The 62,370-nt window shown below is 42.3% G+C and overlaps 1 protein-coding gene across 1 annotated transcript; it reads left to right on the forward strand.

Annotated features, from left to right (window-relative positions):
- Positions 1 to 16,636: 16,636 nt before the first annotated feature.
- On the forward strand, positions 16,637 to 59,201 carry APCDD1 (APC down-regulated 1). Its single transcript, XM_048508220.1, has 5 exons — positions 16,637 to 17,360; positions 32,770 to 32,953; positions 35,592 to 36,123; positions 49,217 to 49,538; positions 54,255 to 59,201. The coding sequence occupies exons 1-5, from the start codon at positions 17,303 to 17,305 to the stop codon at positions 54,704 to 54,706; spliced, it is 1,548 nt and encodes a 515-aa protein (XP_048364177.1). The 5' UTR covers positions 16,637 to 17,302; the 3' UTR covers positions 54,707 to 59,201.
- The last annotated feature ends 3,169 nt before the right edge of the window (positions 59,202 to 62,370 follow it).

The following is a 62,370-nucleotide window of genomic DNA, read 5'->3' on the forward strand; positions in this document are numbered from 1 at the left end:
CCAGTGCAAGCTAGACATCCACACACATGAAGATGCCTCATTCTGAATCGGACTAGTGATCCATCAAGTTCAGTATTGTCTACTCGGGAGCTCTCCAGAGCCTCAAGTGTAGGTCTTCCACATCACCTTCTGCCAGATTCTTTTACTGGAAATGCCAGGGTGCCATGACCATTCTCTTATGCCTTTGTAAAATAATAATGTTTATTTATTCCTTTCTCTCCATATCTATATATCACTGCCACCAGAAATTTAATGCCAACCCCCTTTTTATTTCCTCCTAAAGTAGTGCATCCAAGCTTCAAAGCAGTTTCGATGGACTATGTGGTCCTGAGGAAATGATTAGTGTAGGATTCCAGGTTAAATTCAGCAAATTAAAAGTTTACTTATATATCCCTTTAGCTTGAAGGTTTCAAGAAATAATTTACAATAAACTCAACAATCTGAAGCAACAACTTCTGCTGAAGTGACTTGCACTTTGCATCAATCACTCTCTCACTCCTTTACATCTCTGAGGCCCTTTCCGCATGGGCCGGGAACGTGGGTACACACTGGGATATGTGATCAGGTGGCCCCAGAGCTGCTGCAGCTCATGAATGCACCTCCACATGGAGGCAAGTCCTTTGTTTTTTAAACTTATCTTCTCTTCCATGCGCAGCTCCACAGGGACGAGAGGGCAGGCCCTTGCAGCCCTGGCGATGCCTCGGGGGTCAGAGGGCCGGTCATCCTCTCCTGCGGAGCTGTGCAGAAGAGAAAGTAAGTTTTTTTTAAAGGACATGCCCAAAAGCAGCACCTCCCACCTGGGGCCATCCACTTGGCAGTGGGTGCAAAACGGTGGCCCATTCCACAGGGACCATAAAGACCAGTGTGGGGCCAATAAAAATGCTGTTGTGGGGAGAGCTTCACACAGCTGCCGCTTCTGGAGCACAGCTGCAGCAGAATTTCCCCCCTACAGCGGCATTTTCCTGACCCCCTTACAACAGCTTTTTCCTGAGCGAGTATTTTGGAAAACGCCGGCTTCCCTACGCCGCTGCAGGTTCCCTCTTACCTCGTCCCAGCACTCTGTGGAGGCCAGGGGACATGCCTCCTGGCCTTCGACCTCAGAGGTGTCGCCATGGCCACAGGGGAGTGTCCCCTGGCCTCTCCAGTGCAACAGCAGCCAGGAGACAAGGTAAGAGGGGATCTTTGCAGGTGGGCCCATGCAAACGCGGCCCCATGGGCCACTGGGGCACCGGGCCATTCGCAGGGCACCATGCGAATGGCCTGGGGGTGCACCACTGCTTGCGAGGCCCATGTGGAATGGCCAGTGTTTTTGAAAAAAACTTGCAAGTTTAGCAAGTTTCAAAAGCACTGGTTGGGGGGAAAATAGCACAGTGCAGCCTCGTTTTGGGGGCGGAAGCCATGCAAAGTTCTCCCCCCAACCATGCTTGCACCGCTATTATTGGTCCATGAGGAGTGGGCCTGAAACTTTATTAGGATGTCTAGACTCCCAGTAGTTTTTTCTGCACAGAACATTTAAAACACCTTGCAAACATTTTAAAAAGAACTGTTTTGGCTTTTTTCTCCTGCACAGCATCGGAAAAAGTGTTTCAGGTGAAAACGGTTCTTTTTCCCTAACTACCTCATGGATTCTCATATCAAGTCTTCAAAGTTTCAAAGATATCTCACCAAAAATTTTAAGGGGGGGGGGGTTTGACACTGTGCCAAAATCAGCAGGCTAAGCTGAGTTGATTCATGTACTTAAATCAGCGAAATGTTGCCCAAATGCAATGCCGGCATAAGAACCATCCCTGGAGAAAACACAGCACTGAGAATCAAACTGCACAGGCAGAAAATAGCAGGCATGAGAGGTAAAAACAAAAGTGAGAGCTCTTTGCAGTTGGGCGGGAAAAATAAAATGTTTCCTGCTCTCCAAACTGCAAACAGGAAACGTTTTGAAAAAATTCCATGGGAAAAAGTAGCTAGCTTAGTATTTTCAAAATAAAACATAAGAACATAAGAAGAACATAAGAACTAGCCGGATGGATCAGACCAGAGTCCATCTAGTCCAGCATTCTGCTACTTGCAGTGGCCTACCAGGTGCCTTTGGGAGCTCACATGCAGGATGTGAAAGCAATGGCCTTCTGCTGCTGCTGCTCAGCACCTGGTCTGCTAAGGCATTTGCAATCTGAGATCAAGGAGGATCAAGATTGGTAGCCATAGATTGACTTCTCCTCCATAAATCTGTCCAAGCCCTTTTTAAAGCTATCCAGGTTAGTGGCCATCACCACCTCCTGTGGCAGCATATTCCAAACACCAATCACACGCTATGGAAGAAGTGTTTCCTTTTATTAGTCCTAATTCTTCCCCCCAGCATTTTCAATGAATGCCCCCTGGTTCTAGTATTGTGAGAAAGAGAGAAAAATTTCTCTCTGTCAACATTTTCTACCCCATGAATAATTTTATAGACTTCAATCAGATCCCTCAGCCGCCTCCTCTCCAAACTAAAGAGTCCCAAACGCTGCAGCCTCTCCTCATAAGGAAGGTGCTCCAATCCTTCAATCATCCTCATTGCAATTGCACTTTTTCTATCTCTTCATATATCCTTTTTTGAGATGTGGCGACCAGAACTGAACACAGTACTCCGAAGTGCAGTTTATCCACTGTTCACTGCTTTATATAAGGGCATGACAATCCTTGCAGTTTTATTATCAACTCCTTTCCTAATGATCCCCAGCATAGAGTTTGCCTTTTTTCACAGCTGCCATGCATTGAGTTGACATTCCCATGGAACTATCAACTAAGACGCCCAAATCCCTTTCCTGGTCTGTGACTGATAGCACTGACCCCTGTTGCATGTATGTGAAGTTTGGATTTTTTGCCCCTATGTGCATCACTTTACATTTAGCTACATTGAACTGCATTTGCCATTTCTTAGCCCACTCACCTAATTTATCAAGGTCCACTTGAGCTCTTCTCGCGAATCTTTTTGTGGTTCTTAACACCCTACCCTACATAATTTGGTATCATCTGCAAACTTAGCCACCACACTACCCACCCCTACTTCCAGGTCATTTATGAATAAGTTAAAGAGCACTGGTCCCAAAACGGATCCTTGGGGGACACCACTCCTTACATTTCTCCATTGTGAGAACTTCCCTTTGTTTCCTGTTCCTCAACCAGTTTTTAATCCATAGGAGGACTTCCCCTCTTATTCCTTCATTGCTGAGTTTTCTTAACAGTCTCTGGTGAGGAACTTTGTCAAAAGCCTTTTGGAAATCCAAGTAGACAATGTCCACTGGTTCCCCCTTATCCACATGCCTGTTTACACCCTCAAAGAACTCTAGTAAGTTTAGTAAGACAGGATTTGCTCCCTCGCAAAAGCCATGCTGACTGGTTTCTCAGCAGGTCTTGCTTTTCTACATGTTTTATAATTTATCTTTTAATGATAGGATTCTACTTAATCTCTTACTTCAGGAACAGATGTCAAACTGACTGGCCTTGTAATTTCAGTTGGTCAGTCCCCCTAGACCCTTTCTTAAAGATTGGTGCGACATTGGCCATCTTCCAGTCTTCAGGGATGGAGCCTGATTTCAGGGATAAGTTGCATATTAATGTGAGAAGATCAGCAATTTCATGCTTCTTGAGCTCTTAAGAACTCTTGGATGAATGCAATCTGGGCCAGGGATTTTGGTGGAAGCATTTAGTTTTATCAATGGCTGCCAGAACTTCTTTTCCTTGTTCAAGCAACACTATCTTCGCTTAGTTCCCTGGATTCACCTCCTAAGAAGTCTGGTTCAGGTGCAGGAATTTTCTCTGCAATTCCTCCTCTTGGGTGAAGACAGATGCAAAGAATTCATTCAGCTTCTCTGCAATCTCCCTGTCATCTTTAGCACACCTTTTGTTCCTTCATCATCTAACGGGCCTACCGCTTCCCTAGCTGGCTTCCTGCTTTTGATGTAATTTGAAGAACTGTTTGTTGCTAGTCTTGATGTTCTAGCCATGCTGCCTCATAATCCTTTTTGGCCTCCCTTACAGCTAACTTGCTTCTCTTTGGCTAACTCAAATTGCCACCATTTGTGTTCTCTGGTATCTCTTCATCAGTTAAGTTGGACTTCCATTTTCTAAAAGACATCTTTTTTTTCCACAATTTTCAACCTCCCTTTGTTAACCATGGTGGCTTCTTTTTGACTGGCCTGCCTTTCCTAACCCAAGTGGAACACATTCCAGCTGAGCTTTTAAGACTGTGTTTTTTAAATAACTCCTCCAAGCAACCTGACATTTTGACTCTCCTGATTTTCCTCCTTTCAGCTTCCCACAGACTATCCCCCTTTCATCTTTGAGAAATTTCCCTTTCTGGAAGGCTTAATGTAACTACATTAGTAGTTGTCACTCTGTTCGCGATGCAGAGATACTGAATCTGACAGCATTGTGGTCGCTGTTCCTCCCTATCGGCTCAACAACACTGGACTTCCCGCAAGCATTCAGGTCCTGGGTCCTACATAGAATTAGATCTTAGTGGATCACTCCTCTCTTCCTGGTTGGTTCTACAACCATCTGGCTCTAGTTTCACAGTCATTTAGGCATATCCAGGAATGTTCTCTCTCCTTACTTCATGACCTGAACATGCATTTTTCCAGTTTATGTGGGGATAGCGTTAAAACTTCCACTAATTACTAATGGTGGTATTACATACTTTTGCTTTCTTTGTTGGCCTCTCTAATTTCTTTTTTCCATCTCAGAATCCTTCTTGTGCACTTTGGGTCAGGGGATCTTATAATATATTCCTACTGTTAAAGTATTACGCTTCACCCCTGGTATTGATATTCACAGTGCTTCTGTAGAGAGGAATCAGCTCCTCTGCATTGTCTATTTTATTATGTGACACTATGCTTCCTCTTTGATGTAGAGGGCCACCCCACCCCCAAATAATACTCCTGTCCTATCCTTCCTGTAGAGCCTGTAACCTGGGATAACAGCATCCCACCTGGTTCCCTCCCTCATTCCACCCATGTCTCTGTGGATGCCCACTCAGGATATCAATGTCCCTCCTTCAAAACTCAGTACTTCCAGCTCCCCATTTTAGGTTTTCAAGAATGCTTCTATGCATTAGGTTGGGGCATAGAGACACTTGTGCAGCTACTTCTGGTCTCCTGTCCCTAACCTGGGGATTTATGTGGATTTGCCCCTTCTAGCCTTTTTGTAGACACTCATCACTTATCACATTGCTATGTCTCCTCGCCTTTGTATGTGGTTGATTTAGAAAAATCCTCCTTCTTCTGTCTGCATCCCCATGGACTCTGTATTCCGGAACCGAAGTCACCCCTAGCCTCCTGTCAAGCTTTCCCCTACAAGGATCAGTTTAAAAGCTGGTGTTCCTTGCCACCTTTTAACGCTTTTGAGGTTAGCCAGCCTCAAGCCTGGTTCCTCTTTGGTTAAGATGAAGCTCCGGCCCCTTTGTACAAGTGCCTCGTCCGCCTTTATCCCAAAAGGTTCCTCAGTTCCTGACAAAGCTGAAACCCTCTGCCTTAGCTAACACCACCTTCTCATCCATGCATTGAGTCCCCTGTGTCTCCGCTTTTGCCTAATCCTCGCTTCTGCTACAAGTGGAACAGGTAGGCATTCTCTGGAGAATGCCACCTCTTGGGGGTCCTGGATTTTAACCTTTTTCCTAGCAGCCTAAATTTAGCTTCCCCCAGAACCTCCCGGCTACATTTCCTAACAATGTCATTGGTACCAATGTGGACCACTAACTGCTGACTCCACCCCCCAGCACTGCTCTAACAGCCTATCTTAGACGTAAGTGCTATGTGGATATCCGTTGTAAACCTTCGCGACTCAGGTGCAAGGTGCAAGTCACCATGCGGGCCATCAATGCCTCTCACAAACCCAACTTCCCCTCTATAATTCTCCTAATGATCGAATCACCCACTACAAAGGAGCCCCCCCACCTCCCTGTAGGGTAATTCCCTAGTGAGTAGAGGATATCTGACCTCACTCAGCTAAGGAAGGGGTCCCATCTTAAGGGAACATCTTCCCCACCTCAGACTGGCACCCTCCGGCCACACCAGACTTCATTCTCCATGACATCTGAAGAGATGTCACCTTGGGAGTGGGACCCGGCTGCTAGGAACCTCCCTGAAAAGCCTCTCGCTTGTTGCCCCTCTCTGCTCCCTCTCTCAGCTCTCGGGCCAGGTCTGCCACCTCATTTCCAGAGAGAACGTACGACATCGCCTCCTTAAGTGCCAGGAGCTTCATTGCAGCTGGGAGGGCACAATTCCCAATAGACTTCCTTTCTCCTAGTGAAAAGCAGATAGTCATACATGTGACACCTACAGCAAACACCACTGGAAAACTCCCCCCCCATCCCCTGGCATGGCTTCTCCTGGCCTCTCATACATCTTTAATTTTGTTTCTAGGATATTCAAAATCATTGGATTTTAATTAGTGCCTCCCTGTTAAGGTTTCTATACCTTCTACTATCCCTTAAAATATGTTCTTATTTAGTAAAACACCTGGTTATTTAGTAAAACATTTTGGAGGAAAATAAAACTTTTCCAAACATTTTGAGCAAAAAGCTATGCAGACATTCAGCAGGAAACATTTTATTTTCTGACCTCAAAACATTTTATTTGTGTTGTGCAGAATGGACCAGTTTCTCTACCTATTTCTTGGGGTAGTTCTACACTTTGTATAACACTAGGCTGTTAATATCGGCCGTTTCCCCACTTCAGAAGTGAAAGTGGAGGAAGACCGGGCTATAAGAGCTCTCGGTGTTGTGCTGGAGTGCAGGTATAATGTTCTTCCTGCCACTGGGCCACCGGCTGGGTAGGGAGGGAGGCGTGAGAAGCGCCTCGCCAGACTTCCAAGCAGTACAGCTGCAGCTGCTGCACTTCCTTTTGTTTGCCGCTGCCAAGTTAACGGGTAGCCCCAAAACCTCTCACACGGTTAGGCTAGGCGAACTCCTGGGGGGGACTGGCTCCTCCTTCATGTGCCCTTCTCGGGTCTTTTCTTTTTTTTTCCTCCCTCTCCCAAGGAGAGACCTGAGAAAACCTGGGCTGAACAGTCCCCACCAACAACACAGAACCTGTAACCTGTGGGTAACACATTCTCAGCCTGGGGTCAGCTACATTCTCAGCCCTGACCTTTGGATGCTAGTATGTGGATGGAAGACATCCAACCAGCGATTCCCAGTGTTGTGGGATGTGGAGGGGAGGTACAGTATAAACCATCTCTCTTTAAACATGTCATTTGCCTTGAAAACCCTATGGGGTTGCTACAAGTCACCTGCAACTTGATGCAAAAAAATGCTGAATAGCACAGAAAATGCAGTTGACCATATAGGCATTGCTAATTGCAGCATGGCGTACAAACCACTGCGACAGCACTTGCAATAAACATGTAACTCTACATTTGGTCATACGTGGGAAGATTTAGATACATACCAGGCTTCAGATTTCAGTCCAGAAACCTTTCTGGAAGAGGCTGAAAAGGATCTACAGAGTAAAGTGTTATGCAACCTTAGCTCTGGCAAGTTAAGACAAGCACCCCCCCACCCCTCAACTTTTCCTTTCATCTTCCTTCATTAATACTTATGAGACCATCTTTTAAATTAAAACAATGTTAAAAGGGTGTGTCTAATGTTCATTAAATCCAAAAAAGTTTCTGAAAGCATTTTTCAAAACAGATGGTTTGTTTTATTTTCTGAAAAACCCTGCTGTCTAATCCTGTCACAAGAACTATGGTTTAAAAATAAAAGGGTTTGGTACTTAGACTCATGGGGATGAAGGGGGTAAAGGAAACTGTGAGGGTATCTAGTTTGTGTCTTCTAAAACATGCAAAAATATAATTTAGATGGCAATGAAAACTGTACACAGTTTTATTATTGTTTTTCTCTAGCTGAAACGATTTACCATCTGTCACACATTAGCAGATTCTTTCTTGAAAAATACATATAAAATGTTGCTTATTAGCATAAATCCTGGAAAAAAAATTAACTGGTACCACATTTTGACAACTGTTTCTTTATTATATCAAAAAGAACCAGCCTTTAACTCTGTTTACTTTAACTTTCTGTTTATTTTTTTGCAATTTGTTTTTTCAGTTCACAAATTCAGAAAGGAACATTTGGGCTATAGTCACATAGACACACATTTTGAAACAACTTCCATTGAATTATGTAGGGTTTACTTCTCAGTAAACATACAGAGGATCTGAATTGTTAGTCTGTTTCAACTTAATCCACAAACTATTGAGCAAGATAAGTAAGTGCACAAGCGAAAAATCTATGCATAGAAATGGCTGTATCCTGTCCTCTAAGGCCCTTTCCGACAAGTAGAATGCACTTTCAATCCACTTTCACAATTGTTTGCAAGTGGATTTTGCTATTTCGCACAGTAAAATACAGCTGCAAAGTGCACTGAAAGTGGATTATTCTGCATGTGTAGAAGGCCCTTAAAACAGCCCTCTTTCCTTCAAACAGTCTGTCAGGGGCAGGATAGCCCAGTCTGGGATAGTCTGGAGTTAAAGCAAGTGGAGCATATAATTGCTCAGCAGTGGTGTCCGTGGGGAGTGTCCAGGGTGGGTGGGGGAAACCTTGTCTGTGAGCAACAAAGGCGCAACCAGGTCAATAGTTGAGGGCATCTGAATAGAAGCATGGTAGGTATCAAATGAAAGACTATAGTCTGACCTCAGAGTCACCCTGTAGATAGCATACGGAGCGATCTGGTGGGGAGACTAGTCAGAAGTATCCTGGCCTTGTTTCCTTTTGTCTATGGTCATCCTGTGTTTATGTGGAGCTGGTTTGACTGACACAGTTCTCTGGACTCCTAAAGAGCCATATTTTCATAGTCTTGACCCTAGTATTGACTGTGTCAAACCAGCTCCACACAAACACAGGATGACCATAGACAAAAGAAACAAAGGCCAGGATACTTCTATTCAGTGATGCTCCCACTCAGTGACCTTGCTACATTCTACAGGGTTACTTCCCAGGCTATAAGTCTTCTATTGTTACTCATACTCTCTATTCAGATGCCCTCAACTAGTTGACCTGGTTGTCATTTCTTCTTTGTTACTCACAGACAAGGTTTCCCCACCCACCCTGGACACTCCCCACACACCCTGGACAGATATATACTCCACTTGCTTTTCCAACATCAGATCCTCTGAAGATGCCAGCCACAGATGCAGGCGAAACGTCAGGAGAGAATGCTGCTAGAACACGGCCATACAGCCCGGAAACCACACAGCACCCAAGTGATTCCGGCCATGAAAGCCTTCGACAATACAGTCTGTCAAGGTGTTTGTAAGTTCTTTGTAAGGACTAACAATGAATTCCTCTCTTACTGATCTTAATAACGCAAAAACAGGAACCTTTCATTTTTCTAAAAATGTGGCCAGGGACACAGGGAAGGGAGAGAAATTGACTTTCCCCCACTTCTGAAGGGTGGAAACTCAGAAAGTCACAACTGCCTACAGTCACCTAGTTTCAAGATCTGCTCAGGAAGTTAGCTAGAAAAGGCATTAATTGGTATGGCATTCCAATGGTCAGCCCAAGAAACTTTAATTGATTGAGCAACACTAAGGAGGGCACAGCATAATACAGTAATCAGTAATAAATGATTAATGGTCAGTGAAAAGGATTTCATTACAGAGATAGAGCAATGCTGTTCTGTAACCATAGACAATAACAGCCACTGGCCCCTTCTGCACATGCCAAATAATGCACCTTGTTTGCAAGTGGATTTTGCTATTTCGCTCTGGCCCCTTTCACACATGCAGAATAATGCACTTTCAATCCACTTTCACAATTGTTTGAAAGTAGATTTTGCTATTTCGCACAGTAAAATCCAGCTGCAAAAGTGCATTGAAAGTGGACTGAAAGGGCATTATTCTGCATGTGTAGAAGGAGCCACTGGCAGTTTTCTTGAACTGAATACTAGAAGTTCAGGTTTTGGGTGGTATTGGCCTATTCAGGGCCATCTTAACACATGGGTATGCTGGGCAGTTGCCTGGGGGCCCCACGAGCATAGGGGCTCTATGCTCATCTACGTATGTTTTGACTTGCTGTCAATAAATAAATAAATACTATACTATAAATATTTGCTATTGGAAAATGCATACTTAGCCTGTGTTTTACTAAAGATAATGAACAAAACTAATGTTATTTTTTATGATAACAAGTGGACATTGGCATTCACCTCTGATTTAATATTATGGTCACCTCTGCAACCACACATCCATGTATGTGTACATATCTTTAAACACTGTTTGTTGCAAGTACCAGTAAATCTATGTTTAATTTTATCGACCATTTTTACATTTTTATTCCTGTGAGTGGTTGTGTGGGCAGGGGTCTCAGTACACTGCTTTGCCCAAGAGCCTATAATGCTCTCAAAGTTTTCCCAGGCTCCATCCCACCATTCAGCCAATTTTTTGTTAAAAGTTTATTAACCAGTAAATATGTTTCTTACCATCCTTTCCACTGAGTCCCTTTCAATCAAGGGCAAAAGTGATTAGAACAGGGGTGTCAAACATGCAGCCCGAAGGCCGGATCCAGACCCTTCAGGGGCTTATCAGGCCCACAAACCAGCTGAGGCAACCATTCCTCACTCCCAATCTGGCCTGGGGGTTGTCTCAGTTGGCTTGCAAGCCTAGTAAGCCCTCTGTTTCACATAAAGATATTAGTTCGGTTAGCTGAAGTACAGCGGATGAGAAAATTGAATTCTTCCATATTAGAATATATTCTGATCGAATATGAGAATTATCATTCATTTTTACACACTGCCTTTGTCAATACCATTATTTTGTGCAAAGAACATGGTACTTTGATAGAAAAGCATTTATGTCAGGATATATTTTTACTTTCAAATGGATTGGGTGGGGGGCGGGGGAGAGCAGGCTAAGTAGGCACTAGGACCCAGGCAGAGCATTCTACAACAAACAAGGTCCGGCATGCTTTCTTTTGTGATGAAGAAATATGCAGTCTACTAACATCTTTATGTGAAACAGACTATAGGGTGTTCCCACCACACCCATTTCTTCTTATTTTCAATAATTAAGTAATAAGCATAACCAAGCAAATGGAATGATTATGCACAGATTCCAAATCTACCGTATGTCACTCAGCAACTCACAGAACCTTAACATAGCAAAAAGTAATGAAGAATTTAAAAGAAACAATCGGTGTTGATTTTGGAATGCTCTGTAAAAGTTAAACTTATATTGGGTAGGGACTTCATTACCACATCTAAAATGTTATTTACAGAAAATCATAAAGCCTCATTTTTTGAAGATGGTGAGGCAGTAATACAGTAATTGTTTTCCTTTGTTCTTGACATGACATCTCAACAAGCTGTTGGTGATTCTAACTCTACCTCACTCCAAGACACAAATCAAATTTTCAACAAACAAAATCTCACAAATTCCACCAGTTAAGCCCAGGGTGCCCAGATTTAAACTAAACCCATTGAAATGTATTAAATTAGTCCAAGTTAAATCAGCTTAAACCAAGTATTCCAACTTGTTTATGTATCAGGCTGCTAGCATATCTGCGGGATGAAACAGTTTTAGGATGTTGATTCATCTGTTAATATTGTTTTGCAATGTGTCATTTGGTTTTGATTTAAAAGATTCCTTATTGAGACTAATTAAATTTAATAGCATTTGTTCCCAAGTCTGTCTTTCTCTGAGTTCCCAGACTCCAACCCTGCTAAATTCCAACTTTGGATTATAATGAAAGTGAGAGAAAGCAACAATGAAGGAAGTGAATTTCAAAGTAACGAGCCACTTTGCATGTTCACACTGAACACTGACTGTACGTGGACAGCTTGTTCTACCTTAAGATAATTAAAAATAATGGAAAACGCTGCCTTTAATTAAGCATTCAGCACGTCCATCTGCTGAGGAAAGAGTTATCTGAACACCATACAGCGAATTCCTGCTGTTTCATAGTTCAGAATTTAAGAAACTTTTCTGGGGCTTTTAAAGTTGTTCTCTCAGTGGTAGGATTGTCAAGGAGAGAGGGGGGAAAGTCTGTTAGTTACCAGAACGTGGTATTTAAAGCTTCAACTGCCCATTTCTACACATTAAAGTTCTATTAAAGGGACAGGACAGTTTTCTCTGGGCCAGGCAACCCTTTCCAAAGGTTCACAAACTTTTCTTCAGTTTCCTGTTACTACAAGCTTCCACATACACTTATCCTACTTTGATGTTGCTTGCAGACCAGGATGTGTGGGTGAGCATGCGTAGGTGTGCATGCAAAAAGACTGAGCTAAGCTCTCCATAATGGCTGCAGGCTGACTGTCCTCATGGAAACTCCACCCACGGCCACCTTGAATTTCACGGTTTAATCAAGATCAAAGGAGGTTTTCCCTTTATTCAATTGAAACAGAGAAGTCCCAGAGGGGGCATATAAATTGTCCTTGGAAGGCCAACAACATTCTGTGAAAGCTCCCCAAAAACGCAGAAATGTGCTGCTCTCTATCCTAGACAAAAATCCTTTATGGAAACAGCCTTAGATTGAACATGCAGAAAATGCAATGTAGTGTGAAAGAACTCTTAACGCAACTCGGCTTCTCTACAGAAAGTGGAAGACAATCTGGACTATGGGCTAGATGGGACCAATGTTTCTGTGGAGCTCAAGGATTTCCACCCACCGAGTGCAATCTACCCCCTCCTATGGTAGCCCTAAATACCCTTGGACATTCTGTTCTTGGAGAAGATGACACCCAGGAAGAGGATTTCAGGGGGCGGGGTTTTAAGGCTGCCTGCCATGAGTGATGGGAAAATTGTGCTCCATATAAGTGTCTAGTCCTGATCTAAGACAATCGATAGCCTCATCTGTCAGGTAGCAAGATTCAAATTAGTTTGAGCTAGAATTGGAACCCTGGAACCCAATTTATACAGAATGCTCTAATGTCCATTTCTAAATATCTCTATATGTGTAGAATCTGGAGCAAAGTGACAGAACAAAACAAAGCCTGCAATAAAAAGAATCAAGTTGAACCCCTCGCCTTCCCTGCTTTTTATCTGTTCATTCTTAAAATTCTAAATGGCCTTGTTCTTAAATGATACTGGTGTTATTTTTAAATTTTATTTTGCATTTCCTATTGCTTTAGATTTCAGTGAGGGTTCTGTTTTGTTTGCCTTTTATTGTTGCTCCTGACCTACAACTCGCTTAGATATCTTCGAATCTTGGACAAGGACTCTTCAGAAACAATATTTCAGGAGGCGTTTTGGGTTGCAGTAGTTGGGCAGTGTTGGGGAAATACTATATCGCCATCACGGATCATCAAACCAAAGAGGTGATGCTTGACATAACAAGGACAACAATGTCATACTCACAATGCTAAAAACTTGCCACCTGGAGAGACCTTGGAAACTGCAGTACCTGATCCCAGAGGGTAGCTTTGACAACTGGAAATGTTCAGCAATCTGTTGGGGAGGTGCAGACATTTGCTAACCCTGTTATCTCAGACACTCAGGGGTGGAATGTCCACAGGGACATGTGGTGTCATATGTCCCCAGGCACACGCCATCCTGTCACATGGGGGTGCAAAATCATCCCCCGCAACCCTCCTTCCCCACGCCGAGTCAGCATGGGGGAGTAGTGGCATGCCTTGTGGGTGGGGGGGAACTATACTTCTCTGGAGACCTTGTGAGCCCCAAGGTCTCCTGGGAACTGTAGTTCCTCAGGCCGTTTTTAGCCTGTATTGTGAACAGGCCTTTTTTTTCCAGCCTGAAAAAGTTCAAGGAAAAGGAAAGGAACTAAGGTAAGTGTGGGAAGGGGGTGGGAGGGTGCCACAAGGGGGCGCCACGGGGGTCCTGGGGAAGGGCCCCGGGGAAGGGGCGGGGGGAGTTTTGCACCCCCCACGTGACCCAAAACCATGAACCCGGTGGAGGCGCACCCCCCTGTCCCCTGGTAGCCCACCTCTGATATTCCTCCACCACAGAATAAAGCATGCCAGACCTTCTTTGTTGTAGAATGCTCAGCCTAGGTCCTAGTGCCGGCTAGCCCTGCTCCCCCCAGCCATTCGTCTTATGAACTGTAAATGCTCTTGCATCAAAGAACCATCCTAAGACATAATTGCCTAACGATGGAACATGTGAAGATGTTTCACTTCCAACCAACGGCCGCATTCCACCCCAGCGATCCATTCCCTGCCCCCAAAGAACAAGCCAGGCCTGGAAGGGCAGCAGCAGCAAAGCACCCTCCCACCTGGCCTGGCACTAGTCCTCCCAATCCACCTCCAACCCTCCCCCCCAAAACACAAACAAGTCCCAGCAGGGCAGCAATGGCAAGATGTGACGGCTTCTTTTCCTGCCTACTTGCCTCCCCACAACTCACCACTTGCTTGCCCACCATTTTTCCTGCCCCCTCCCCGCCCAACTCACCACCCACTTGCCTGCCACTCTCCATGGCACTCTCCTTGCTGAGTCAAGTACGCCAGGTTCACTGCATCCCACAAGGGGTCTTGCTGGGCTACCAGGCCTGATTGTTTGATTTAGGCTAGCAGGAAATGAAGATGGTTTGCCTGCCTCTGCCTGGTGCCTTCATGTTTTGTTCAGCAGTTTTCATACACCTAATACCTAATTTCCATTGGTTCCTTTCCCGTCTAATCGAGAGACCTCTCCCAATTAAAAGGCATTGTGAGCAGGCAAGATGAAGTGTGAGCTGCTACCCACTGGACAGCCCCTTTCTCCTGCCAGTTCTGGAAAGTTAAACAGCCCAGGGGGTGGGATGAAGCTGGCATGGGGGCCCAAGGGGGGAAGAAAGGCAGGAGGCCCACCTGGGCCAGTCCTCTGACCACCCTCACACACAGACACACACACAGATATTATGTACCACAGCGAGCTTTACTGCTAGTATTTAATAATGCACAATATAATGGTTTTGACAAAGGCAGCACATAAAAATGAATGTTAATTCTCATATTCATTTGGGACTATATTCTGTTGCAGAAGCATACTATTTTCTCAACCACTGCACTTTAACTGACCGCACTATTATCTTTCTGTGGAACAAAGTGTAATAGGGAAGAGGGAGGATGAAGGGTACACTATCAAGTGATGTACTAAGCAGACCTGGTGCTTTGATGCTAGATGGGATGTGATGACACGGCTGCCAAACCAGCTTGAGCTGTGGGGGAGGGATGTGATAGGGCTGCTGCTGTATGTCATAAACAGTTTTCTGATTATGAGGCCAAGTTATTGGGAGATGGAACATAGTTCAAATGTACAGTTCTCATGGTACCAAGTTACCAGTGGAGCTTTAGAGACACTGCAGATTTCCAGTCACATGAATCCGCTGGAAGTGGGGCTTTTTGGTTATAAATTTAATAGGGTAAAATTCTGGAATTTTAAAAAATTCTCTGAAACGTTTTTAATTGTTGAAGTTTTGAAGAGTAAGGTCTGTCATGTTCTTTGCAACTGTAATATATTCCTGGAGAGTTAATGTTATTTTTAAAAGTTATTATTATTTATTCGATTTAGTAGACCGCCCTACCCCCGAAGGGTATTTAAAATATTTTATCCTATTCTTTCAGGGCCAAATTACATCATACTGGAGGTTCATGACTAGAACTTCCAACCAGCAGAGGATGATAGGGATGTTACAATGGTCCAAGAGTAAACAAAGCCCCTTGAAGTCATTTGGTTGAAGTTGCCAGGGGCAATGATGGGCACAAGTTGTTCTGTTGCCTCTCCCAGCATCATTGCTGCCTATGGGCCTGAGTAACTCATGTTGAAGGGCACTGCCAGGACTGCAGGTGGAAGCAATGAGTGAGCCTGTATCCATCTGGCTGAGCCAAGAAGTCCTTGCAGCTGTGACCAGCAGCCCAGTGGCTTGAGTTGTTCCTGTCTGCCACTGGCCCTCCTGGACAGCAACCCACGAGAACTTTCATTCTCATGTGAGGGGCTATAAAATGTGGTCATAATGTAGGAGACTTAATTCCTCCAGGCTGCATTAAATCCCAGTGAGGAGAAAGGACAAATATTTGTTGTGCCTGTGTTTTTAGTGAGACTTAAAGCATCTGAAGGTATTTTTGCTCAGTGAAACCATACCCTCAACCTTAGGCTAGTCACACTTCTTGGGAACTCTCTCAGCCGCCCTCACCTCACCTCACCTACCTGACAAGGCGTCACAGGGAAGAACCTCCAGTATCTTCTAGGTTCAGCATACTCTGCCACAAGGATTCTAACTCACTTTTTTGTTCTAAACTGTGTATAAATAAAGAAATAATTAAATAGAAATCCCAGTCGGTTGGGGCTACTTGAGCTTACCGGTCTGAGGAAAAACCACGTGTTTTCCCAATATAATGCTCGAGGGACTCCCTTTAACCATCAGGAACGCTCCATAAAACGCAAGACATCTGGCATCCCTGAACCTACCTGTGGGGTGCAGTTTTCGAGGTCTCCCTGAAATGTGGATATTGTGGTATGTGGACAAAGAAAGGGAGGAAGGAAGGGACCTTCTTTTCCACACACTTGGGAGCGCACAGCTCTCCCCCCAACCGCCCGCCGACCCACCCACCCACCCACTCCCTCCCTCCCTCCCTCCCTCCCTCCCATGGCGGCATTTTCTGCAGGCAGAGGGCAGCGGGCTGCAGCGCCTTCATTGTTTTGGCCGCTCTTTGGTGGGTCCTGAGAGTTTCGCCCCTCGGTGCGTTTGGTCGGGCTGGCTTTCGGTCCCGAGGCCGAGAGGGGGCTGGGGAGGGATCGCATCCTGGGCGGGAACTGCGAGAACCTCCCCTTAAAAGAGAGAGAAGAAAGCATAGAAGCCCCTCTTCTCTCCTTTGTAGTCTCAGTTACAGTCAAGGGTGTCCGATTTCGGGCCCCGGCGGCGATCAGAGTCCCGCCCGCGCCACCACCACCACCCCCCCCCCGCCCTGCCCTCGCGCCCTCCTCCTTCTGCCGCTGCAAGGGGAAGTATGAAGGGGAGTTGCCGCCGCCGCAGCAGCATCAGGAGGAGGCGCGCCCAGGAAAGCGCCGGGGACCCCAGGGCGGCTGCAGCTGCCATCTGAGCCCGGGGCGCGAACCACGCCGGAGCGGCCCTGCTCTCTCCACGCCGGAGCCCTCGCAGCGAGCTCGCCCCCTGCCTGTTCGGAAGAAAGAGAGCGGCACGAGTCCGCCGGCCGCCTTCCCTGGGGATTTGGATTCGGCCAGGTGGATCCGCCCTGCAGCCCCGCGCGGGACCGCGGAGACTTCAAGGAGCCTCGGAGCTTCCGAAGCAGAAAGCGAAGCGGTTCCAAGGGAAGGGGGCGGGAGGGGGGGAGAAGAGGCTGCCATCGGAGGAGGAGGAGGCGGCGGCGCTGGCGATCTGGAAATGTCCTGTCCCTGCTGCAGCCTGGTTAGATACCTGTTCCTAGCCCTGCTGTTGCACGGTGAGTGTCGCAGATCGCGCATTTGCAATGTTATCTTCACCGCTGTTGTCTCTTTTGCTGTCTTGGCCGATTTAAGGCGAAACTCCGCTCAGAGTTCGGATCAGGCTCGGTCGCCACTCTGTGCGATTGTAGCAGAACTTATCTCTATTCAAACATACTCTTCCCCCCCCCCCCCCGCCCTGTTTTCCCAGATGGAGAGTTTCATTGTATTGCAAGTATATACGCTGTTGTCATCACGGTGCGAATTTTAGTAGTGTTATTCGTTCATTTGATTGTTTGACACCGGGGACTTGACACCGGGGACTAACATTGCCTTGGAAAAACTGCAGGGGCAGATTGCTGAACCATTTTTACAAGTAAAAACAGTGGAGGCCACTTTCAGGATTGAAACAAGCGCAGAGAGATATGCAGAGTTATTCAGAACTACTCACAATTTGTAAACCTTTGAGTCAGTTTTTTTAAAAACAGCCCCAAGTGCTCTTGAGGTTATTACTGATGTGCTTAAACCTACTGTGTTGTTCAAAATCTGACTGGATAGCTATTTAGCGAACATTTTGCTTGTTAACTTCCTACACGATCCATATTATAGCCATCCCACCCTGGAGCAGTTCAAACAGTGCGTAGAAACTCAGAGACGGGGCTCATTCCGCACATGCAGAATAATGCACTTTCAAACTGCTTTCAGTGCTCTTTGAAGCTGTGCGGAATAGCAAAATCCACTTGCAAACAGTTGTGAAAGTGGTTTGAAAACGCATTATTTTGTGTGTGCGGAAGGGGCCAGGGAGTCACCATTGCCATTTCATGAAACCTGTAGCCAAACTAAGCAGGACTCTTGCAAAGCATCTCAGTCCATAGGCCTGAACCACTGCACTGATTTCCAGCACACAGTTTGGGAATGCAAGGTCTGCAATGGGATAAGTAAAAACAAACCCACCACTATAAATCTCTACCTGTGTTAATTGTACAACGTACGAATAAGAACTTACGACTGGATTAGAGCAGGGGTCTGTTTGATCTAGTATGTTGCTATTCACAATGGCCAAGCAGATGCTTTTAGAAAGCCCAGTGGAGACATGAAATCAACAGCAGAGTTTGATCCTTTGTTTTTTGCTAAAGAATCTTCAAATACATTGCCTTTTCCTCCACCTTTCCAGCTATACAGTCTTGCTTTGATGTGAGCTTTCAGAAATGAACACTGTATTCAAAGGTTGTCATACTGTAGATTTTCTGCCCCAAATGTGCATCATTTCAAATTTACTTATCATGGCTCACTCTTAAGATTCCCTTAGGAGTCCTGCATAGTTTGCTTTGGATTTCTCCTGAACTATTTGCTGTTGGTCACACACTTGGATACCTCCCAAGCAGCTCCAGATCACATACGAATTGGGAGACCCTTCTAACTATCCTCATTGTGGAAGTTTTCTCTTTAGTCTTTCCGTCTTTCTTTCGTCTGTTCTTCTTACCAGTTTCTGGTCTGTAACTGCTCGATTTATTATGGAGTCCTTGTTGACACCATTGCTGAAAACATTTTGGGAGTCCAAATGTATAATTATTGTTTGACTATTATATTTCTGTTGCAGAAGCTTTACTGATTGTTTCCCAACAAGGCTTGACCTTCTAAACATTTAACTTTAACATTTCCTGGTCCAGGTCTATATGCCTCATTGTTCATTGAAATGTGGCTGTTGTGGATTTTCCAGGCTGTGTGGCAGTGGCCTGGTAGTTTTTCTCCTAACATTGTGCCTGCATCTATGGCTAGCATCTTCAGAGGCATATCATGATATAATGTGTTTCTCTTCTGTGTCATGGAAGCCAAAATGCCAGTCATAAGTCCAGGTGAAATATCAGGAGCAAAAACTACCAAACTATGGCCACACAGCCCAGAAAACCCACAACAGCCAGATTCTGACCATGAAAGCCTTTAACAAAATGTTCCTTGAAAGATTTATCAGTAGGAAAGGCTGCCCAGTAGGTGATCAGAGAGCTGCACAGCAACCTGTTTCCACCTGGGTTGTTCCTGTGTGTAGAATCTCATCCAGCAATTTTCCACAAGTGCAAGCAAGTTTCCCTTCCTAGAATTTTCAGTATGATGAGGTTTGGCAAGACTACTGCTGTTTTCTTGCACTGGCATTCAGCACAGGGCGGAAGGTCTGGAGAAAGGTAGGGTGGGCGAAGTTAGTGGCAACCATAAGAAATGGCTTCTGCCAACATTATAAACCCCTCTCCCCCACTCAAATGACCAGGTTCTTTTTTACTGCTGGATGAGATTGAGTGACATCAACCACTCAGCTGCATTAACCTAGTCACCTAACCACCTGACCTCACACAGTTTCCATAGACATTGAGCACCGCAATTTCCTCCCCCACTCCCCCACCCCCCGCAAGTAGCAGCTGTGGAAACACAACCTCTTTAAAAACCATATTCTGTATTCAGATATGTTACTAAGTTACATGTGTACTTTTATGGGTATTTGAAAATTCAAAAACTGTCTTGTACGATCTGATAATGTTAATTTAAAATAGAGGGATTAATGTCTTCCCCTTTGTTTGGAAAACATACAGTATACAAGTGCCACATGATAAATAATAAAGGCCATGAGCTTTCAGCTCGTCTTTTTGGAGACAAAGATGACTTGCTCATCAAAGGCGTTTTTATTCTCCTCCCACAGCTTAACTACAAAATATACAGACTGTATAAATATGTCTGGTTGAGACAGACCTGCCTGGACGCCAAGGTGTACTTTAGAATTCTCTGATCTGGGCGTCTAGGAATCAAACCGGAAGGTTTGAAGTTAGAGGCTAAGTAAGGAAAGGAGGTATAATTATAGGGTTAGTCTCCCATGCTCATCTGCTTGGAATTACAGAGCTGTTTTAAACTTTGGCTGAAATGTGAAACAAATCAGGACCAATAGTCAGATCAAACCAGCCTTTGCCAAGAGACGTTGAAAGGGGGAACTATCCCCCCACTTCATAGTGTCATCAAATGGAAACTTTTTTTTAAAGAGAGGAGGAAGAATCAGCTTGTAGAGGTCATTTATTAACATGAGAATGAAGATTTGTGGTGGAAAACCATTGCCCCCTTGGGCTCAAGTAAGGACAGACAGTTGGATATAGTACTTGTGTGTTCTCCCTTTTTGGTCTTTAAAACTGTTTTTATTCCTGAACTCATGAGACTATTCTGTCAACAGCACATGTTCAAGTATGAGAACAGGCAAAAAAATTTAAAGGATCAGCTTAACGGTGTATCTGCACAAGTTCTGTCCTCTCATTTTTGGTTGCAGATTTTAAAGTTAACTTGTTAGTTAATGGGCAGCATTTAGTACTGAGTAAACGCTTTAAGACTGAGCTGTAAAACTGTCAACGCAAATAGAAGTTATCTCCATCTGAATCCATTTGTCCTGCAAGATCTTTTGAAGAAGACTTGCTTATAGTCTTCACACTACTCTGTTCTGTGTTAGATTGGCATGGACATTTACAGCACATAGTGGGATGTGCTGTCTAAGAAAATATTGCTGAGTCTTAACCTTCATAGTTTGAAAAAGTGGTATAAGGCCCTTCTCTTAAGATAACTGAATACAAGTTATGTCTATATATAAAGTTCTGCCTTTCATCCTAGTTTTCTTTTTTGAGATTTTTGTGGTCTGAAACATGATTATAGAGAATATGAATTGAACAACAACTTATCTCCCCTAATTGCCCTCATAGAATTTGGGAATCATACAATGAAATTAACTGCCAATAGATTCTGGACAGATAAAAGAAAGTATTTCTTCACACAACATAAGTTATGAAAGACAAGGCCAGTAGCTTAAATGACTATACAAATTCATAGCAGTTAGCCCTGCTAATTAAATAGAACTTCCATAGTCAGAGGTAATGTTTCTTTGAATACTAGCTGCTGGTGGACAAACAGTGGGGAGAGGCTGTTGTCTTCATGCTATGCTTGTGTTTTTCTCAGAAGCATTTGGGTGCATATAACAAGGTACTTTTGAAAAAGTTAGTAGAGTTTTCTAAACAAATTCAGTTCCATCATCTTTTCCTTCTGTGTTTCTGACTCTCAGTATTGGTTTCATTGAAATCAAGCACTCCAAACTGATTTGTGTTTAAGGCAAGATTTTACATATCAGTCGTTTGTAATGATAGCATTGGCTTTATTACTTCTGAGACTTGGGTATATTACTTGGGTTAGGGAAAGCTGACATGGAATTAGTCTTTTGGGTCACAGGATTGTAGATTGGCTCTTCAACCACTCTAACCTCTTAGCCACCTCTCAGCATCCATCAGGAGATAATCGAACAATAGCTGAAAAGAAATGCTGCCAAGCTATTTTAGACCACATAACCATGACTCAGGCAGCTGGACTGCATTTGGATATCCAGGAGTATTTTAAATGTGTTTACATAAATAAGCATTGAAACTCTTAACTTACCTTTCTGAAATCATGCACTGTTTGCTCATGCAATAGGAATATAACATTCAGTATAATGCAACTCAGTTCATATTTATATTGCTTTGTAATTATCTCTATACTACAGGAATAGTCCCTTTCTTAATAAATGAATGAATAAATCTCGTGTATTCATTAGTTAAAATGAAACCTGTTGAATGTCAATGGAGATTTGCAGCTGGAACTTGTCCATTATCATGGTTTTCTTTGCTTATACAAAAAGCCACAAAAGTTTCAGATGTCAAATGCTAAAATCATTCAGATTCAAAACCTCTGAGTAATAAGATGAACAGTAAAATGAACTCTAAACAATTTAGCTAATTCATTTTTCAACCTTACATCAGCCGCCCTCCCCCCAGCTTGAAAATGCTTAATGCCTGCAGCCTTTCCATAACATCATGTTTTTGTGCAGTACACACTTGCTGTTTTTCCATATGTTTCTCAGGGTAGCACTTGATGTAGACTTTTTCCGAGTTCATACTTTGCAATATTTGAACTTAATAAGAGGTGAATAATGGCTCATTTCACATATATATTATGATTACAAAATATTTATAAGTAGTTCTAAGTAGTTCTATCCTCTCTTGCATTTTGTTGGATATTGTTTGTAAATATAAAAATGCAAGTTTTGGAAAACTATTTTTAATTGGTATGTAAAGAATGCAAATTTATTATTTAAAATATTTTAATATGCATTCCATTTTAGGCTGAGGGGATTCTTGTTCAACTTTCATATGATCTTCTGACTGCTATTGATGGTAGTAGTAATTTTTTTATTCATACATGACTGTTATAGATAAAAGGCATACATAGAAGCCCGATTTCTGTGTGTCTGTGTGTGTGTGTGCGCGCGCGCGCATGAAGTGCTGCCAAGTTCCTTTTGAGTTATGGTGACCAGATGAATTAATGACCTCCCAAACGTCCTATTGTTAACAGCCTACCTCTCATCTTGCAAACTGAGGGCAGTGGCTTCCTTGATTGAGTCAATCCATCTCATGCTGGGTGGGGGGGGGGGGGGTTGCGTGCTGCCTTCAACTTTTCCTAGCATTATTGACTTCTCCAGTGATGCTTGTCTTCTCATAATGTGATCAAAGTATAATCGCCTCAATTTATTCATTTTAGCTTCTAGGAAGAGTTCAGGCTTGATTTAATTTAGAATCTACTTACCGGTATGTTTGACGGTCCATGGTATCTGCAAAATTGCCCTCCAACACCACATTTCAAATGAATCAACTTTCTTCTTGTCAGCTTTCTTCAGATTCCAGCTTTGACACCTATACATAGCAATAGGGGAAACTACAGTATAAATCATAGAATCATAGAGTTGGTATAGACCACAATGACCCTCAAATATGAATTATCATGATCTTGGTTACCAGCAACACGTTTTTATACTTAAGGATCTTTTCTAGTTCTTCATGGCTGCCCCTTCCAGTCTCAATTTCCTTCTGATATCTTGGTTGCAGTCTCTCTTTTGGTTGTTAGTAGAGGCAAGGAATAGAAAATCTTGAACAACTTCTATTTCTTCACCATCAGCCTTAAAGTTGTGTAATTCCTCAACAGTAGTTACTTTTTGTCTTCTTGATGTTCATCTGTAATCCTGCTTTGGCACTTTCTACTTTAACCTTCACCAGGAGTCATTTCAGGCCTTCACTATTTTCTGCCAGTCACAGGGTATCATCTGCATGTCTCAAATTGTTAATGTCCCTTCCACCAATTTTCACTCCACCTTCATGTAAATCTAATCCAGCTTTCCTTAGGATATGTTCTGCATATAGATGGAAGAAATAAGGAGATAGAATCCATCCTTGTCTGACATCTTTGCCAGTTGGAAACCATACTCTGGTTTCCATTTCTCTTTAGTTGGAAACCATCCCAATTCTCCACATTCTGCCCTAACCTTAGTGTTCTGTCCAGAGTACAAGTTGTGCATCAAAACAATCAGATATTGAAGGAGGGAGACTTCCAGGAAGATGGTGCTTTGAACAGATGAGCCTTTGGGAGCTCTCTGCTACAGAGCCCTCCAGGGGTTGGGAGGTCTATTAAGTCTAATAAATAAATAAATAAAATAAATACTGAAAGGAGCTGGTTTAAAGGTAGACAGACTCTGGTCCTAGCCTCTCCAACAACTTTTGAAGACCTTTAGTTTGACAGGTGAACTGGTTTGGGGTTTGTTTGTTTTTACCCACCAATTCTGATACAACCTAGAACCAGTAATGTGTATGTGTCAGCTGTTTGGCTTTAAGAAGCTGCCAAATGCTTTTTCATGCCTCTGTTCTCTAGATTTTTTACTTCCACTTTTTCTGAGTGCTTTCTTTCTTTGGGCTTCTTTTCCTTGTATTCTTTTTTTTCCATTCTTTGTTGCTATGTTTGTTTTGTAAAAAAATTATGTTAAAAAATGAGAAGTTGTGGCATACCCATTTCTTTTAAAATCAACAATTGTTTTTCATGATCCACACAGTCAAAAACTTTGCTGTAATCTATGAAACATAAGCTGATTTTCTTCTGAAATTCTCTCTTATGCTCCAGTAACCAATGTGAATTTGCAATATGATCTCTTGTGTCTCTTCCTTTTCTGAATCCAGCTTGAATTCACTCCATACGTGGTAACAGTTTTTGTGGTGAGATTTTGAGCATCACTTCAGTTGCATGAGAAATTAATGCAATGGTCTTATAGTTGCTGCAGTCTTTGGTATCTCCTTTTGGAAATTAGAGTATTGAAGTTTCTTTGAAGGAGTTTTACATAATTTCATCTCATCTGCATAGTTCTTCAGTATATTGTTCTGATATTTGATTCTACTTTGCTCCTTTATTTTGCGTTCCTGTCATCTGTAATTATCAGCACATCTCGTTTAGGCATGTGATCAATTTCTCCCTGAACACTTTCATAAAAGCTTTCCACTTCTTCCTCTTCAGCATCTAATTACTTGTACTATATCTCACCTCACCTATGAGAGCCACTCCATTTCTTATGTTCGTCATTTCCACAGTAAAACAGTAATTTTCTGATTAAAAATGTCCTAATTTGGTCCATTTTAATTCATTCATTCCCATGAGTACAGTGTTTAAATGTTCCTTTTGTAATTTTTCAATTTTGGATTTACCCTGATTCGTACTTCTCACATTCCTTGTTCCTATTATTTGTGTCAGACAGCTTTGGACTTTTGTTTTGAATCCATTCACATCGACAACTGAATGTCCTTTCACTTTAGCCTAGTTGCCTCATTAAGAATAGTTCTATTTGTACTTGTCCTTAGCTGTTCCCCAGTAGCTTATTGAGTGCCATACAATAAGGAGCTTCTCCCTTTTACCATTATATCTTCTTCAGTTTTGGTTAGTCTCATCAGCAGAAGGGAATAGACAATTCCAGTGATGGTGCAGTGGAGGAATCTTGAAGGGTAGCTACAGGTGAATAGCTGTAGTAGAAAGGTGAGACTGACAGAAGATCTTTCATAGACAACTGCAGTGACATTCTGGTTAATCCTAGTTAGTACAATGCAAAAGAAGGCAGTTGTAAACCACTTCTGATCATCTCTTACCTAAAAAACCTTATGAGGAACCTCAATTGTACTAACAAACAATGACCCAAGTCCAAAGATAAGCCCAGGATGTTCTATATGAATGTAAAAAGCTTGGTAATAATACAATACACAAAATATAATAAATAATTGTGATGGTCTCTGATTTTTAGAACTCTCAGAAATGTACAGGGAAGGTGCATCGATGTTCGCAGTGTGGTTAGATGTGGATTTTCTAGTATATTCCAGTTGTGTTCAATGGTCTCTGTTTGCTAGGCCAGCACTAGAAATCTTGAGGGTCAACTCAATGGAGGATTGTAACCCATTATTCATTTTGGTAAGTGAAAGATTTCTGCTGAGTTCAGTAGAGTTGGAGAGGGGCAAAACCTGGTCATTTTAGTGATTCAAGTATCAAGGAGCAGACAAACTCTGTCCTCCACACAGTCATGCACATACAGGTTTGTTATTTTAACAATGACTTCAATATTCTGGTGTCTGTATTTCATCCTTTCCTTATTGCTGATCTAGTGAACAGTTCTCCAAGACTTCTTCTTTTGATGTTCAGAGTTAAAAGTAGAGTTAAAAACAAACATCTGCTTGGCAGTGAGACATAATATTCTCTAGTGGAACTGTATACCTTTTGCCATGTGGTTAGGTTATCTAGCAGTTTCCACATCAAAAGATAATCCTAATGTATATTTACTTAATTGTGTAGGGTAGCTGACTAGATAAGTAAAGTCGTATTCTTAGTCAATTATGTTTTATCTTTTGGAAACTTTTGAAGCTCCTGACAAGTTTCCACTTGAAAAGTTTGTTGTAGAGACAAAATCATCATGCTAATATTGTCATTACATTTAACACTCATAGGTTATATTTGGCTTACAATTTATCTATGGAGCCAAAATGGAACAAGTCTTTATTTATTTTGGTGCAAATCAGAGGAAATATTGACTAATGGAATCTTAGAGTGATTAAATTAATTATCCAAATGCACCATGTATTATGTCTCTATCTGCCTTCTTCTGTATACTTTAATAACACCTTGTATAAACTTTAAATTTACTGTCATATTAGATTTCCAGGAGTTTTCAGATTTTAAAATGGAAGTTCCATAACTAACATTGGGAAAGGCTAGATTCAAGTCCACTAACACTTTAGAAAACAACAAGTTTTTGCTATTATAAAGGGTATAAACCAGTGATCCCCAATTGTGACATGGAGTACGGGGCATTTCTGCAAAATGACTGCCAGAAGTGGCAGGGCCTACCACAAAATGGCTGCCAGAAGAGGCGGGGCCAACCATAAAACCACACATCTTAATTTAACATTTTATCTTAAATAGTTACCGTATATACTTGTGTATAAGTCGACCCGCATATAAGTCAAGGCACCTAATTTTACCACAAAAAACTGGGAAAACTTACTGACTCGCATATAAGTTGAGGGTGGGAAATGCAGCAGCTACTGGTAAATTTAAAAAAATTGCATTGTTTTTGTTTTTGAATATTTATTTCAAAGAAAAACAGTAAACTAGCTCTGTAAGCCCTGATTTGCCCTTTAAATCCATTCGGGGGGGGGGATTTAATCTGGGGAAAATTTGAGGGTGCCTGTCAGGGGAGGAATGTTTATGTTAGCAGTACCAACATTTCAGAGTATCTTTAGGAGATCCTCCTGATGATACCACCCAGGTGAAGTTTGGTTCAAGGGTTCCAAAGTTATGGACCCTCAAAAGGGTAGTCCCATCTACTATTAGCTTCCATTGGAAACAATGGGGGATGGGAGCACCCACTTTGGGTATCCATAACTTTGGACCCCCCTGAACCAAACATCACCAAACCTGGCTGGTATCAGCAAGAGATTATCCCGGTGATACCACCCAGGTTTAGTAAAGTTTGGTTCAAGGGGTCCAAAGTTATGGACCCTCAAAATGTAGCCCCATCTATTAGCTCCCATTGGAAACAATGGGGATGGGGACACTCCCTTTGGGGGTCCATAACTTTGGACCCCTTGAACCAAACTTCACCAAACCTGGCTGATATCAGCAGGAGTGTCACCTGATGATAGCTTGAAATTCTGGGGCCGCTAGCCTAAAAACTGCGCCCCCTGGCAGCTGACAAAGTAAAAACCCTAAAATATTTTTAAAAATACACCTCACTCACGTATAAATCGAGGGGGGCTTTTTCAGCACAAAAAATGTGCTGAAAAATTCTACTTATATGCAAGTATATACGGTACATTTGATCTCTCGATGAGCAAAGCAAACCATAAGTATGGAACAATTCAAATACAACGTAAACACAATTAAACAGTGCCATTAAGACAGTGTACTAGACCAGAAAGTCACTTCAATTTTTTCACTTGTATCAGAATCAAGAGGGCTGGTTTGTAGCAAACTTTTACTCCCTTTCTTTCTTTGGCAGACTGTTGTAAAATAAGAGGGAGGAGGAAAGAGAACATATTCAGATGTAGGCTTTCTGCTTTTTATGACTCACAAAAATTACAAATTTTTAGGAGGCTCAATGTATAAAACACAACTCACCAGACAACAATGAAGTCTGACATTGACATTGCTAACAGACCGTTATCCAAATGGTTGTTGTCAACCATGATCTGTTTTTAGCTTTTATGTGTTACATCACTGAAAATAGCAGCTCTGCAATTCAAGTGGATCCAAAGTATGATTTAATCTTTGCTGTGCTGTTTTTCAACAAAGGATATGTTATAGTTATAACAAGCATCATTTAAGACTATTCAGTGACAGCCCACAGCACACCTCCAGATCAGTGCACTGCCCCTGTGAATTGCTTGCAGCCTCTTTTCGGGGAAAAGCTCTGGAAATTATTGGACTCGCTCAGGGTATGGATGGGTGCCTTTGAATTCATGTCTTTCTTTGAGCAACCTTCTGTGCCCACTCTCCCTATCTTCTCCTCCTCCCTCTGTCATTTCTCCCCCTCCCCTTACGCTCCCTGTTGACCCATGCCCACTCTCCCTGCCCGAGGTTTTCTCCTCCCCCCTCTAGCCTTCTGCTCTGCAGCATCCAGTTCTCACTCTCCCTGCTCAAGCTCTTCTTCTCCTCTCCTATTTTCTTCCTTCTGGCCTTCTTCAGCTCCTCACCATCCTGCTTTAATTCTCCCTGCCCAATGGCCTCATCTATACAGCAAATAGGATGACTCTCTCCAGAGTCAAATGTGGATCCTGGAAGCAAAGCTTTCAGTCACTGACCAGGGATCAGGTTAGGGCATCCAGGTCAGTGGGCACAAGTTAAGAGGCTACAAGTTGGGGACCTCTGGTATAAGCTTTTGGGAGCCAAACTTCTCTTTGTCTGCTTTGGCTGTTGAGAGCTTGTACCCTGAAAATCTTTATGGTCTCTTAAGTGCTACTGGACTTGAATCTAAGTCTTCTACTGTAGGCCAGCGCAGCATAGCTAGCATCTGGGAAGTGTTTTAAGACTAATATATTCTATGTGTCTCAGAAAGAAATAAAATTGCTTTCATGGTATTCATAAGACAGAAATAGACTTCCATGAGAGAAAGGATATGAAGTTTCTGCATTATTTTTTGCATGAAATGCAGAAGAACATAAAAGAAGAAAAGCAGTTATGTAATTCAGACAAAACTTTTCTTTGCTCATGTAGTGATGAACTCAGTGATACTACTGGACAGTCTCATGTTAGCATATGAAAAGCCATGCTGGATCCAACTAGTGGCTTCCTGTTTCTCACAATGGCCAACTAGATGTCCTATGAAACAAGGCAAAAGCCTCCCTCTGTTGTTGACCACCCCACAAAAAACTGACATTCAAACATATACTTCTCCAGAGTCCGGAGGGTCTGTTTTGCCATCATGTTTTGCCATCATTGACCCAGACAGTGGGGTAATATAAGACCCTACCCTGGTGGCAGGAAATCTGTAAGGACAAGCGAGCACATAGAGGCATACCCAAGGATCCTTCAGTATTTTACTTATTAACAATCTTGCATATTAAGGTGCCACCACTGCAGTTCTACAGATGGGAAATGGTTGTTGATATATCAGCTTGCCTGCAGTGTCCCTTGAGTCAGTGGCCGACACTGAACTCAGGAATCTGAAGCCATGGATCATAGGAGCAAAGGGACTGATGTGTGCTAAGGTGTTACATATACACGCAGAAAGCTGTAGAATAGAAAGCTGGGTGAATTTCCTGGGGAAATTCAGCACAGAATAAAGAGGTAGTGCAGGAATACCTGGCTATTTTAAATGAATTCAAGTCTCCAGGGCCTGATTAACTACATCCCAGGGTACTAAAAGAACTAGCAGAAGGAGTCTCAAAACCACTTGCAGTAATCTTTGAGAATTCCTGGAGAACGGAAATCCCAGCAGACTGGAAGAGGGCTAATATTGTCCTCATCTTAAAAATGGGAGGGGGAAGAGGACCCAAACAATTACTGCCCAGTCAGCCTGACATTAATACCAGGAAAGATTCTAGAGCAGATCATTAAACAGACAGTCTCTAAGCACTTACTTAGAAGGGAATGCAGTGATCACTAAAATCAACGTGGGTTTCTCAAACACAAGTCATGCCAGACTAATCTTATCTCTTTTTTCAGTAGAGTGACAAGCTGTGGATGTAGCATACCTTGATTTCAGTAAGCCCTTGACAAGATTCTCCATGACATTCTTGCAAGCAAGCTTACAAAAATGTGGGCTAGCCAATTCTACTGTTAAATGGATTTGTAATTGGTTGACTGACCAAACCCAGAGGTTTGTCATCAATGACTCATCTTCATCCTGGAGAGAAGTGGCTAGTAGGGTACCACAGGGTTTTGTCCTGGACCCAATGCTATTCAATATTTTCATAAATGACTTGGATGATGGAATAGAGAGCGTACTAATCAAATTTGCAGATGACACCAAATTAGAAGAGGTATTTAATTTCCCAAAGACAGAGACAGATTAGAGAGCTGGGCTAACAAAAAAGAATTTCAACAGAGAAATATAAAATAGTTCACTTAGGCAGAAAAAAATGAAATGCGTAAATATAGGATGGGTGACATCTAACAGGACACGTAAAGGGGATCTGGGAGTCTTAGTTGACCACAAACTGAACATGAGTCAGCAGTGTGATGTGGCAGCCAAGAAAGCCAGTGCAGTTCAGTGCTGCCTCAACAGGAGTATAGTGTTAAGATTAAGGGATGTCACAGTACCACTCTTCTGCATTGGTCAGATCTCATCTGGAATACTGTGTCCAGTTCTGGGCACCAGTTCTGGGCACCACAATTTAAGAAGGATATTGACAAGCTGGAAAGAGTCGGTGGAAAGAGCTGGAAAGAGACGGTGACCAAAATGGTTAAAGATCTGAATTCCATGCTCTATGAGGAGCAGCTTAGGGAGCTAGGTATGTTTAGTCTGGAGGAGAGAAGGTTAAGGGCTGACACAATAGCCATGTTTAAATCTTTGAAGGGATGTCATATTGATGAGGGAGCAAGCTTGTTTTCTGCCACTCTCAAGAGTAGGACAAGGAGTAATGTGTTCAGGGTACAGGAAAAGAGATTTCACCTAAACATTATGAAGAACTTGACAGTAACGCTGTTTGACAGTGGAATATGCTGCCTCAGAGGGTGGTGGAGTCTCCTTCTTTGGAAGTTTTTAAACAGAGGCTGGGTGGACATCTGTCAGGAGTGCTTTGATTGTTCTTCCTGCATGGCAGGGGGTTGGACTCGATTGTCCTTGTGGTCTCTTCCAACTCTATGATTCTGTGATTCCATGTTTTCCCCATAATTTTCAGTTAATTATGTCAGCAAATATGTTGGAATTGAATAAAGCCAGTAACGCAAGCTACTAGATTGCTTTTATGGTTAACAAAAAGCTAATAGTAGCGTAAGTATTCTTTCAAGGTGCTGTAAGACTCCGATTTATTTTTTGTAACAGACTAACATGAATACATCACTGGAATTTTCGTAGTCATTTTTAGATCATGAAGTATCTCAGTATTCATCTGAGTGTATATTTCCACATTGCTCATTTGCAAGAGCATGCATTTTTTATCAATTGGTTTAGTCCACATTTATTAGAGTGACTAGGACTGTGGCACTTTGAAGTATATTAGTTCATGGCACGTTGTTGTTGTTGTTGTTATTTATTCGATTTGATAGACCGCCCTACCCCCAAAGGGCTCAGGGCGGTGTACAACAAAACAACAACAAACATAATAAAACAAATCGAATAACCCCAGTTAAAAATACAAAACCTTAAAACTATAGCAGCAGCATTCTTCAATAAATAGTTAATAATTAATAATAAGGGGCGTCTGGCATCACACCCAGTGGTCAAATCCTGGGAGTGGTCAAATTCTGGGAGGGGGCTGGCAGATGGTCAGATACACAGCCAGTGGACAGGGCAATGAGAGGGGCGGAATCAGCGGCCGGTCCCCCCAAAAGCCTGGTGGAACAGCTCAGTTTTACAGGCCCCAAGTGAACTCCCCCAAGGTCCCCGGGCCAAGAGGGCCTCTAACTGCTGGGAGGAAGAGCTGCTCCTACCAGGCAGGGGCCAGGGCAGTAAATGCCCTGGCCCGTGTGGAGGCCAGCCGCATCATAGAGGGGCAGGGGACCACCAGCAAGTTTGCCTCTGCTGAGCGAAGGGTGCGACCTGGGACGTATGGAGTGAGACAGTTCCGTAGGTATGAAGGCCCCAGGCCGTGAAGGGCCTTAAAGGTCAGAACCAACACCTTGAAGACAATCTGGAATTCCACTGGGAGCCAGTGCAGACGGCACAACACGGGGGTAATATGATCTCTCGCTGGGGCCCCCGTGAGAAGACGGGCCGCCGCATTTTGGACCAGCTTCAGTTTCCGGATCAGCCGCAAGGGAAGGCCCGCGTAGAGCGAATTACAATAATCCAGCTGTTAATCTCTGCAGCTACAGATAAAGCATCTGCCCCTGATAAATGTTTTATAGGGGAACCTGTTTTCAACCACATAACCACCACAATCCACTATAGAGCATAATGTGAAGGATAGTATTTCTTAGTCAGTAAATCCTATCTAAGTCTAGTGTTGTTTCTACACATACTGAAACCTCCAATGAATTTTACTGATTGTGTTTCTTGTTTTCAGGGGTGATATACCTTTGTATTTGCAGGTCTGTACTTAGTGATTCTGCCAGTGTATTTTGACCTTACACATATATCAGAAATCCAGTGATGAAGGGAGGGGAAACTATGCCCGGGATATGAACTGCCCATGCGCCCCCTCCCGCCCTGACACACCATGCCCCCTCCCCCAACACGTGACTACCCCCAAATGCTTCTCTTTCCAAGGACACTTCCATTGATGAACCTTCTAAGTTACTGCTGACATGCAAGTATAAGTATTAAATGTGCCAGGAAAACATAAAGTATGTTCGTGCCTCTTGATGGTAAGCAACAGAAACTGAAATACTGACTGAGTTATTTTATATTTCATTTTTCAGGGCTAGGAGAAGGTTCTGCACTTCTGCACCCAGACAGCAGGTCCCACCCTCGATCACTGGAGAAAAATGCATGGCGAACTTTCAAGGAATCACAATGTCATCACATGCTGAAACATCTTCACAGTGGGGCCCGGATCACTGTGCAGATGCCTCCAACAATTGAGGGCCATTGGGTTTCAACTGGGTAAGGATATTCACAATCAAGATGGTCAAATTGCAGAGGAACACAAATCAGACATACTAAAATACTTCGACAGACATTAACAATTAATGGTGACAGTCAAATATTTTAGACATGTATAAGAGCAACATAGTGCAACACAGCTGCTTTGTTACATACCATTTTTCTGTAGGCTATAATCAGGGCTGGATTTACCTATAGACTTGGCAAGCTGAAGCCTAGGGCCTCAAAATCTAGGGGGCTTCAAGCCAAGATATATAATATTTTTGACACTGTCATAGGCCATCCTACACATGCTGTCATAATGCACTGTAGGCTCTAAACCAGGGGTCTGCAACCTGAGGCTCCAGAGCCGCATGCAGCTCTTTCAGCTTTATACTGCGTCTCCACGTGGCCTGGAGGTCGGAGGGTAGTGTTGGTGTGTCCCTCCAGAGCAGCACTGGAAGGAAAGGTGAGTGGAGGGGCTGAACCAGAGGCATCTCCGTGTGTGAGGGTGCCTCTTTTCACATCCCCTCCACTCACCTCTCCTTCTATCACTGCTCTGGAGGGACACGCCTATGCTGCCCTCCGACCCCTGCAGGTCAGAGGGTAGCATGGGCATGTCCCTCCAGAGCAGTCACCACCCCCCTGCCATATCCACAGCTGCCATCCCCCCTCTGCCTCACAAAGCAGGCGGCTACGTGCTCCGTCGGGCAAAGGGGGTTTCCCTGCCCAGCGCCACTGCCTCCCGCAGTGTAAGGGGCAGTGGCACAAGGCAGGCCATGGACGCCATCCCCCCTCTGCCCCAAGAAGTAGGCAGCTGCCTGCTCCGTAGGGCAGAGGGGGTTTCCCTGCCCAGTGCCTCCGTCTCCCAGCACCGGAAGGAAAGGTGAGTGGAGTGGCCGAGGCTCGGTAGATCTTCGGGGCTTTGGAAAATGGATCCAAATGGCTCTCTGGGTGGTAAAGGTTGCCTACCCCTGCTCTAAACAATCTTTCAGTAAGTTTTCTTGCACTCCATTTCAGAACAATAGAGTCTTAAGCCAATAACTTGACACTAGCATTGATTTCTGTATTAATTTTGTCCTTCTAGGACTTCACGGAAGTGGACCCCATTTTGAGAACCCCAACTTCTTCTAGTCATGAGGGTGGGGGTTAGGAGGGGCCTCACTAGTGGAATAGCCTAGGGCCTGTCTTCATCAAAATCCAGCGCTGGTTATAATCCATGGTCCCCAACCTTGTTTAGTCTTGTGGACACTTCTGGAGAGCAACCAGGACCGGCTTTTTGCTTTGGCTAAAAGCTGCTGCTTAGCTTCAGTTTCCAGAGGAAGAGGCAGGATTGTACTTTACAGGGCTACAAAGGCAGAGGTATGGAAGCTCAGAAAATAAGGAAGAAGAGCTAATCAGTTAGCTGACTGGGAGCAACCCAAAGCATTTTATGCCCAAGACTCAAGAAGCAAGCTGGTTCAGGAAATAAACGGGCGAGCGCCGTGGCATCCTTGAACTGTAATCCATTGAAAATCTACAGAGCTTTACTTAACTGTAGCTTTGGTGTGCCACTCCATGCTGCTTTTCAAAATCAATACAGATTTTAAAGCACAATATGTTTTATTGTCTGCTAGAAGGAAGGTTGAAAGCTGCACTGTGTTGCTTCCAGGTCTGTAGCTGTAGCCTTCATCATGGTGTAACTGATAATCACCTGTTGATAGTTTGTTTTGGTGTTGCCACCCAACCAATTTGCATAGAGCAAGTGGGTAAGTCCCTGGCTTTATGCCATATCATGTTACTACAGACTAAAACGTAGTTCTTTAACAAAATGAAATTATGAAACTTTATTGTCTAGTCCTGGCTTGCCTAAGTGTTTATCTGAGATCAGTTAGAGAGAGGGTATTTATTTTGTAGTCCTAGCTTGCAGTACTCAGCTGTGTACTCTCAATTATTTTCTTAGGAAGACTGTTTTAGGGGTATAAGGTTCTTTTCAAGCTCGGTCTTGTAATCCCTTTTCAGGCAAGACTGCCACCAAAGTTAATGGGAGTAGAAAGTGAGCAATACTCTTCACTAAAATTCTTTTATCAGTCCAAAGTTCAAGGGAAAAAGTGTAAAATCCCTAATTTAGGAGGAAGTTTTCAAAAAGAAATATAGAAAAATTTACCCAGAAAAGGGAAAACAGAGCTTATAAATGGAGAAACTAACAATGGGCATTTAGTCAAGATATTGGCTTTTAAAGAAACTGTGTTGAGTACAAGAATATAAGAGCTCTACTGGATCAGACAAGTGTTCCATCTAGTCCAGTATCCCGCTTCACAAAATGGCCAACCTTTTGCCCTGGAGAGAACAAACAGGGCATAGAGGCTAAGGCATTCCCTTGATTTTGCCTCCTAGCATGGCAGTTCAGCTTCCTCTGGATATGGAAGCTCACTTCCATAATAAGACTAGCAGATGGATCATCCTCCATGAAAACTGTCTAATTCCTTGTAGGTTTTGTGACCATCACTGCTTCCTCTAGAAAATAAGAGCTATTTTCTTATGGTAAAAATCATAGTATAATAGGGTATTGAAGTAGTTCTAGGAATAAGAATAGCCACTTTGACTTTGATTGATAAGCTACAGTTTTGCACTTTATTAAATTCTGTTTATTTTCTGTTTTCTTCCTATTTGGCTACAGTTGTGAAGTTAGGTCTGGCCCAGAATTCATCACAAGATCGTATAGATTCTACCACAATAATACATTCAAAGCCTACCAGTTTTATTATGGAGGTAACCGCTGCACAAACCCGATATATACTTTAGTTGTCCGTGGTAAAGTTCGCCTTCGGCAAGCATCATGGATCATTCGCGGGGGAACTGAAGCTGATTACCAACTGCACAACATACAGATCATCTGTCACAATGAGGCAGTGGCTGGAAGTCTAAGCCAGCTGGTCAATCGTACATGTTCTGGATTTATACCAGAAGACAAACCTTGGGAGCAGAATGTGAGCTATGACATATGGAGAGAAGAAAATGGCTATGAATGCATCAGAGCTCTGAATTTTGCCATGCATGAACTTCAGTTGATTCGTGTAGAGAAGCAATACCTTCACCATAACTTAGACCACTTAGTAGAAGAGCTATTTCTTGGAGATATTCACACTGATCCTGCTCAGAGGATGTATTATCGTCCATCTAGCTACCAGCCCCCTTTACAAAATGCCAAGGTATGTAAATATTTCAGTTCCAAAACAAAAAGTTAAAGTATCTACTTAGTCAAAGGAAAATAGTCTCTAAAATAGTCTTCACAAAGTTAAGGGTTTCAGCCTGCATCTCAAAGGTTTTCCTTATTACTTTCACACATTCCTGGTGCCTCTCCATTCCTTTGAGATATAATCCATGCCACGGCTATTCTCTCCAGCCTATTACCCAATGCCTCCATAATTCCCTCCTCCCAGTTGCTGACAAGCAAACTGCTCTTCTCACTATGGTGGGCATCAAGTTTTTCTTCCTCTACACTTGTTATGCTTCCAAGGAGCACTTCATTCTCCAAGTCTACGGAGAGCAGAGAGGTGGGGACAAGCAACCTACCTTTTATTCTTCTTAGCTGTACAGTTAATGCTAAGTTACCAAACCTGCAGTAATATCACATTCTTTTTTTTCATATTTTGGCTGGAAAGCACGCGGGAGGGGGGGGGGGATTTCCCAGCCTTTTACCCTTTTCAGGGTTTTCTGTATTTGGTATATTCTGGATAGTAGTACAGAATAATCTGCTTTTTCACAAATGCCTGGAAGCTGTTTTAGCTGATTACTAACATGATGGCCTGCTTTCCTTAGATTTTATGTTCTGCTACAAACAAAATCTGTGATAGGGGGTGGAAGAGAGCTACTGGAGTACAGTCCTGGTTACACCTCTACTTGATTACTAAAATGACTGTCTGGGACTGTCCTTGAGAAGTGTTTAAAAACTTTATCCGGTGCAGAATGCTTCAGTCAAGATGTTGACTGGAGTGGGTCATAGAGATGGTATTACTCCCACTGGCTCCCAGTCTGCTTCTGGGCACTATTCAAGGTGCTGATGCTACCGTTAAAACCCTATATGGTTTGGGAGCAAAATACCTACTACCTTATAAAGTTGTATGACCACTACAGACATCTTTGAATGCCCTGCGTTGGGTACTTCTGCTTTCTGAGTTTAGGCAGCACTCCAGGAGAAGGCTTTCTTGATAGTGGCACCAAAACTTTATAACTCTCTCCTCAGAGAGATTAATCTGTTGCCATCTTCTACCAGCTAGTGAAAACGTATTGTTTCATTTGGCATGATCCTCCTTCCCATCCAATGTTGTTTTTATTTTTGTATATATTTCAGCTCTCGTGTTAATTGTTTTAATGATGTGTGGGTTTTTTTAAAAAAAATTTTATTTGTCAAGGAGGCAAAAAGAAGGGATATACCTTTTGTAAAATAAATAAAATATAACTGCTGAACAGTAGGAGCAATTTAAGGTCAAGGCAATGCCTTGTGACATGATCTCATTAAAATTCTGATGAAAGCAGAAATAAAAATGATTTCCTAGTTCATTTCTTTTTGCAGCATTCATAAATCAAGATTTTTCAAAGGTAGAACAGTATTCACTAATGGTTCCATGTAATCTCCATATTAATGAACTTGCTTCAGTGTAGGTTTTTCTATTAGGATTTGGGTTTGGAAGATCCTGGCTTCACTTATCTTAGTTCTGTTTCTTACATAAGCAGCTTTCTCATTTAGTGCACTGTGGGTCAGATTGAGAATCTTTGACTACATGCTTAGAATTTTCTGGGCATAAAAATGAAATTAGCTTTAGGAGGAAGACACCAGGTAGTCCTTGAAACTAGCTGACATGATAGGTCTATGCTTCATAGCATAGGATAAGTCAAAAGCAAGCTAAAATTCTGACTTAATCAAGGAGAAATAGCTGAATTTGGAAAGGATAAAAGCCAGAAGAATTAATCCTTGTATAATCAAGCTGACATGTGTTTAGTCCAACCAGGTTTGCTAATGATTCCTACATGTTCTTAAGTTGGATGCATCATTTGAAAACATTATTATTACTATTATTATGTTTAATATCACAACTGCCAGTTCTTTTGCTAGTTGTTGGCCTTTCATTACAATTCAGGCGTCACCCAAAAGCCTAGGATGTTGTTACATATTGACGACATAGTATTCATGTGGATCCCAGCAGGGCTAACCTCTGAATCTGACAGATGTTGATTTTGTTGATTTGAAGATGTTTCAAGTACCACCCTAGTGTTTTTGGAATGGCACCCTGGTTCGTTGTTGTTATGCTACATGCCCTAATGTTAACACCTTGGTGCTTCTGAAAGTTACAGCTTTGCTAGGTGAAAAATGGACTTCGGTCATATAAATCCTTCAAAATCAGGAGAAAGTATTGATGAGCTGGGGACAAACTTTACTGAAGAAAGCAAATGCTACTGAGAAGGTGGGGAGGGGGGAGAAATACTATTGGGAAAACAGTAACATTTGGGTATGTGGAATGGTGTTTGTATGGACCATAGAGAAAAAATAAAGAGCGGAGAGTAGAAGCTGAAAAGCAAGTCCATTAGCAAATCACACAGGATCAAGAGCCTGGATACAGATTTTCTGTAAAGTACATTTTATGAGAGGCAGGGAGAGGACTGAAAAGATAAAGGAAGCTCTTTCTCTGCTTCAAGAGAATCCCAAAAGCTTTTCTCTGTAGTTGAAAGCTCAGTATCTCACTGACCTAACCGTACTTTGAGAGAGAATGAAAATTTTGCAGTAGGGCTGTCTCTACATCTTTTCTGATGACATCTCAAAGGAATGTGCATAGCAATTGGAACCACATTGGAGACTTTAGTTGTCAGCAATTAATTCCAGATAGAGTGCTTCATGGTAACTTTTGGCTTTGAGCACTTCACCATTTTGAAGATTTTCACTGATTTCACATCAAATTGGTTACAAAGAAACACTGTTCCAAAGGTTGAGTTTTAAAATAGTTTTGTGATGAATTGCACTGCAAATTTTAAATAGAATTTTTAAAACTAGGAATACTCTAATTTATGTATTTAAAATATTTACAGGATGCCTTTCCACAACAGTTATCTAAGGTGGCCAACAATAATAAACCGTAATATAACAATAATATCTTGAGTGTTAACAGCTAGGTCCATCTGACTACTAGGCATTCTTGTTTCTACAAAAATCAGGTAGACTTAAAGCTTTGGGTCAAATTACATGTGAAGTTGGATTGGAGCATGGAAATCCATTCTGCTAATGGTTTCTTCATGTGTCAGTGGGCAGGCAGCTTGCACAAGAAAAAAGCACCACTACTGAAATATGTGAATACTTTCTCCAAGAGTGGTTTTAAAATTATTATTCGAGACAGCTGTGGGAAGGTGCAAAGGGAATGGGAGATCACATAGGGAACAAAAAGATGCTTATCTATTTCCTTGTAAGCTGTTTTTCGTATCAAAATGTGCTCCTTCCACGCTTTTTGCCTGATGGGGAAAATATGTGGGCATTTCCATTTTTTCCCCAACAGGTAAAAAACAGCTGGTAAAATGACATTTTAAGACAAAAGATGGCCTACAAGAAGAGCCCTGGCACAGTTCATTCCCCTCCTCCACAGCTTCTTCACCAAGTTTGCAGTTCTTGTAGCAGCTGTGGAATAAAAAACAAACCTTCCTTAGGAAACACATTCACATCAGTTAGCATCATGTGTAGCTAGTTGTAAGACTGAAGTGTTTTCCTAAGTGGATGGTAGCAGAAGATGCTTTTTGGGACCACACAAAACTAGCAATGCAAGGTTATAACCCTTCTTTGAACTTTTTTCCTTTCTAATTGCTGGCCCATAGGGAAGCAGCTGAAAATGAGCTTAAATACTAAATTGAGTTTAAAACCGCTAGTCTCAAACTGTTCTGGAAACTGGACACTGTGCATAAACAGAGACATTAAATCAACTTGTTTTTATAAGCTTTTATGGTCAAACAGTAAGTAGTGTGAGGAAATCACCACTGAAGTGAATCAGGTGTATTGTACAGAATTCGTCTGGCAAGGCTTGTTTAATTTCCTCTTCGCTATTATTTTAAAATATAAAAACGAGCTAAAAATAATTAGACATGTATGAAAAAAGAGATGCTTGGAAGTTTCTGAAGTTGATAAAGCTGCAAAGTTGGACGAGGTGTCCAAGGGGTTCAACTGAGTGGTAATTAAAAGCAAATGATTGCTGGATATCTTAGGAATGCTGAAGCCAAACAGAATTGGGCTTAATCCAAATATTTTACAGTGGTTTAGCTGCAGGATGGTAAATCAAAAGCCTGGATTGAAAACTAGGCAGACCCAAGCCAAGCTGCTAAGTTGAATGAATTTTCAGGGGCTCAAAACTTGTTCAGGCACATAGAAGAACACAAGCAGTTTTCCTCCTGAAATATATCCTTTGTGCTATCTTAAGCCAATAAAGTTGATTTAGAGTTCTATCACATCATGAACACATGCTACGTAATGTATTTATTTAATAGCTCCATCCTAAATTTGAGCAATATAACTGAATTAGTGCACAGCAATACATTCTAGTGAAGCTACAACAACTGTCTTGTGTAGGATTGCTAGTTTGTGTGATGGGATATGCCTGGAGATTTGGAGGACGGAGTCTAAGGAGGAAAGGGACTTCAATGGGCTATAATGTCATAGAGGCCCCCCCCCTTCAAAAGCATCCATTTTCTTCAGATGAACTGATCTCTGTTGCCTAGGGATCAGTTGTAATCCTAGGAGATCTTCAGTCAGCAGCTGGAAGCTGGCAAACCTAGTCTTGAGCAAACCAAGCAAGTCAAAAGCTATCTTTCAGTTTCTATCTCATTGGAAAAAATTATTACCAAACTGGCTATGTAAAATAGGATAGGCCAATTAAATGTTCTGGTTATATACAGTCAAAACCAAGAACAAGTGCTCTATTTGGCCACTTCCCACATAGTTGTTACTTCTATTAGATGGCATGCTTAAGGTTGAAGATGATTTATTACCTCATTTTTGTAGAAGTGGTCTCTTACTGTTGATTGCCTGAATTCTTGCAAAGAATGCTTGACTAGGTGAATCTTTTACTGATCCAACAAGGTACTTCCATTTTCGGCAAAAGTGAATACTGAGAATCACTTGACACAAATTAATTATACTTGAACTGTTAAGAGATCTTGACTATTTATCCTTGTTTGGTAAATTTAGCACACATTGGTACAATACATAAATTATGGAGAGGGGGACCCTCATATGATTAAAGTCACCTTTTCCTGGACTTAGACTAAATTTAATTTCCTGGGCTTAGACAATACTCAATTCAGGATAAATATCTTCAAGTATCTCTATAGGGGTATGAAATTTCTGTACCAAACATTCCCTTCCTTACTATTTCATCTTACCCTTGGGTCACCAGGTGCTTGCAGGGAAATGTGAACTTTAAAATGTAAGTAAATAAGATGATAACATAGCTGTCTACACATGCAAGAAGTCAGTCTTGTTTTTCCCATTTGCATTTGGCACCTGGCATTCATACTTCACAGGAAGTTTGTAGCTAGAGCTTGGAATTTCTGCAAGAGCCAATATAAACATGGTTTTATAGGGAACCTGGAAAGGACCAGGAACTTCACAATAAACTAAGGTTAAATTCTCTATGTTGTAGACATCTGGACCACTTGTAAGGTATGTTGGGCTACTGCAGAGTTTTAGAGAATCTTTGGCCGTTTCCATACCGGACGAAAATGTAACCTGGAGGTGGTAAAGCGCCGATCTCCAGGCCGCCATTCCTACGAGGAGCGCAGCTGCAGCGCAGGCCTTGCGCAGCATCTCAGCTGCCGCCATCGCCCGACCTGAAGCCGGTGGCATTCCCAGAGCGGCTGGGAAGCATTCTTTTCGGGAATACGCCGCCGTGAAGCCGCTGCCAAGCGAACGGCAGCAGCTTCACGCCGCCTCCCCCACCCGGCACTTACCTTGTCCCTGGGCCTCCGGCGCGTCACCGAGGAGCCTGGGGACCAGCCCCCCTGGCCCTGCGCCGCTCGAGCAGGCGCGCAGGGCCAGCGGAACAAGAGCGTGTCCCAAACCTCAGCGACATGAGGAGGCCCAGGGACTCTTTCAAGCCGGGTCAGCGAGGCGCCGGCATCCGCTTGAGGTCGGTTGAGCGCCCGGCGCTCCTTGGCGCCCGACATCCGCCCTCTTCAAGGACCGATCGATGCAGACCCGGTCCCAGCGTCGAGGTCCCAGCCGCCGGGAATGCGCCGACCCAGCCGTTTCCGCCGCCGTGCGGAAACGGCCTTTGTTTCTCTCAGCTTTTCAAAGTTGGCTGATCAGTTGATCAAATGGAGAAGGAGCTGTTTCCTAATTACTGCAGGAACTGATGAGAGGAAAAGAGAAATTCTGAAAATGGGAAAGCTGATTGAACTGTCCAGAGCAGGACCTAAAACAAAACTAAAAGAGAGAGTGAGAGAACAGAAAGACAGAGTGACAGTGTCTCAAAAAACAACTCCAGGGAATTAAATAAGATGAATTCAGTCCAATTTTTTTTAAAGCTACAGAAAGAATCAGAAACAGATTTCTTCTTCACTCCCACAAGAAGCAAAATGACTGCCTGATTACTTTCAATGCAATTACGTTTCATACTGGATGATTTAGGCTGAAAAGTGGTACGAGGAATAGCTGCAATGAAATTTGGTAGTGGAAGTTTTCAGGGTGATTGAATTATATTCTTAAAATATGTCAGAACATTCAGAAAATGAGAATGTGTAAAATGAACCATACATTTAATCTGGTAGCAAAATCACATTAACAATGATCCTACAAGTCAACCTAAAGACAAACTGTGCCAACAGCCTGCTAGCGGAGCTACAAGAGAAGCAAGAAGTCAGCCATTATACCAAAGTCAGATCTTGGATCTATAGCAGAATGTCAGTGAAATCCTAGAAGGCAGTGACAGATAATCTGTCACATGCACTGTACTAGGTTACCATTGGAACTCCTTGGTATATTAAAAGAACTGAAGGCCACACAGAAGCTGAATATCAGGTGTGGGAAGGCAACAACAACAGGAAGTATGGTAGATGCCCTTTTGCAGCTTGCAATTTCATCTAATCATGGTTTGCCATCTGATCACATGATGCAGTTTCCAGCCTTTTTTTTTCTCCCATCACACTGTCATAGTAATCATTACAACATTTCATTTTGCATGGGATAGTTGTTTGTTTTTCTACTGGGAGGCCACAAATCCCCAGGATTTGCAGCTTTTGCCATTCACTATGATCCTAGAGACAGACACTCCCCCCCCCCACAATGAATGGTGAGGGCCTGCTCAAATAAATAAGGAAGTCTAGAAGTATCTGGGCCCAACATCTTGGTGATTGGGAGGAAACTGCTACAGTCTTTGGTGGGAACACTAACTGTCAAAATGGCAGTGCCAGTTGCCTATGCAGTGAATATAGGAGAACCTCTAAAAGAATGTAAGATTCAATGCTCCTGTCCCCTGCCCATTTCTCTCCCAAGCCTGGCCAAACCCAACTGTGGCCACATCTGCCCTGCTTCTGTATGCAAGTTGCATTTGCTTGGATCTTACTGTTTTGCTCTATCTTGCTCATTGTTCCTCCAACACTAGGACTCCCCTACTGATACACAAGATGTGGAATGAAATGATAGGCTCTAACCCAGTGGTTCTCAACCTTCCTAATGCTGCGACACTTTAATACAATTCCCTCCGTATGTTGTGGTAGGCCCACCTAACCCTAACATTTATCCATTTTACAGATGGAGAACACTGATGCAGAGAGTCTTAGGCGACCCCTGTGAATGGGTCATTCGACCCCCAAAGGGATTGCGACCCACAGGTTGAGAACCACTGCTCTAACCTGATATTTACAATATAACAAAAGAAAGTATTCCCTTTAATAGTTTTCAAAATACATTTGCTGTGACTGATTAACATTTTATTGGCTGGATAACGGGAATAAATCTTTACGATCTTGAGTGAACACTGAACATTAAGTGGTAACTTTTGAAAGTTGGGTTGTGTAAGATTTTTTAATAACTTTTTTGCTCTAATGTTGAAAAAATCTTAAAACACTGGAAATGGGTGCTGACAACTTGCTCACTGTTTAGCACAGGGGTAGGGAACCTGCGGCTCTCCAGATGTTCAGGAACTACAATTCCCATCAGCCCCTACCAGCATGGCCAATTGGCCCATACTGACCAGAAGAACTGTTGAGGGTGTAGTTCCCTGAAGCTGTCTGGAGAGCCGCAGGTTCCCTACCCCTGGTTTAGCAGATACAGTGGAACCTCGGTTTTCGTTGTCATCAGTTTTCGTCGGTTTCAGTTTTCTTCGATTCTTTCCCCGAAAATTTTGTCTCTGTTTTCGTCATGTGCTTTGGTTATCGTCGGATTTCGTCGGCACGCATGTGCTAATTTTGCAACAACAAATGGCGACCCATGCAGTTCCATTGCTTACCAGTGTTTGCCTCGGTTTTCGTCTGTTTCGGATTTTGCCGAGGTTTCCCGGACAGATTATCGACAAAAACCAAGGTTCCACTGTATATGCTTGTTTTAGACGAGCTTTGCCTATGCCCCACAACTAATGACAGCTTAGTCACCATTTGGGATAAGCAGGAAAGGAAGAGAATTCATTGAGTCATCTATTTGATATCTAAATCAAATGCAGAAGAGGAAAAGGGCCTTTGCTTCCATAGTCTGTTTCCTGCATCTTCAGATCCAGCCTTTTGATTCACTTTTTGCAGGAATCTTATGGATGCTTCTTCACAGTTAATTTTATTTGTGTTTGGAGGATTCTCACTGCAAATTAATATTGCATCAGTGAAGTAAATGACAGATGTAATCATAGTAAATCTGAAAAAGACATTTTTGGCTCCTTTCTGAAATTTCACCCAAGATTCAAGGGAAACCAAGGTTATTTTTCTTAAACATCTTTTTTTCTTTAAAGGATCGTGACGTTCTATTGAAGCAGACAAGTCAAACTGCTTTAACTTTTATATTTCTAGGACAGATTGTTTTTTAAAGGACATTTAAAGCTAGGATTGGGGTTTTTTTAAGAACATAGCTAGGATTGGTTTTTTTTAAAAAAAAATACAGCTTGGCCACAACCCTGCTCTAGATTTAGACTAAAGGGGGAAATGCTGTCTGGCATCATTCCTTCATATCATTCCTTTTAAATTTTATGTAAAGTCCATGCACCATCTGTGTTTCCCCAGTGAGCCTTATCCTTTATTGGGGTTGTGTGTGAGTCAGAAAAAGCCTGCTAGATACCAGTTTGGTGAAGGAGCTATTCTAGCCATTTACTGAAGTGTTCTCTTGGGCTTGACTTGCCTGAGCCGTGGGACACAGGAGTGGGAAACCATTAAGTTCTGGCCCTTTCAATTTGCTTTGAGGAAGTTCGATACCCCCTTTTTAAAATCAGACCTTCCCATGGGTTCACCGTGGAACATCTTACCCCGAAAAACAAAAACAAACCCAGACATAGATTCATGAGCTTTTAAAATAATGAGTAAAATAATAATGGGATGCCCTTCTGTGCCATTAGCTGACTGTGCTTGCACCACAATAGTTTTATGAACTTAATGGTTCGCTGCTAAGTACATCTTCTAAGGTTAAACAGAGCCAGCAGAATGAAACAATTCTCTTAGTCAATATTTCTAAGAGGCTAGAACGGCCTATTCTTAACATTCTGCAATACTCTCAACTTTTTAATCAAAACAAGTCCTGGTTCTTGGTCTAGGATTTTCATCTGGCATAAATCAACACAGTTCCATTAAGGTCATTGGGTCAAGGATGATTTACACCAGATGAAGATCTGGATGGTTTAGCTTGAAGTGTGCCAAGCTAAAAAGAGAAGAGAGACAGGAGAATTCCTAAAATAATTTGTACTCCATTGTAAGTTTCCAAAGTCTTTTTTAAAAAAAGAAATTGTGATGCATGTAGTTTCACTATCAATGGAGGGGTGAGTTATCATCTATAACTAGGATTAGCAAAAATAGGAACATAAAGATTACCATAAAATAAGTTCAGGAACAGAGAAGAAAAATTAACCGAGAGGTTCCCTCTCTCCCCAGCATGTAATCTTTAAATTAAAAGCAAAATTTCAAAGTACTGGGCCCCTAGTGAAATGTTACAGAGGCCGGGGGGGGGGGGGGGGGGGGGGGGGGGGGGGGGGGGAATGAAATCACTCCATGAAATGCTTCTAGGGTGGGTTTTTGTTTCTTTGTGGCGTCACTAGGAGAGGGAAGAGCAGGATAAGGAAGAGCTGGAAGAGAATGAAAAGGATAAGGGAGAAGTTTTGCTTTTTTGTTCTGATTAGAAAAGCTTGATAGTCCTTCTTTTAATCATCATTCAGGAAAAGATATATTTTGGCATATTTTAGATCTAGATAAAGTTGGCATCATAGTTCCTTGCAGTTTATCTGGGAGGAATACAAACATTCTCCCATTTTTTTTAGTTCTGTTTTATGTAGAAATATGGGTTTCTCCATTCATCCTGACACTTATGTTCAACTAGGGAATAATTCATCACTATATCCTATGCTCATCTTTTATATTTGTCATCTTTTGCACTTTGTCATTTTGGTTAAGGACTAGACATGCCAAGTGAACTTACACAGTATTACCTACAAAGAGTGTACATAGGGAAAGAGTTTCATGGAAATTAGTTTGATTAGTCACAAAGAAAGAATGTTTATTCCTGTGAAATGGGCATGGTCAGGAACGTAGGTATAGATTTTTATGGGGGGTTGGGGTGGGGCCACACCCCCACCTACCCCTGGGGCATGGCCACCCCTGCCCTCCCTCACCCCCCCACCAGCTGGGCTCACAGCCGGCAGTCCCATCTGCCCTCCCCTCCAGGCAGAGGTGTAGCTAGGAAAAATGGAGCCTGGTAAAAAATCTGAGTTTTGCAGCCCCCCCCCCCCCATGGGCAACCGCTGTGATGCTAGAATCCACCCCCAAACAGCATCACTTTCAATGGTGTTTAAACTAGAGCCCAGATTCTCCTTTTAAATCCACCTTAAAGGGAGAATCTGGGGTCCCTAGTTAAACAACATTGAAAGTGATGCTGTTTTGGAGTGGATTCTCCCGCACCCTGAAACAGCATCACTTTCAATGTTTAAACTGGGGACCTCAGATTCTCCCTTTAAGTCCAGTACGAAGCCCAGTTACAGAAGCCTTGGTCTGGTGGGAATTTTTTTCCACTGCCAGGGAGGGTGCAATAGTTAAGCTAGCAGCACCAAAATTTCAGGGTATCTTTAGGAGACTCTCCTAATGTTACTACCCAGATTTGGTGAAGTTTAGTTGAGGAGGTCGAAAGTTATGGACCCTCAAAGGTGTAGCCCCCATCTTCTATTAGCTCCCTTTGGAAACTATGGGGGTTGGGGCACCCCCTTTTGGAGTCCATAACTCTGGATCCACTGGACCAAACTTCAAAAAACCTGGGTGGTATCATTAGGAGAGTCTCCCAAACAATCCCCGAAGTTTTGGTGCTGCTAGCCTGAAAACTGCACCCCCTGCAGGCCAAAAACTGAAAAAAACACTAAAAACAAAAAACACAAATGGGGGGCAGAGCTTCAGACATGTAATGTGTGGGGTTTGAACCCGAGGAAAAAACCCCTTACCTACGTCCTTGGGCATGGTGAAAGCATAATGAATTTAGCCTATAGTCTTACGAAGGGATGAATGAAGATGAAGAATATCGCCAAGGAAACAAATTCAGAATAATATTTTATCATTGTCCAAGGCTTTCACGGCTGGAGTCACTAGGCTGTTGTGGGTTTTCTGGGTTGTATGGCCGTGTTCCAGTAGTATTTTCTCGAAAGCAGGCAAAACGTCAGGAGACAATACTACTGGAACATGGCCATACAACCTGGAAAACCCACAACATCTTAATATTTAATAAAGTTTGAGGGTTTTAAAAAATTGCTTCTTCCCAGTATCCCACTTCTCTTCCCCAAAATCCAGTTCCACAAGTGGAAGTAAATTAACAGCTAGTGGTAATCCAGAAATGCTGTGCAGAATTTGCATGGTGTTGTGATAAGTTCAATAGCATTTTTCCTGCTTCCATCGCACAAGAGGTTGTGCAAGACATTGCATAATCTTTTGCACAAGCAGAAGAATGTCTTTTCCCATTGCAGCTTGAGGTGTAAGACAGTATTTCATTGAGCAGAAGATGCTTTCTAATACCTTTGGATCCGTCTCAGCATTTGTCTGCTTACCCAGTAGGACAGTAAAAGCATTAAAAGGACATTTTCCCATGCATTTGTCCGATTTTGCCCCAGAATTGACCATTTACCACATTTCTGATTGGTGTGAACACTGATCGTTTGAACTGATCATTGCAGATAATATGTTCTATATGGGATAAACTAGTAAAATAAACTTTTCCACTGCAGTGTGTTGCCTCTTCTTCCCAAGCTCTGATTTGTTGTTCCATGATTTACTGCTGACTTTCTGAACGACATTGTAGAAACCAGTACTTTTAAGGAGAGTATTAGATAGTTTGTCATTAAGAGCACTTTGAGATAGTTGCCTACAGAGGTAAATCTACATGTTTATATTTAACATCAGCAGTCCTGCAACAGGGCTAAAATTCTGTGAAGAAAGGTGTGAGGGGAGGCACATCTTCCCATGTGCTAAAAATAACTACTGTGTCGAACCTGTAACCTTGTGGAAGAAGCTGTTTCCTGTTCTTATATCACAGAGTTCTCTTGCTTACAACAGAACTGTACTTGCAACAGTACCCATGCTTGCATGGGCAGGCAGGGTAGAGAAGGATAAAATGGCATGCTTCTCCCACAAGGTTACGGACAGAGGTGGGATCCAACCAGTTTTCACCACTTCTCTAGAAGTGGTTACAAATTTTTTCTGAGTGCCGAGAAGGGGTTACTAAAGCAACCTCCCTGCCCAATAGGGACTGGAGGTGCGTGTGTGCGGCGGCGGCACTGTTTGAATCCCACCACTATCGGAACCTGTTATTAAAGTTTTTGGATCCCATCACTGGTTACAGATACCAGTTGTTGGCTGGGATCCAAATAACCTTTCCTTGAGGGCTTGATCTATATATTCAACTATTGCAGGAAAGTACTTTCTACGTACTAAAAGGCATGATTCCTATAGAACCATAATTTGTACAGCTGCAGGAGCAAAACCAGTAAGAGTAGCTGCTCAGACAATAATAAGAGGTAAAAGTGGTTTGCTTCCAACATAATGTCATATTTTTTTGCAAAGTAATGGCCACTGGCTCTATGTCTGACAAGATTTCTATTGGATTTATTTCAGAACCATGACCATTCATGTATAGCATGCAGGATCATCTATCGCTCAGATGAACACCACCCTCCAATTTTACCTCCAAAGGCTGATTTGACGATTGGATTACATGGAGAATGGGTGAGCCAACGCTGCGAAGTTCGTCCTGAAGTGCTTTTTCTCACCCGGCACTTCATTTTTCATGACAACAACAACACTTGGGAAGGTCACTACTACCATTACTCTGACCCAATATGCAAGCACCCTACTTTCACTATCTATGCCAAGGGTCGTTACAGTCGAGGAGTGCATTCATCCAAAGTGATGGGCGGAACAGAATTTGTGTTCAAAGGTACGATTGTTTGATTTAAATCTGCTCCATTCATGTGCTGCGTAAAGGCTGATGATGATCATTTGACATATAAAGCACTGAATATTTTTCAGAGTCATATTTAGTCATTAAACTGTGTGCTAGAATAAAGTTATCTCTGAAGCACCTGTGTGCCTGTCCTGGTGTAAAGGAAGTAATTGAAACATGTCCTTGCTCAAGAAAAGAGTTATCCCTTAAATATGTGATAACAGAGAGCAAATAAATATGAAGAGCAACACAGGGGAGATGACTCATTTATAACTGCAGTAACTATTTAAAAGCTGGATAATTCAGGAAGAAAGAACCAAGTTAAATGGAAAAGAGGTGAAACTGTATCTTGAGGCTGATAAATTATAATGGAAAATGAAAGGTAGAAGCAATGAGCCAGTGGTTTAGGAACAAAGGGGCAGCGGGGGGACCTTGGAGTGGCTGAATGTGGTCAAATCAACGGCAAGATAAATAATCCTGACATCAGATTTATGGACAGTAGGATCATGGTGAGCGTGAGGAAAGCCAGTGAAAGGAAGTTTGCAGTAGCCAAAGCAAATAAGGAGTGTAGTTCAAGGACGTAGAACTAGGAACTGTTAGAAGTGGATGACTACACCACAGTGATCTGAAGGAAGGAGTGACAGGTTTGGATAACTGATGAAATTCAAATTTGGATGAAGAGGAAGAGTCACATACAAACCCTAAGTACTGTGTCTAGGAAACGTGGAGAGTGACATAGTCAATAAAGATAACTTGAGTCTAAATGGACAGTGGCTTATTTTTCAGTGTACTATATGTTTGCAGGAAGACATCTATGATAACTGAATCATAGAGGTGCAAAAGCAGAGGAAGAAGTTAGTCAAATACCATGAGATGTTAATGACAGCTAAAATGTGTTTCAGTGTTTGCTCAGACTTCACACACACACACACACACACACACACACCCAGAAAAGGGTTGATGACTGAGTTTAGGGCTACATCAACAGAGGAAGGAAGACTAACAGGGATGTGCAAGGTAAGGGAATTCACTGAGCAGAGTCCCTATTACCTAGAGTAGATAATTTGTAAAAGATGACAATGGACTAATCCAAGATCAAAGGCCGTTTCCTCACAGGTTATTTGCCCTGAGTTCAGTAATGTTGGGAAGTGGCTTTTTCCCTGATTCCTCACAGCATTGTGGTGCATTCAAATGCCTCCTGGGATTGCTCTGGCTTTTCTTCAACCTTTCTCAAATTTGTTTTGGGGTAAAGATTACAGTAAAGCCTTGATAGCTGCCATATGGCTAGTAAATTCTGGGTTTCCCCACCCATATGGCAGCCATTTTCCCTGCCCCCTCCCTATGGTGGCCATTTCATCCTCCCTGCCATCTGGGACCCTTTCTAAAAAGTTGGCAGTTGAATATCATTATACTGATACAACATTATAATAATCTACGTACCAGATTCTCTTAATTTCCATTATATTAATCTATATACCAGATGCTCTGAATTCCCAATTTTTAAAAAAAAGTAAGTCTCCATCCTTTTGTTGTGGAGATCTAAGGGAAAAGGCTTGACTCTGTAACGAAAGAGGATAGAGACTTACTTTTTCATTAAAAGCTGAGAATCAGAAAATCTGGTATACAGATTGTTGTAACATTAGATCACTATAATGATACTCAGTTGCCATTTTAAAAAAATACTGAAAAAGCTCCAAGGGAGAGTAGGGATGCCACCTCCAGGCTGAGAAATACCTGGAGGTTTTGAGCGTGAAGCCTAAGGAAGGCAGGATTTGAGAGAGGAGGGACTTCAATGGGGGTATAAGGCCCCAGAGTCTTCTTCCAAAGTAGCCATTTTCTCTAGGCGAACTGATCTCTGTCATCTGGAAATCAGTTGTAATCCCAGGAGATCTCCAGCCACCACCTGGAGGTTGACAACCCTGATGCTAATGACCAAGGCAGGATAACTGTGGGGAAAGCTCTGTGGCCATTGTGCTGTATCGGCTGCAGAAACCACACAAGCCTGTCCCTATGTGGAAACCACCAAACAGAACAATTGTTCCTGGCCTTTATGCAAAACTCCAGGGGCAGCCACATTATACCATTTTGTTTAAAATAAATCAATTACACACACACAGCAAATATGGCTGTGGCTTTGGGTAGGGCAATGAGCGCCTGCTCCTCATTGCAAGAGGGGGAGGAGGTCCAGATTCCTGCCAAGCTAGGCTCCTAAGATCTCTCATTTCTGCCTTTCACTATCACCATGATGAAGATTGTTGTAGGTTGTTCTCTCCAGATAAAAGCATTTTGACTCCATGTTCAACTAACAGGCATCCGAACACTGCACTTAGGCTGGGATCCCACCTATAATTTCTACAGATGGAAGTACAGTTTCCCCCTTTTTCCTCCCGCTGCAGCTCAACTCCTCTTCCCACTGCTGTTCTCAAGGGGTAACTGTAGTTCTGCAGGCACGGAACTATCAAAAAGCATGTGTGGAAGTGTTAGGTGGGATTCAGCCCTTACAAAACTACACCTAGAACTGTAAAGCAGAGTGGGGAAAAACAAAAGAATTAAACAAAACCAATGAAGAGGATCGCATCTATTGGCTAGAACAGTGTAGTGGTTAAGAATGGCAGACTCAATCTGGAGAACCAGAACTGATTCCCTACTTCTCCACATGTTCTCTCAGAACTCTCTCAGCCCCACCTACCTAAAAAGGTGTCTATTGTAGGGAGAAGGGAGTTTGTAAGCTGCTTTGAGACTCCTTTCAGTAGAGAAAAGCAGGGTATAAAATAAACTCTTCTTCTTCTAAAGAAAGCCTTAATTTTTATTCACATTTGAGGGGTTTTTCCAGTCATACCACCCAGACTTAAAACTAGGCCAATTTCAGTTTGCTTGAAATTCCCTCTGCTGAAGCGCTTTCAGTTCAGCTGAAAGCGAAAACTAAAATAATTTAAATTACTTTTAAATTAAATCTAGTCAGTCTTCTCAGGACCAGAAGAACTTAGCTGAAATAAATCAAGACTGTTTCTTTAAAGCACTGAAGTGTATAGATTCCCCATTCCTCAAGATGTTGTGCACATGAAGCCTTAAAAGTGTGCATGATATATGATGGTAACGGAACTGACATTTTCGGGGGGGGGGGGGGACTGGTTTCCATTTGGGACGGGTTACTTCATTAGCTTTGTGAGCATGTATATGTTAAAAGACATAATTTTATATCCTGGCCTTAGAACAATTTTTAAATGAAATTTGAGTGGAGTTTTATAGCATCCTTTTCCTTCATTCTCTCCTGAAAACCAGCTTGGTTTTATTTGTAGGATTATACAGAACATGGAGGGAAGGAGGGAACTATGAAACAAACACTGTTAAATCCCTGATTTTCCTATCAGCCTTTGGGATGGAAGATTTTTTTCTTTCTTAAACGCCAATTATATATAAATGCCAGACCCAATGCTAGTCAATTTGTTAAGCATATTTGAAGTATATAAGTTGAAGCTGGAAAATAGGTGCTGAATTGAACATTGAATTGATTTTTCTTGCATCTGTTAAGTCAAATATTGCCAAAGTAGAGCCCCCAAATTATTAAATATGTAATTACAACATCTAGGAATACTTTTTAGGTGTTGCTTTGTAGATTTCTGCATGAGAGTGCATTAGAGGAGTGTCCCAGCACTGTAGCAGTTTGACAAGCTTGTGGGAAAGAATGAAGAAGTGGGAAAGGGAGTGTTTTTTTGCAGAAATGTTCAGTAGCAATAAAACAGACTAATTAGCAAGCATCCATCAGGAAGCACTGTCCATGTTCTCAGGCCAGTTTTACCTTCAGTGAAAACATCACAATAATTATGTGATCCCTGTGGAAGAAGCAGGGAAAGCAGAGAAACACTGACAAGAGTGCAAAAAAAAGGTTTAAACATGTTTTAAGTTCAACATCAGAATTAGTAATAACGATTCGTTTTGTCTAGCAAAGCAGATTATGTTGCTACTAGAAGAAAAAGTTTATAATGCTAATACAGATCAACTAACCATACACCCACCTAGGGCTGGATCCTGTCAAAAATTTCCCTGCAGAAAAGTGTAGCTCATACATCCCATGTTGTCAGGGACCCCCCCCTCCCCCACCCCCCGCTCTGCAGGATCAGTGTGAGGAAGGAATCATCCCCTTTCCACATGCAGACCTATGCCAGGATCCAAACTGTTTGCCAATAGGAGACTTGAAAATTTCTGCCAAAGAACCCATTGCCAGAAAGTCAGTTGGTGGCCCTGCTGGGTTGGATTACTTTACAAGAGAATCGAGCAAATTCATGGAAGATACATATCTCCCAATAGCTACTAAGCATAATAGCATTATGGAACCAACCAATTTAGACACAGCATGTCCTTGAGTACCAGTGGCTGAATTCTTTTGGCTTCATGCATGGTTGTCGAGAAGCAATTGAAAAACAGACACTGCATTAGATGGGTTTGGCCTGATCTCTTAAGGCTGTTTTTTCTCTTGCAATTCTGTTTACTGACTCCCTTTTTATGGTTATCGAGAGTAACATTGCAGAATATAATCAGCACCCCCGAAGTCCCGAGCTTGAAAATAAAGTTAACAAAATTTAATCAATGAGCTACACATTATTTACAAAATTATGTCAAGCTGTTATTGAAATGGGCACTTAGTCTGGGTTATGATAAATTCACATGGTTTCAAATCACACATAAAATCTCTCTTTACTTCCTTTGTAGTGAATCACATGAAGGTCACTCCCATGGACATAGCTACTGCCTCTCTATTGAATGTCTTCAACGGAAATGAGTGTGGGGCCGAAGGATCGTGGCAAGTCGGGGTACAGCAGGATGTTACTCACACCAACGGCTGTGTTGCTTTGGGGATCCGTCTTCCTCATACGGAGTACGAAATCTTCAAAATGGAACAGGATGTGAAGGGAAGATACCTGCTGTACAATGGCCAAAGACCTAGTGATGGATCCAGCCCAGACAGGCCAGAGAAGAGAGCCACATCATATCAGATGCCCTTAATTCAATGTACTTCATCAACCCCAAAAGCAGACGGATCATCAGAAGAAAATAAATTAGGCTGGTACAGCAGTGGAACAACAGCCAAAAATCCTTGGGCATTTGTTTTGGCTATGATGCTGAGTGTTTGTACTGTTTCTCACTTGGTTATTTACAACTAGGAGTTGGGATTATACACATTTTCAGATCAGGAACCAGGATTGTGCATGCATCAGGATTCCAGAGGATATAAAAGAATGAGGCATTTTTTTCCAGACACAAAAAGAGTTTTGCGTGATACACAAGTGCCCAAGAAGTGCTTCCTTCCTTGAGTTTTGTTTTGAACATCAACCATCTGATCTATGGCCTGACATGACTGCACAACAGTAATTGCACTTTAAGACTGCTGATTTTTTCTCTTACTTGGTTACTTTTTAGGAGGATATACTAGGATGAATTTAAACATATAGCTTTTGTTTCCCCGGCCAATGTTGGTGTTGTTCATCCTAAACCCAAAGCTGTTGTACTTGGAGTTCATCGGGAATTATGCTTTTATCGTATTGTGTCAATACTGGTAATTTGCATCATTCTTATGCTCAAGTGTATATATGTATATATGAGAAATCCAAGCCAGGATGTGTCTAAATACATTTTCATAAAGGCTTTACATAAAATATTGAGAGATCTTTTATGTCAGCAATACTGACAGGAAAGTATCTCAGATTAAAACATGCAGAGATAATTTAAAATATTTTCATATATAACCATTGAATTTGAGAATAATCAAAAGATTTAGGTGGGCATTCAGCACAAGCATTCTCTCGTACTTGTCTCAAAACAGGTTTTTAATTGTAAAAAATTCTGGGGTCTATCAGTTGGTTATAATCAGATTTTTTAAAGCAAAGCAACGTGAAGAAAATGATAGATGTCTCAAGTACTAAGGAAATAAATCCAGAGGGGCTTGTGTTGTATTTTTTACAAAAGGCTAAGTGAATGGAATGCCTATCATGCATTGTGCTTATCTTGAATCTCAATTCATTAAACTGGGCAATTCAATGAAGTAGTCAGGGCAAATCTACTCTCCCGTAGAAGCATAATTTTTACAAGAGACATAAAAATTCACAATAGGTTGTGGTTTAAAAAAATTGAACATTAGCAGCCAGCAGGATGTCAGCCAAGTTTGGAACGGAGAAAAACTGATGAGTATTTAATTTTAAAAATTATTCAGTGGGACTGGGACACAGATCCTTATGAACCTTTCCAATTTAGCTTAACAGTAGCCCTTTCACAAACTACCAATATAATACACTGTCTGAAACGCTGCCTTTTTAAAAAACAGAAGCTTTTAGGTCAAGTGAGAGCACACACTTCCACTCCTGAGACACGTAAGAGCATTTACACAAGCATAGGTAACTCAAGATGTAATATGGCCCATGGCAGGGGTCGGCAACCTTTAGCACCCAAAGAGCCATTTGGCCCAGCCTCCCCAAGCCCTGCCTTCAGCCAAGCGAGTGGGATAGATAGCGGCAGCGATGCCAACAATGGCAAGTCGTACTTGGGATGCGGCGAGCATGCCTCCTTCCCCACCCCCTCCTTCCTTCCTCCCTCCCTCCAGCGTCCTCTCCTTCCCAGGTGCCAGACGAGGGAAGGAGGGGAAAAGACGAGGGAGGGAGGAAGGAAGGAAGGCACGCTTGTTGCGTCCCAAGTGCAACTTGCCATCGTTAGCGTTTCCACTGCGAAGCTGCAGTATGAGGACGACAGAGCCGCATGTGGCTCCAGAGCCGCGGGTTGCCGACCCCTGGCCTATGGTCTGTCACCATGCGCTATCATTTTTAGTACAATATAAAATGTCGCACTGCCTAAGGCAAGATGTAACAGTAAGAGGTACAGTAGTACATTCCTGAAACCCATTGCATATTTAAAACAATTGAGTTTTGATCATGTGCAGCAGATGCTGAATCCATAAAAATCTAGTTTAGGGAATCAGGATTGCTGTAAAAGAACTAAATCACATTGATTTCAACAGTTCTTATAGCTGTGCTGAAGCCTAGCTTACTAGGCTTGAAAATGTGGGTAAACACACAAGCAGCAAAGATTATTTGGCAAATTCAAGAAATCTAGCTTGAGACAGGTCACAGGATGCTTAGAAACTGAAAACTCATCACATTTGGGGGGCTGAAGTCCAGCTGCAGTTGATAACCTTCAAACTCTTTTTAAAAAGTTCCTCAAAATACAAAACATGTTCATCTAAAGTTTCTGAATGTTGATCATTACGTAACTATAAACTTGCATTGTTAAATATGTAAGAGTGAAGCTAAGAGAATTTGAAGGAGTAAGCAGTAATTAATTGTACCAGACATTAGCTGGCAGAAATCTGGACTCTTCCAACTTTGTACAGATTCACAATGCAAGGCTTCTCTCCCTCACCAAAATCCTAGATCCTGGTAGTCATACGCAGGAGCTACTGCCATCAGAGTTCCAGCTCTGAAGGCAGAGGTCTGCTGTACACCTGATTCCTCCAGCTAGGTGATCAGCCTCATGTTTTTAAATTATTTTCCAAATGCTTCCAGTGTTAGACAAAACAGGAAGCACAGGAATAAGGAAAACAGAAGCCTATTTTGCTGCAGAGTTCCTCCACTCTTCTGTAACAACTATTCAGGGCTGGGATTGCTCTTCCCCAGTCTCCCAGCCCTGTGCCTGATGGAGAAGTGACTGAAAACCCCTCATCGTGTTTGGTATGTGCACAATATGCATGTATGCATTGGTTTTTTGTCTATTTCACTGACATTTATTCAGTTTCTCCTGCTGAAGTTCAGAACTTCTCCCCTTTATAAATTCCCAACCATTTGTGGGTTTTGGTGATAGTAGACTTGGTCTGTCTTTGAACAGTTTCAGGACTTAATGCTAAGATTCACTGCAAAACCTTCCGGTGAAGTTTTATGCTTCTTCAATCCAGCTAACTACTAATATTTAAACATAGTTTTCTAAACAGTACTATTTTCAACTGTAGCAAGCACTTACCTGCTTGCATAGCTATGACTTATGGTTTTAGTTTAACGATGTTCACTAAGCAACAGTAATTATGCCACCAAACTTCTGAATTGGGGAAATCTTACTAAGTTTGGATCCTTAAGCCCAATGAGCAATTTCCCTTCCCACAAACATGTACAGTGGTTTGCAGAGCCTCTTACCCTTAATAAACTGGTCAAAGAGGCAAAAACCAGCCTTAATGCGTCCTGGTGAGAAAGGATGCTGTAAAACCGCTGAGGAGCATCCAAGCATTAGGGTACATCCTAAAAGGATTCTCCTATTACTAGCTAGCTGTCCATTCTTCCCTTCCCTGCTATAATAAATTTGCCTGGGCAGGAATGGGGGTAGGAAAGAAGGATGTGGAGCAAATTTTCATGGGGTTTCATCTTTCCATTTGCTGAAAACACTGAGGCAGTAGTCAGACATTATAACCAACTGCAGTCAAGCTTCCAATTGAGGTCTCTCTCTCTCTCTCTCTCTCTCTCTCTCTCTCTCTCTGTGTGCGTGTGTGTGTGTGTGCGCGCGCACAACCCCTCATTCTTCCTACCTCCTTGTACATGGAGATTGATTGAAAACTTCCTGGGTTATTCAAGCTCCAACATGAGATCTAAATGCATTTACCTCAAAAAATTGCCTGTGTGTTCCTCAAGGGATTCTAGTTTAAATCTCAGCAACTGAAGCTTGAGTTGATAAAACTGGAGTATGTTGTTTGATCTCTGTGTGGTGAGCAACAGGGAGAAATGCATGCTGCAATCAACCATTTTTTGTTTGAGGAGTTAATGGCAGTGTGGTGTGTCTGAGTGCAGAGCTGGAACAAGCATACCCAACGCTAAAAAGAATCTGCAATTAAAAAAAATAAGAGCAGTTGCTTTTACTGCTCAACATTCCAGATATGAGGCACCATTAACACTTATAACAATGTAACATTTACAATCTTCAAGCGTTACAAACTCTAATAAAAATAGACCTCTCCAGTCAATTGTCCATTTAAATCTTACTGAGAAAGAAGCTGAACCGGCTAGAAAGTTTTACACGTAATATATATTGGTTCTGGATAGAATCCTTAAGAAACAGAAAACAGCAGGGTCAACTGATGCACAACCAGTCACACACTGAGGAGAAAACACCAGACCACTTTTAAAAGCAGGACTGTAATCACTGCATATAAACCTCTCAGACACTGGAAATGTCTCTCATGTTGTCTCTCTTCCTGGTATTAATTTTCACCATCTGCTAGTGGAAGGAGCAGCAGAAAGGAATCCAGTCATTCTGAAGCTAGACTGCTATGCTGCTGCAAACATGCAGTTCTCTTCAACTTTGGTAACTACAGCACTTTTGAGTATGCAAAAGTGAGAATTCTTTGTATGCATTTGGCTCTGCGTTTCAGATTGTGGAACTACGCATGCTGTCATCAGTTGGATTATTCCCAAAATGGCATCCTGCTATAAAGGATTTGATTTTAAAGGCTGTTGCACATTTGCAGAAAGCCCCAGAATTGTTTCTAATATATGCTTTATTTTTGTAACATTATAAAAAGCTATTTTGTTTCCTAGCATTGTTTTACAGATTTTACAGTTTGAGAAATTTGAGCACTTGTTTAAAATAAATTGTAAATGATACTGAAATTCTTCAGTATTTTTTCAGTAATGAATGTGTTCTTTTTTATGTTCTGGAAAGTCAAAATATTTTTAAGTTGTAGGCTATTTAAATTGTAGAATATTCTATTGAACAAACTGGCTATTTCTTCCATAGTCAGACCCTCACATTACCTGTTAAATATCAATGGATTTGGATGTGTAAAGCAGGACACGCTCACTTAAGTAGGTGCATTATCACAACTAATGACTACTATCCAGAAAGAAATGCAAGCACTTCGCCAATCTCATTGCTCTTTTATCACTCTTACATCATCTGTTTTGAAAGTTTTAAATGCTACTTCTTCACTCCCTGGTTAAAAGCAGTCCAGTAATTTTTAAACACATCTCTTTTAATGGTCAGTAATTTTATTAAAAGGATTTCTGTTTGATTTGGGAGGTCACAAAAGGAGTTATCCAACCCTTTTGGGAAAAGAGAAGTGTGTTCCTAGATCTTTCAGCAGCTCTTGAGCAAACCCTTAAATGTCTTTTTTCCATTCATTACCACAATTTAAACATACTAATCATTTGCTAATTTTACTTCTCTCATTTGAATTTTTACATCACCCAAGTGTGCAAAGCAGAGTTTTACAAACTTAAACTAGTCAGGGGCAAACTTATTGACTACTTATTGGTAGTTACTCAGTTTCTCATAAAAAGGTGCAAAAAAGCATGTGAATATAATACAGGCCGTTTCCGCATGGCCCATTTATGGCTTGGCCTGAGGCAAAAGAAGCCCCCCAGACGCCACGTTCGCTGGGCGCCCGCTGCTTTTACCAGCGCCAGCAGCGACCTTTCAACTCGCTTCCCTCCCCAGGCGGCGTCAAGCCGCTACAAACAACTAACCTTTAAAGGGTTGTTGTTGGGGAAGGCGTCTTCCTGCTTGGCCTTGATGCGAACCCAGCGCCGCTGGGCGTTACTGTCTCCGATCTCCAGCTACTCCGGTGTCCTCTCGTCACCCTGCGGAGCGTCGCGGCCCTTATTATACACTGTCCTCCACGACCTCCAGAGTCCGGGAGGCAGCGTGGGCGATAAAGCGAGACTGCTCCGCAGGCGGAACACCGTGAAATAAGTCGAAGCGAGGGCGCAGAGAGCCCGACTCACGTGCGGAGCAACCTGCCAGATCTACCCGGCCTCAGCAGCCCGTTAGCATGCTTTGCATGCGAGCAGACTTCCGCTTCCACACCGCCCGCTTGCTCTTGGCGGTAAAAGTGGGGGCGGAAGGAGGCCGTGCGGAAACAGCCACAGTTAGGTGAAGACCTCATCTGAAAGTAGCTTATAGTGCCACCTTAACTTCAATGTACTTGAAAGCGTGCAACACTGTGTTAGCATAAGACAGTCCAGCAGCTCCAGAAGAGAGCTGGAATAATGAACTATTGCCACCTAGTGGTGACACTTTGCCTCATGCTGACAGACAAATCACTCTCCACATTCACCTTTCATCTGTAAACCCCAATGGAGACTCAGCAGTAGTACTGCTTAGCAATGGTACTCTCAGGAAAAAGCCAAGCGCCACCACCACACACTCTGCAGCAAGAAGGGAAACATTACTTTAACAAGCAACCTCTTACCTATGGATGTGAGCTAGCAAGCTAGTGCACGTATCTTGTACATCAGCTGAAGACTGTGCTTAGAAAAAGTAAAAGTTTTGAAGGAAATTAAGTTCCAGAATATCTGAGTTCACATTTGGGCCTATTTTTAAAATGCACTAGGATAGTACACAATGCTTATTCTGCCTCTACCTGGGCCTATGATTTAGATCTGCAATGCCACAGTGGGGACTGAGGATACTGAACGCATATTGGTTTGCTTGAAAACACCAACCAGTTTTCAGTGAAGCAGAAAGGGTTTCAAAATGAAGTCAAAGGAAAGGCTTTCTTTACTACCAGTAGCATGTTAAAAGAAGGAATTGTACCTGTAAAAGACCTATGAATATAGAGAGCCATGAATACAGTGAAAATATAAAATACTATCTCTAGTACAACTTTGCTGCTCAGAATATATTAACTTCAAGAATAACCTTAGTTAAAATGGCAATATTCATTAAAAGCTTAAACCTTCAAAATGCACACTGCCGAAAATCTAACAGACTACAGTATTTGATAAATCTGGAAATCAGCCACACTATATCAGACAGTTGCATGAGTTTTTACCTGCAAGGTATCTTAATATCAAAGAGGCAGCAAAGCAAGACAGAAGGAAACAAATACAGCTGAAGATATAGCTCGAAGTCTCAGAATGAATCACTGCCTTTCCATGCACTCGCCCTTGTTTCCTCCCCAACTTTCATCTTCAAGGCTATGAACTCTTTAATACAGGGACTGAGGAGGAAAGGCAGCAGAAGACACAGAGTTACCAAAGGTACTAAGAGGATAAGAGGGCCATCTTGCATAGACAGGTATCCCTCACCTAAGGTGCTTCCACTGCATTCTTCCAGCACTATTGCTTCATTGTTACCATGTCCCCATTCTCTTCATTCTCCAATGAGAAGTTTCAGACTGACCTTCCTAGTATCAGGGGACTGCAACCTGGACCTGGCATTTGCCCAGGTTATTTAGTTGCTTTGACAAGACACAAGATGGATGTTTGTGTCCTAACTATATCACCCCAACTGTTCCAGAAAAACGGCAAATTTGCAATGTGAAACATCTGGCTGAATTAGCTAGATTTAGGCAAGACGGCCAAGTGCAGTTCTTTTATAGATCATTGATGCCTACAATAATTCCCAGACTTGTATTTAACATTACTGGATTTCCCACATAACCTATGAAGTTTTTCACAAGAAAACAAAACTCAGCTGATACTGAATATCAAAGTTCTACCAACTATAAATCCATTACTCCCGTCACTAATGGACCAGTTTGAATGTCCGTAGCACAGAACACAAAGACTTCACATCACTGCCTTAAGATGAGACACATTCTCGCTTCCACTGTGTATTTTATTAACTCAGTAAGACAGAACAGGTGTGATTTTATTGCTCCTAAAACTCCTTATGCAAATTTCTTTAAGAGGATTATTCGATGAAATGATTTATTACATCAAATAGCTACATGGATGGAATCGCCATAAATTAAACGAGGGAAGTCCATCTCTGGAAGTCTGTCAATGGAGGGGTCTGCAACTGCCATCAAAGTCTTTGTGTAGAAAACAGCCCAACTGCTGGAAGTCTCTCATTACTC

The sequence above is a fragment of the Sphaerodactylus townsendi genome, linkage group LG09 (assembly GCF_021028975.2).
Source record: "Sphaerodactylus townsendi isolate TG3544 linkage group LG09, MPM_Stown_v2.3, whole genome shotgun sequence".
In the NCBI taxonomy this organism is placed as follows: Eukaryota; Metazoa; Chordata; class Lepidosauria; order Squamata; family Sphaerodactylidae; genus Sphaerodactylus; species Sphaerodactylus townsendi.

Bases quoted from the DNA above. Each gene is read 5' to 3' on its own strand.
- APCDD1 (XM_048508220.1), top strand. From the start codon at position 17,303: ATGTCCTGTCCCTGCTGCAGCCTGGTTAGATACCTGTTCCTAGCCCTG. The intron at 36,124-49,216 runs GTATGTAAATAT...GATTTATTTCAG, and splicing joins CCCCTTTACAAAATGCCAAG to AACCATGACCATTCATGTAT. The intron at 49,539-54,254 runs GTACGATTGTTT...CTTCCTTTGTAG, and splicing joins AACAGAATTTGTGTTCAAAG to TGAATCACATGAAGGTCACT.